This window comes from Carassius auratus, chromosome 17, assembly GCF_003368295.1.
Source record: "Carassius auratus strain Wakin chromosome 17, ASM336829v1, whole genome shotgun sequence".
NCBI classification, from domain to species: Eukaryota; Metazoa; Chordata; class Actinopteri; order Cypriniformes; family Cyprinidae; genus Carassius; species Carassius auratus.
Window position 1 is genome coordinate 5048592 of NC_039259.1, and position 72089 is coordinate 5120680.

Below are 72089 nucleotides of genomic sequence, written 5' to 3' on the forward strand. Positions count from 1 at the left end.
TCTGCTTGTGCACATGCAATTTCTGCAGGTAAAAAGACCTGCATACAGAATCTCTCTCTGTCTTCAAGAATCAATCAGCACTATTTCAACATACACTCAGCTTTAAGTGTTCTTTTACAGAGCCCATTTTCAAAGCCAATCCCATTATGCTCATAAAAGACATATAACTTAACTAAATTACATTTATTCAGCTGTACAGATTCAACTTATTTTACAATTCTTCAACTGGTCATTGGATGTTCATGTTGCATTTCATAGTAAATGAATGCAGACTTGTTACATAGGCAGCAGCTGCTGAAATTGTCATTCGTATTGGAGACAGAGAAAAAGAAAGAGGCAATAGCTCTTGCAGCATTTAGGCAGTAGATCCAAATTTCAAGGAATTAACCATTTGCTCCAAAGCAAAATAGAGGTAAATCAATTTTCCTTTTTTTCTTAAAACTTCAATCTGGTGTCAGGCTAATGACGACGTGTGCCATGGGAAAGCGGTCGTTCATCAAAGCTGTTTTAGCTGAAGTGAGGAACACCCTCCCTCTCTCTGCTCGTTAGTTCCAGCAAAATTACTTCTGAGGGTTACTGCTGTTTCATGTAGTGTGTGGAATAAAAAGCCAATGCAATCAAATTTCAGTCTCTAAAAAATAATTGAATGTCTTTGTCTGTGCTGCCTGCATTGTGTACTCGTGCCCCAATCAGTTCTGGCCAATGTGATTATAAGAGACTTCATAAGCTACTTGCTACTAATGATAAACAAAACATAGCATATAGGCTATGACAAGGTGACTTTATTAATAAAGGATGTAATGTAAAGAACAACACTCTGTTTAAAGGTGAACTGACTAATTTCTGGCACGGTAATATCAGAGGCTAAAATGCATAAATAATCATAGTGGCAGAAATAACTATGGTCTCCTAACTCACATCATTGGATGAGCCACTGGAACCCAAGACTCAAGACAGTTTTTAATATTTTAAAGCAAGGTGGATGATGCACATTGGTGATGGTTGATGATATTTAGTTTTTCAAAAATGTGTAAAGCACTTTAAGATTATATTATATTATATTATATTATATTATATTATATTATATTATATTATATTATATTATATTATATTATATTATATTATATTATATTATATTATGATAAGTGATAGAACAGCCTTCTGAATACAAAAATATGTAAATTATTTTTGTCAGATTTTTTGCATTAATTTTTACATAACACATTTCAAACACAATTAAAAGAGCTTTTCACACAACTATATTTATCTTCAAAATATCTTAACATTTTAACTCATATTTCAAGTTTCATCATGCATTTCATACAAAAAGGTGCTTAATATCGTACTTTTAGAAACACGTACATCAGCTTTGCAGTCATAATAGTTACTACTGCATAGGTTTGAACACTGTTTCATGAGTTATTGTAATAATTCATTAGAAAAAAAAAAAACGGTTCTACTTAAAATCATATTAAAATGTTTGATATACATAATCTTGAGAGTGTCATTTTTGGTGAAAGCAATTTTTTTGTTATATGCTTTGGAGTCAAGAAGTACCAAGAAATATCAACTCATGACAAAAAAAACAACAACAACATTTTCATTTATGAAATACATTCATTTATGAATACTGAATGATTACCATATTTTTACACTACAGTCTTTAAAAGGTACTTTAAAGAACCATGGTACTACCATGTCTGCCACAATGTTTTTCTTGTCCAGAATGTACCATGCATATTAAACACAAGGGTGAGACTTTTTTCCTCAGAGGTGTTTGCATTCAAATTACAACAGCACTTCAGTTTTCTCCTGTTTTTATTAAAATAAAAATCCTCCGACACCTGAGGCAGAATCATAGGATCGTCCTCACATACTCAACATTTTGGATAACTCTCACATGGGCTCCAGTGTTATTAGAAATACTTGTCCCCCCTTCTTCTTCTTTTTCTTCCTCGAAGCTGGAACAATAAGCCATTGCATTGTGGTAATGGGCCAGAAACATTGTGAACATCAGTCAAACATTTATGAGCGCTGGTGAGGACCAGGCCCCACTCTTGGCTTGGGGAGCAGCCTTCACACGCTGCCAAGAACAACCTCATGACACAATCCCAGGAAGAGAAGCCCTTCTTGAGAGTAACAACTTGTATTGCTCTTCCATCAAAAGCCCCAGACACAAAAAGAAGTCCACAAATTTTTTCAAAAGAATATTGGAAAAGGTCTCCAAGAGAAGAGGGGGATCTCTGGATTCCCTGTCCTAGCCGACTGTACTCACTGTATATAATGCTATCGTTGATCCTATCGTTGCTGAATACTGAATTTGACTCAAATCTATGTTGTATTTGTTCGATGAGGTCTAAGACGTCAAACTTATTCATTGCTCCCTCCCCCCCTCCCATTTTTTTAATTAACTTTTATTTTGTCTAGTGAAATTGATTTTGAATTCATTCTCAGTTTTGTATTCACCTTTTCTGTATGCTAAAATCTAAAAACAATTAAAACTCTAAACTGATCAAACACTGCTCCCTGTCATTTCATGTTGTCATTGGGATTCTACATGACATAAAATGATAATAACTTATTATAATATCCAATGTGATTTCAAAAGGACTTAAAGACAAAGCACTTAATTTTACGGTACATGCACTTGCAGTGTACCCAAAGTGTACTGACCCAAGTTTAGTTTATAATAATTACATGGGCTAAGGTTAGGTTTAGAGGTGAATTCAGGGTTAGTACCTAGTTATTACCCAGATATTGTAATTGCTATAATAAGCAGTGCACACTTCGAAGAGGACTGTAAAATAAAGCTTAAAATAAACAATAGTCTGCTGCAAATACTTTAAATGATGTCCATTCAGTTGAAGGGGTGAGTTACAGTAATTTGGCAGTCTCTAAACCATGCTAAGACCTTGGTTTACAGAATCTCACCTCTTTCTTTTATAGGTAGGTGCAAATGCTGGAGGGAAAATTATTACGTTTTTTTATTTATTTTAATTTTTTGTTGGTCTAAAAAGATACTTCCTTTAACAAAACGAATATCACATGAAGATAAATTATAATTCCGCTCAGCTTCTTCTTTCTGACTGCTGTGTGAGACCCTTCACACCACAGATCAAGTCTTCTTGTGCTTTGTTATGAGTGGCTTCATAATTTATAGCCCCCATGAAATATTTCCTCAGTCCACAGTAAGGCTGTCATCTTCCATCCTAGAGATCGAACGTCAATCTAACTTTGACTTCTTACAGATTTAATATTTACCTTCTTTAGAAACTAGCGAACAGTATAGGCACCATTAGACCAAAGCCACACAAAATGATACACGTAAGCTGGACTTTAGTCATGGAATTACGAGACACAGAGTGTAGTGTCTGTTTCACTATGCCAAAATGAATCCTAATATGCTTATCCTGAATGTGGCTGACAGGATTATCTGCTTAGCATTTCATTTTTCCCTCCAGGGATTTTTGGAGTTTCCCTACGCAATTCCAAACAGGCATATTGTATTGCTCAAGTAAAGTTGAAGAACATGGTGAATCATTGAATAAGAGTAACATACTAATGTATTACACAATATTGCACCAAAAAATTATATTCTGACACCATTTTCTCTACTGTCTCTGTCCATACATTCAGAAGTCAACTTGATCATGTGAGAAACTATGAGAAGTGACATAAGTTGACATTTGAGGTATATTTCATCCCTTTATGACTACAGTGTACCCATCTTCAGATGGCTACTTCCAGTAGGATAATGCACCATGTCACAAAGCTCAAATCATCTCAGACTGGTTTCTTGAACATGACAATGAGCTCACTTTACTCAAATGGCCTCCACAGTCACCAGATCTCAATCTAATAGAGCAGCTTTGGGATGAGGTGGAACTAGAGATTCACATTATGGATGTGCAGCCGGCAAATCTGCTGCAACTGATTAAAAATAAATAAATAAAAACATAAAATGGTATTGCCTCACGGCAGTGTGCTAAAAGTAAATAAACCAAAATTAATCTTTCAAATAGCATATAATAGATTATTTAAGGGCCAATTCTTACTATTAACTGGTTGCTTATTAGCATGTATATACTAGCATTCTGTCTGTTAATTAGCACTAAAGCACATATTAATGTCTTATTCAGAGAATTTTTAGTTAATGGTTAGATAATAGTAAGAATTGTTCTCCTAACTGAAGGGTGACCATAATAATAATAATAAACTGGTTATTTTGGTCCTTTTGCAAAAACTGCAGAAAACACTATATCATTAATTATTATTATTATTATTATTAATAATAATAATAATAATAATAATAATAATAATTATATATATATATATATATATATATATATATATATATATATATATATATATATATATATATATATATATATATATATATAATGTAGCCTTCATCTTAAAGTTGCAGTTAGGAGATCTTGGGAAAGGCTGACTTAAGTCTGATAGCACTGAAAACGAATGTCCCACCCTCGCTGTAGTACCTGTCCAAACCCACGCCCCCTGAACGCATATATGCTCAAAGACCTGAATGCCAGAGACATAATTACTACGATTGGCTACACAAGCAGTTCCTAATTACAGTACATGTCCTTAAGTGAAGTTAATGTCAACGGATTTTGCTGCTCAAGGAAGGAGCAATGTCCACTGTGTTGGGATCATATCATATCACTTCTAACAATCTGGTTATCTGTTTTACTTACTGTATGCAGATACATATGTTGACAGGCAGTTAGAAAAGCCATTTAAAATGCTCGGACCGAGCGTCAATGAACTCCTTATTTGCTGCTTATTAATAGTTTATAAGGTAGTTGTTAAGTTTAGGGTATTGGGTAGGATTATTGATGTCATGCATTATATTTACTTTATAAGCACTAATAAACAGCCAATTTGTTAATAATAGACATGCTAATAAGCAGCTAGTTATTAGTGTGAATTGGACCCTATACTAAAGTGTTACCAACATTTCTTGGTCCTATGCCTTCTACAGAATATATAAATACAGATAAATACATTCAGACCACTTAACTTAATGATTGATATCGGGATGTGAAGCAACGTTCAACCAGTATACCATTAATTTTTTTTTTTTTTTTTTTTTTTTTTTTGAAGACAATCACCTATTGTAAAGGGACATGTTAGTGATACTCACAAAGTCGCATTAGCCTTTCTCTTCAGAGAGAAGTATTTCATATTCACATTTATTGACCTTGTGGCTTTGTCAACACTTTTCTGAGTGCCTTATATGCAACCAATTATCCCATCCAATTAAAACCCTTTTTCATGGCATTGTACACTGCGTACATATCTCTTATTATAGCAACGCATCCTTGTGAGCAGACATCTTCAGGTTTGCATCAAAGCCTCTGTCACCAAGAGGTCTTTGGATGCGACGACAGTTCATTTCATGACAGCCCTCTCAGGGTGAGTCGGCTTTCTTCATTCGGCTGATCTAAGGCATGGTGGGATATCCCAGCACACAGCTGACAACAAGCAGGAGGACGTATTTCATCTTTTGATTTTGGGAAGGCATTGATTTGTGTTGTTTTTGAAAGTGTCTGATACAGGATTGTATAGATAGATAAATGGTGGTACAAAGTTTAGTCATTTACTCATTTAGCAGACACTTTAATCCAAAGTGACTTACAAATAAGGATATTGGAAGCAATCAAAAACAACCAAAGAGCAATGATATATAAGTGCTATAACAAGTTACGTTACGTCTCAGTTACGTCTCAGTTACGTTAAATGCATTACACTTAGCAAGGGCTTTTAAATAATATAATAAAAAGAAAACAGATAGAATGGAAAAGAATAGAGCAAGCTAGTGTTAGGTGTCTTTTTTATTTTTATAATTGTATAATAAATAAAAAGAGAATAGATAGAATACAAAAAGATTAGAAAGCTAGTTTCTAATATATATATATATATATATATTGTATGCCAACATCAATGCCTTTAATTTTATGCGAGCAGCTATTGGAAGCCAGTGTAAATTGATAAACAGAGGTGTGACATGTTTTCTTTTCAGCTCATTAAAAATGTATCTTGCTGCTGCGTTCTGGATTAATTGTAAAGGTTTGATAGAACTGGCTGGAAGACCTGCCAAGAGAGCATTGCAATAGTCCAGCCTGGACAGAACAAGAGCTTGAACAAAGAGTTGTGCAGCATGTTCCAAAAGAAAGGGCTTGATCTTCTTGATGTTGAGTAAAACAAATCTGCAGGACCGGACAGTTTTGGCAATGTGGTCTGAGAAAGTCATCTGATGATCAATCGTAACTCCAAGGTTTCTGGCTGTTTTTGAAGGAGTTATGGTTGATGGTGAAAATGTGATGAAATGATGGGTTTGCTGGAACCACAAGCAGCTCTTCAGTTTCCAAAGTACTGGTCTATAATTCAGACCTACTCATAACTAACCCGATAACCTGGCATATTACTTATACAAAACGTTTGTGCAATGGACCTTAATTATCCTTAAAATTATTATCATTATGGAGAAGTATGCTTTTAAGTTTTCAGACTTAAGACTTTTAACAAAACGAGTGAAAAAGTTATTTGTAACTGGAGAAAGAACCATTTAAGAAGGAACACATTTGCGACATATGTTGCATGCACAGTACACATTTACATTTTTCATGCATTTTGTAGTAAATGACCACATGACCTAGTGGCATGCTCTACTGTTTGAGCTACAAGATCGCCCCTGCATCCTCACGAACACATTACGCAATCAAATGGCAATGCAGTCAAAACCACTCAGAACACCTTAGCTAATGCATAGCAACATCCTTACAATAGGGTTGGGTGGTATGACGATACACATTGATGACATTATAAAGAGTCTATAATTTGAGATTCTGCTGTATCATTTATATTGTGTAGTATGGCAGGTTGCTCCTTTGTTTGAGCGACTCGCAGTAAAGGCTGTTGTGTTTTTATAATGTTTTAATCATTTTGTTTTTATCGTTTTGTGAACATCGCCACTTTTGGATTTAATCCCTAAGCTCCTTCAGAGGAAAATAATTAGTTGGAAAAGGGGGTCAAGAGGCAGAATCAGGAACAGGGTGAGAAGACAGAGAAATAGGCTCACTTTACCTGCCATTTTTTTATTAAATGTGTGGACTTTGCTGAATAAGGTGGATGAACTTTTTGTGTTGATCATAACTGACTCTGACTATCGGAACTGGAGTTTGTTACGTTTGACTAAATCATGGTTGTCTATGGACAATGTGCTGAATTTGGATGGTTTCACTTTCAAATGATTGGGGCACATAAAAAAAACAACAACAACAACAACAAAAAAAAAAAACAGGGAAATTAATTAAAGGCAGTCTTTGTATGGTTGTAAATGATAAATGGGCTGCTAATTTTATGGTACGTGAGACTGATTGCTCTAGCCACTACGAAATAATGACTGTGTCATTTTTGACCTTATTATTTACTGCATGAATTTTCTCAAGTAACAGTAATTGTTGCCTTCCTGGTCTTGATAACACTCTTACAGCTGAACATATTGCGGACATTTATAATAATGCTGTATCAAGAACAGTTGATCAACCTATCTTTCTGCTTGTAGACTTTAACAGTTGTGATGATGGATCCTTTGCTTACTTTTCCAACTCCTCTGGACGAGATGCCGGACTTGTGTTTTGGTAATGTTCCTGGTGCTTATGTCTCTAAATCCCTCCCTCCTCTTGGCTTTTTGGACCATAATGTAGTTCTGTTGTTGCCAAATACAGACAAAGACTGATAACACACAAGAATCAATGAAAAATGATCCAGGTTTTGGAACAATGACCCTGTAGAGACCCTAAGAGGATGTCTTGAGCTTACCAATTGGGAGAAGTATGTTTTTTTTTTCAGAGCAATGATGGTGATTTGGATATGATTAATGATTCCATCTGTTCATATGACTTTTTGTGCTAATAATGTGATACCAAGTAAGAAAGTCAGTCTTTACCCAAACAGAAAACCTTGGGTCCCTTGGAAGCATTGCATTAACATCAAAAAGATCCCTTTTATGAAGATTTATAATATATATACCCACACAAACAAAATCAAGTGTGATATCAATGGCTTGTCACTTTTAAAATATGCTGATGACATGGCCTTCTTGTCTTGTATGAGAGACGATCGATCCCTGGTTACATATCGGCAATTTGTTGATTCTGTGGTCCTGGTTCCAAGAAAGTTAGCTGGAGTTAGATATGAGACTAAAGAGCTGTGTTGTGGAAGGCACACTTAAGCTGGGGGATAGGTAGTGGAACAGGTTGAGGCCTTTACATATTTGGGCACTGAGACTTACAGGCATTTATCTTTTACACAGCTGGCAAATAGTGTCTATAAGAAAACTCAACAGCGATTATCCCATTTTAGAAAGCTAAAGGGCTTTAATGTAAGACAGGATATCCTAACAGCAGTATATCGGTGGAATCAGTTATAACCTTTAATAATGTTTCTTGGTTTAACTTTCTTTCAGCTGAAAAAAAATAAAATAAATAAATCATCAAGAGTAATCAGACAGGCATCTAAAATTAATGGGTACCCACAAACGAAACATTTAGATCTCTATAACTGTGCTGTAAAGAGGAAAGCAGCTTCTATTGTTAATGACCCCTCTCCTCCTTTGCATTACCTTTTTCAGATACTGATCAGGTTGTGTGTTTAGAACTCCTTTGGCTAGAAGGAAGACTTATAGTAATTATTTTATTCCTACTGCAATTTCTACTGCAATTTCAACAGTTTTGTCTGGGTCTTGTGGCTTAATATTGTGCATTATTGTTTTGTATTGTGTACATGTGAGCCTTTTACAGAAGACAAATCTATATTACTGGTTGATCGATGGTTACTGGTACTGATACTGGTTTTTATTATTATTATTATTATTATTATTTGAATTTATGTGTTACTGGACTTGAATGGTCAAAATGCCCATTCACTTTAACAAAGTCACTATGTCTTAAAGGAACACTCCACCGTTTTTTGAAATAGGGCTTATTCACATTATTTCCTACATTTAGATAGGTGGGCAAATGCATTTTTGTGTCAGTGCATGCATTGTTTCAGTTTGACTGGGTCGGCGTTAGCTTAGCTTAGCACAATGAATGGAATCCTTTGTTGCCAGCTAGCATGGCCTGAGCAAAAGTGATCAAAAAAATAAAAAAAAACCCACCTAATTACTTCTTGTGGCCTGTGTATTCACAGCGAGTACAAATAGCGATCCAGATTAACACTAGGCGATTTCCTAGGCAGATATTGACTTGGGACTATATTATGGGGAAGCACAGGCGAAGCACTGCTGCTTAGGCGAAGCACTGCTACTTCGGCGCAGAGATATCACGCAACACATGAAATCCCACGACTTCCGTCAACATACCGGCGTGAATAGTAGCAGCCTGGCTATTTTCCTTACAGTACACGAATGGCGATGAACATGGCTGATTTTGAGAGAGACGAAGAGGGTGACTTCTCAGACAGTCAAGAACCAGAACCATACCTATTTGAACCAGAGTTTACAGAAGACGAGCTGCGTGCTTTGGCAATAGAACGACAGGAGGAGGAGGTTGAGATCGCTCAACAGCCTGAGGACGTGAGGATGAGAGCCAACATGAACTGGTGGTGTGAATGTGGGGGAATATGCCAATCTATGCCGACGGAAATAGAGTGTCTGTGCTGTAGAGAGTGGGACATGTTTTTGCCATTGATGACCAGGCTCAACACGTCAGATCAAGATGAGCTTGCCCGAAGTCGTGTCACATCTACAGAGGATTTCACGGCGCTGATCCATTCTGCAGTACTCGATTTTTTTTTCCGGTGTGACAAAGTGAACTGGAAAAAACGCCCCACGCCGAATGGACCAAATGGACAGCTGTCCACAGAGTAAGTGATTATTTTAATCATGACACGTGTATAGATCGACCCATATTATACCTGTATTCACATAGAGTTGATGTTTTCATGTGTTGCGTGATATCTCTGCGCCGAAGTAGCAGTGCTTCGCCTAAGCAGATATATTCCCCATAATATAGTCCCAAGTCAATATCTGCCTAGGAAATTGCCTAGTGTTAATCTGGATCGCTATTTGTACTCGTTGTGAATACGCAGGCCACAAGAAGTAATTAGGTGGGGTTTTTTTTATTTTTTGATCACTTTTGCTCAGGCCATGCTAGCTGGCAACAAAGGATTCCGTTCATTGTGCTAAGCTAAGCTAACGCCGACCCGGTCAAACTAAAACAATGCATGCACTGACACAAAAATGCATTTGCCCACCTATCTAAATGTAGGAAATAATGTGAATAAGCCCTATTTCAAAAAACGGTGGAGTTTTCCTTTAAGTGAAAGACAACGGTGGTAACAGGTGTGTCAGTATTTTACATTCATGCATTAAGCCTTCTATGGACTAGAAGACTAGAAGATCATTGCAAATCACACATTGCGACATGGATCTAATTAATAGATACAACATGCATATACAGGTGTACCTCAAATTAGAATGTCGTGGAAAAGTTCATTTATTTCAGTAATTCAACTCAAATTGTGAAATCTGTGGATTAAATTCACACAGACTGAAATAGTTTAAGTCTCCGGTTCTTTTAATTGATCAGTTTGTGGCACTGCTGATGTGGTCTGGAAGCCCAGGTTTCTTTGACAGTGGCCTTCAGCTCATCTGTATTTTTTGGTCTCTTGTTTCTCATTTTCTTCTTGACAATAGCCCATAGATTCTCTCTGGGGTTCAGGTCTGCTGAGTTTGCTGGCCAGTGAAGTGCCAACACCATTATCATTTATCCAACTTTTGGTGATTTGGCAGTGTGGGAAGATGCCAAATCCTGCTGGAAAATGAAATCAGCATCTTCAAAAAGCTGGTCAGCAGAAGGAAGCATGAAGTGCATGAAAATGCCTTGGTAAATGGGTGCAGTGACTTTGTTTTTCAAAAAACACAATAGACCAACCCCAGCAGATGACATTGCACCCCAAATCATCACGGACTGTGGAAACAGTTCATCATGGACTTCAAGAAACTTGGGCTATGAGCTTCTCCACCCTTCCTCTAGAACCTTGGTTTGCAAATGAAATACAAAACGTGCTCTCATCTGAAAAGAGGACTTTGGACCACTGTGCAACAGTCCAGTTCTTCTCCTTAGCCCAGGTAAGACATTGTCTGTGGTTCAGGAGTTTCTTAAGAAAGAGGAATAGGACAACAGTAGCCAAATTCCTTGACATGTCTGTATGCCTTGACCCCAGCCTCAGTCCATTCCTTGTGCAGTTCACTCAAATTCTTGAATTGATTTTGCTTGACAATCCTCATAAGGCTGCTGTGCTCTCGTTAGTTGTGCATCATTTTCTTCCACACGTTTTCCTTCCACTCAACCTTCTGTTAACATGCTTGGATACAGCACTCTGTGAACAGCCAGCTTCTTTGGCAATGAATGTTCGTGTCTTACCCTCCTTGTGAAGGGTGTCAATGATTGTCTTCTGGACAACTGTCAGATCAGCAGTCTTCCCCATGATTGTGTAGCCTGGAGAACCAAACTGAGAGACCATTTTGAAGGCTTAGAAAACCTTTCCAGTTGTTTTGAGCTGATAAGCATGTCACCATATTCTAATTTATTGATCTTATGAAGTATTCTAATTTGTTGAGATAGTGAATTGGTGGGTTTTTGTTAAATGTGAGCCAAAATCACCACAATTAAAATAACCAAAGACTTAAACTACTTCAGTCTGTGTGCACTGAATTTATTTAATACACAAGTTTCACAATTTGAGTTGAATTACTGAAATAAATGAACTTTTACACTGCATTCTAATGACACCTATTGACTCTTATTCTACAAAGCACGTTACTATAGAAGAATAAAACAACCAGCATGCACTAGTGGTAAACAAAGAACATGAAGAAATACTTTGGCAGTTGCATTTTTATATGTGTGCTAAAAAAAAGTGGAAGTAGCAAAAGAGGAAGTGTTAAAGGAATAGTTCACTTCCAGAACAAAAATTTACAGATAATAACCCCCCCCTTTGAAATAAAACATTTTAGTATTTCTCTTCATATAATGGACTTCTATGGTGCCCCTGAGTTTAAAATTCCAAAATGCAGTTCATGACAGTTAGGGTATGTGGAAAAACTACCATCTCGTTTTTTACCCTCCAACTTCAAAATCATCCTATATTGCGGTTTTACCTTTATTTATTTATTTTATTTATTTTTTTTGTAAAGGGTGTTTGATCTTCTTTTCCGTGTTTACTTTGTAAAAGTAAGTAGTTTTATGTTTTAGCACCATGTCGCCTTGACAACGGCCATCTCTGAACCTCTCTTTCTGTAATACATAGGAGGACCACCAATTAGGAACCATGATTACAGAAATTGTCAGGATTGTTTCATGATGGCAATCTTTTTTCTGGGAAAGCCGGAAATCATGCAGTATGTCTCAGGTTTTAGGTCTTAAAATGACAGCAGCCAAATATACCTGTTGCTGAGAGAGAAAATCATAACAAAACACAATAGAAAATACATTGTTTAATTCACATAGTAGAGACTATGCAATAAATGCAATTATGCAAATTATGTAGTTTTTCTTGCTACATATTAAATAAAATATTTACTGTCCCTGGAAAAAATGGGTTATTTTATTTGGATATTTGTCTTACAGATCTACTGTTTGTAATTTGCTTTCATGTTCTTATTTTTATATTCTTGTTAAAAAACAATGAAAGAAAGAAGAGAAAAAGACTGTAATGCAATATTTATTGCTATCGTAAAATAAAGTTTCTCATATTGTAAAGATTTTAGTCATATCATCCAGTCTTGCCTCACAACCTACCACACATAAACACACTGACGGAACACACAAACCCAGCTGGCAATGGAATTTTTTTTTCTTTTTTTTCTTTTTCTGAAGGACAAAATGGCCACATCCAAGAAACTGGGGTTGTGAGGTGAAAAAGAGTCCAATCCTTCTTGATATGTGTGTGTCGTCACTCCAGACGGAATTATCCAGATCGTGCCAGCTCTTGAAATTAGCTGATAAGAACTTTGGCATGTAAATAATTTGCAATTAATGAAGCGGTTTCTCAACAACCCCCCTCCTCTCGTGTCATCCAGCATCTTCCTAATCAGAGCCTGGACACCTCAATGCCTCGCTGAGCTCCAACCACTTCCGGACCTGTGGGTTGCCGCTGACTGGTGATTAATGCTTGTTCTCTTTAATGAGCAGACAGTTTCATCAAACCCGTCCCCTGCTCCCCCTCATTCCTCCACCGTTCCTGTGATAACTGAACCAGTCTTGTGGGCCCCATGGCTAAAAATGGCTGTCATTGTTTGTTGCTGATAGATTTTTGTGTCTTGTTGGACCATTCAGGTGTCAGAATGTTCAATTCCATTCCCTCCTCAGATACTTAGCAGCATTGTGATTCATTTAGCACTCAATTCATAACCTGTTCTTTACCCGATCGGATTTCCCAGGATTAATCAAAGGTTCCTCAGGTAAAATCCTTGAGCAGCAGCTGCTGATCCGATGAGTTGCCTGTAGACTTTTACCATAAGGTGTTTGAAAGAGAGATTTTGTACACTGCAGTCTTATTTTGGAGTCAATTAAAGTTAGGTTCAGTCTAACAGGCTTTACCCAGAAGTATTTCTCTCTTCACAAGATACACTGAATTTTGGATCTGTTAGTATATTCTGTATTTTAAAAAATACAGAAATATAATTATGTTCTTTGAGTTCTTGGACACATATTTGCAGTACAAATGTGCTGAAAAGCAAAGGAATGAATATCATGTCACGCTTTTGCAGTTGCTATGATACAAAGACAAAAGAAAACCACCTACTGAATGCTTGTAAAGATGCTGCTCGGGAATATAGTATGTTGTTGGGGGACTGTTATTGTGCATTAGAGAGTAAGGAACAGATTAATGATTCTCCAAGCTGTTGTTTGTGGCACAAAATATCAGGGAGGATGTCAAAATGATACTGTACCTCAGTGCTTGCAAGAGTTGAAGTAGTTCACCCAGAACCTGACTTTCTTTCAGTAAAACACAAAATAAAAAAGTTTGTAGTGTGGGCGTTTTCATAATCCAGAATAAATAAATAAATAAATAAATAAATTCAGTCTATAGACCCCTTTTGCGCGGATGTCACAGGTACGTCACGGCGCTAGCTGGAGGCAAAACAAACGGAAAACTGGATGCGGCTAATACAAACCAACACAGGGTCGGCTACTCAACCCTTACGAAAAATAACCATGGTTTTATTGTAGTAAAACTGTGGTAACCCATAGTTTTTTGGCGTATTGACTCCCATTTGTCTAACCACAGATTTACTACATATACCGTGGTTAAACTATGGTTAATATAGCAAAACCATGGTTAATTTGTGGTTACCATGGTTTAACTATAATAACCATGGTTTTTTGGTTTCATTTGTAGTAAAACCATGGTTAATTTTCGTAAGGGAAGGAGCTTAAAATGTTGTCTTGTTGTGTTGTTGGTTGCCAGAATCGACGGAGAACATTTTATATACATTGTTGTGATTAATTGTGATCGGAATTTAAGAACATGGTAAGAAAGAATAAATACAGAAAGTTTATAATTAATTTGCAGTCTTCAGAATTTTTATTTCTAGAAAATATTTACATCTTAATAATAATTTTACTGTAATGTCACTCTTTATTTAATCTAAGGATTTATACGCCCTCAGTTTCTCTTTACTATACACGCTCGGTTTGTCTATCAGGTAAGTGTAGATGTCAGGCCACTCAATCGGAGGTAATCCTGTCAGATCGTCCATCCAATGAGTGATTGTGTACAGGTCGATCAATCTGGTTCCGTCCGTTAAAGTTAACTTTTTCAAATAATTATCGCGGTCCCGGACAGTGAGTGACCTTAAATATTCAGATAAAGCAGATAATCAGATTTTCTCCAGCCATTATTAAAAAAACAAGCTAAGAAAACTCGCTAGCTTCCGTTTGTTCAAGTGTTGAGGGGAATCTTTCTTCCTCCAGCTAAGCCCCGCCCACACAAATACATCACCTTGTTTACCAACTGTAAAAGGGTCTATAGGATTGTGAGACTTGAGAAAAAAAAAGAAGAAAAAAAAATCAGTGAAAATATTTAATTTCCAACATTTGTTATTGCATTTATTTCACATATGGTATATCAAAACCGTAGGTTTGGTGTATTCTTTTTTTTTTTTTTTTTTTTCAAGAGTCTTGACAGGAAGTGCTGAATCTTGATAATATAATCTATTCTGTAATATCATCTTGAAGCAACTTTGACTTTGCTTCAAGATGATATTAAATTTCTTAACATTAAGCCTAAAATGTGTTTTAATGTCATTTTGATGAGGATTGTATGATCTTTGAATAATAAATGCTACATTTTTAAAGTTTACGTAAAGTATAATTGCAATATTTCCACTTTAACACAATCAGATATACTTCAGTATATCTTCAGTTGGACCTCAGAACTATTACAGGACAATTAAATTGCATTAAGTGCAAAATTAGTTGTTTCAGTTTAGTTTTAGCAGATTTGGAGTATACCAGTTTATTATACTAAAATTACAATTGTAGGTTATTTTTATTAAGCAAATAAATATGTAAATGTATTTGTAGTTTACTTAACACAAAATAAATGCATTTCAAATACATTTTAGTACTTATGATATCGCTAGTGAATAAAATATGTCTAAGAATATTTGAGGTCAATGACCCCACATTAAAACCATTGATAAAATGTACACGTAAAAGGAGGGTTAATGTTCATTGAATTGTATAACTCCTGTCATAGAAATAATCTTCAAAAACAACAAATGAACATTGCTTCCAGGAAACTATGCAACCTCTGAGTTTAGAGCTATCCGCAGTGTATCCATCACCATGTATGTTGAGATTATCAGAAAAACATTCTAGTACTTTTACCAAGCATCTAAATCATTTCAAATGCAACCACTTTGGACTTGATGCGGATATATACTGTCCCACACTTTGCATCTAAACTAATGTGTTGGTGGTTACAGAGGTTGGTTACAGAGTATTATAAAAATGTATTCTGCAGGGCTCGGAATAAATGATTTGAGGGTGCGTTATGAAAAGCAAAATAAGAAAACAACACATTTCTATAAATAGCGTTTCTTTCAGTTTTTATACAACATCTTAAATTGAAGGCCAAGCTGACATAAATTGCAAAAGGACCAAAAGGGAGTCAGAAATCAGAGCGTATGTAAAAACAGCAGAATATCCTGAGTGAAAGGGTGACAAAACATCACCTTTATAAGTCAGTCTCAGAGGTTTCAATTTGTTTCCAAATGTACCATTAACACACACACACACACAGTTATCCTGCTGAGAGACAGCAGACGTTGTCCCACTTAATCATAGTCATGCAGTTCCATATCAGTGACACAAACTGAAACAAAAATCATGAATATACAGAAATAAAAATTATAACAAACACTAACAACCTCCTCCTCTAAGCCAAACCCCCAGTGTATTACAGCATAGCGGGTAAAGCATTTGAAAAGCACCCATCAGGATTTTAAAAGACCCCTGGTTTGAGGAAAGCACTCAGAAGAAATATCATAGAAAACCTCAAACGTAGTTCTCTTTTTGTGAGGAAAAAGCACATACTACTAAGTGTGAAGTATGGGTTTTGTGACATACTTATGTCATAATTGTGTCTTTATCGGACTACACTGTTGCTTAGTCACGTGCATCCCATCACCATGTTAAACCATCCTGTCAATCTTTTGGTCAGAGTTAACATTCTACACATTTAATTTATTTTCATTTCCTACCATTCAAGAGAGAAACGAATTCAACACATCCATCTGCCAGTCGCCAATCTTTCATGCCCAGATTTCTCCACATTTCTCGAAAAATATGCCATACACAGGAAAGGATGCATATGTGTATCCTTCGTGCTCTCAAATCACCCACAATCCTACGCGCGCAGCTTTGTTATCTTGTTCAAAAATTCAAAAATGTTGAACGTTAGCGGAGTCGGGAGCGTTAACGGTTTTTATTTACGTTACCAAACATTTGTTATAACTGTAGTAAATATAAGTAAAGTTTAACGTTTAAATGCCAGTACAAATTACTACCGTATTGATATTGTAAATTATACAAATACAAATGGTTAACTGAACCGGACCTGTCATTTAACAAATGTTAACTTGGTTGCATCATCGGCATTTCTTTTTGTCCAAAGTAATTTAACGATACCATTCAAACGGACCTTTTCACTGACGTAATGACACAATTACGTGCACTTGCTAGCCTGTTCCATTTACGTGTTCTCCCGAATGCGAAAGAGGAGTCTCGCCTAGCCTCTGAAGGAAGTGACTTGGAAGGATCAGTCCTGCCAAGGAAGTATCCTTGACATTGAGAAACGCCTACAGTCTCTGTGTGTTTTTGCTCCATTATACAGTTTCTGTCTCTTGTTAATTGTGTTAATTTGATTCCAGGTGTGTCTCCTTGGTTACTCGTCATCCTGTGTTTAAAAGTCCTAGTCTGTTTAGTCGTCCTTTGTCTGCTCAGTTTGTGTGTCATTCTGTGTTTCCTTTGTGGATATATCCTGTTTGTTAACCTATTTTTATATCTAAAACATTAATATCAAGCAGGAGGCTCTGGCCAATAATCTGCGTCAGCGAATTGTAAATGGTAAATCTCCTTTGTCTATTGTCTATCAGCACTGCCTTCCAGCAAATCAGTGAATGCCATGTAACAACCATGTAGCAAAGCTCCCCTTCCTTTCAGTTTCCAGACTTTTACTACGCCCCTGTAGTAATGTACTTTTTATGTAGCATGCCATTTACAACTTCTGCTTACGCACACTAAAAGATACTTCGCACATAACAAACAACTTAGGGGTCTCGGTAGAGATAACATTAATCTCTTTAAAGACAGGTGATATTCATAGAACCTGGAGTGATATTAAAGGGAAATCATTCGCCAATATTGCCTTCAGAAGAAAAGATGCAGCATATGACTAATAACACAGAGACTAACTGCACTGGCAAATGAAAATCATGCAATTCGGCCCTATTAGCCATCAATGATACTCCTTGCACTTTTGCGGAGAGTAAATTAATATTCAGCGTGACGCATATGGGGATTGGGGTGTTAGTCATTTTCTCATCTGTTAGAATTGCGCACACTGAATTTTTCCTGTACCCACTCGAGGGGCACTTGCAAACAATAATGTTATACTTGGCAAGCGTCATCCAGAGACTGCCAGAGGAGACGTTTCAACAGCTTTTCTACAATATTACAAAATCATTGATAGCTCATTACAGAAATACTTACCGGAAAGAAGTTGAACACTGCCGGTAACATTCAGGATGTGATTTGAGGCCTGTGAAAAAGCCCCAGCAGCCTTTGGCTTCAGCATCTCAGTTCTTTAATGTTTTTATCATCATCTGAAATGGCTTGTAAACTTTTTATATGATAACTGTCCTCCTGATGTTGGATTTTAATACCCAAGGGCCATTTGGCTGGAGTACTTGATTCAGTCTCACATTTCCTTATCAGTTGGATTTTTTTTTCTTCCATTAATGAATTTATGTTTTAAGTCATTTATATTTGGGGAACTAGAGGAAACTAGGGACATCTGTAAAATTTTTTACTATTTCTTCACACACCATTAAAAACCATGGTTGGACAATAATCAATTTTTTTTTTAATAAAATAAATAAATTAAGGTCCACATAGAGCATGGCCATGCTATTGATGTTATTGTTATTGACCACTATATATAATCCATAAAAAACTGCATACATGCTATCAAAAACAGTAGTATAATAACACTACAGAGATCGGTAGAAAAGGAAGGTTACAGAATGAAATATGCCAAATATGCAGACATTGGCCATGAGGTAGTCTATGTTATTTAATTCTGTTGTAGCATTTATTAATTTCATGCTGAGACATTTACAGGAGCACTGGACAATGTTCTTGTCATATAGTGATGTTTACTAATGAAAACTAGTAATACGTACAGTATGTTGCATGAATTATAAACAAACAATAGAATTATCCACCCCAACCTAATAGCACATTTTGATGCAATAATAGTCCATTCCCCAAAAATGGACAATCTTTCACAGACATTTACATGTCCATGTCTATCTCTTTAAAGTGTATATGAAGCTGTACATAATTGTGTAAATGTAAATAAAGTTGGATTTTTAGCATCATTCTTAAAACCACAATTTTCAAATCCTGGTTACAAACACAATTAAAATGGTTCTGGATATTTATATTCATAATGTTCATTTCCATCATTTGATCAATAACTGCAACAATGCCAATTAGGCATGAAATGAAAATTCACTCGCAAGCTTCTTTTTCTAAATGCATATACTGATCTTATTGGGCTTCTAGGTTTGTGTTCTTATCTTACAGGTGCTGACTTGTTTAACTAGTATAACCATGCCTGTTAACCAACCGTTCCCACATAAAAGTGCTCACAACCTGTGGTAACCAAGCTTAAATGGACAATATAAGTTGGCCACTAACTAAGCCAGAGTAGGCTATAATGGAAGGAACTATAATGTCAACTTCCAGGTATCCAGATAATATATATATATATATATGGATCTGACTTATATAAATATATATATATATATATATATATATATATATATATATATATATATATATATATATATATATATATATATATATATATATTTATATATATAACTAAAAGCACCACTGGCATTCTTACGTAACGCAGCGTGAAATCAATCCCAAATGCCTGACCTCACTTAGAAGAAAAAAAAAAAAAAAAAAAAAAATATTGGCAGCTGCAGTGTTTTTATCTGAGATTGTCTGTCAGAGTGAATTAATGAACTCTCCGTGAAACACACATTCAGTTTGTCCTGTTAAATTGATTCATTTAGAGACAGCGGCAGTGCATTACTGCCATGCAGCTCCTTGGCCCTGTCAGAGTGGGTTAGGTTGAGTGTGACTGTCCGTGAATGGATGTTTTGGATGCATCGGCTGCAGGCGAGTGGGATTCCTATACCTTCATGTTCGTGTAACGGCTGTCAACAGGCCACTGCATGTAATAGGAAAACACAAGATTTCTGAGTGTAGCCGTACTCTCTGTCATCTCTGATGTGCGGTATTGATCTGCTGACAGGTAGGTCAGCTCAGTCATAGCTGCTGCAGCGACTGCTGCCTCTTGATAAGTCAACTTAAAAACCTCATTCATCTCTTTCTGTCTCTCTCTCACACTCAACATTTGAGGCAGTAAAAAACAACCATAAACAAGAAGGAAAATAAAAAAAGAGGACCTAATTTCATCTTGAAGTACCTGACTTCAAGTCATTGGCATCCACTTAAATTCCTCAATAAATCAACAACTGAAAGGTGACAGTTTATGTTCAAAATAATATTCTTTGGTACACAAAGTAAATTAATACCACAGTCACATCAGTGACTGTTTTATTCTTTGTAACGGGGCCTCCATAAAAAAAAATGGATCTGATATATATATCTATATATACTATATAAGTAGTCCTTAACTGAGTTTGCCCCTGAGGGTATGTTGTAACTACAGTGGCCGAAATGCATCTTTCCTCAATAAAAAGGACAAATTGTGATGGCATGACGACTTTGTTCTCGGAAATGGCATGCCTTGTGGGTTGTTCATGTGCCGCTGTAGAAAATATTTATAAAAAACGGCAGACCATTGCCCAACCATTTGTTCACGGATGCCAGAGGAGAGCAGAGTCCGTTGCAAATTGTTCACAGCAACAGATGATTGAAAGAAAGTTGCCCGGATTAACAAAACACGTTGACAGCCGAGCGCAGACACACCGATAGAGGCTATGGCACTTGGATGCACTGCTGGGTGGACGCAAGCTGGTTATGCTGTTTTCTAGGGAATCGTGGCCTAATGGTTAGAGAGTCGGACTTGTAATCAAATGGTTGTGAGTTCGAGTCTGGGGCCGGCAGGAATTGTGGGTGGGGGGAGTGCATGTACAGTGCTCTCTCCACCTTTAATACCATGACTTAGGTGCCCTTGAGCAAGGCACTGAACTGCAGCATAAATGGCTGCCCACTGCTCCGGGTGTGTGTTCACAGTGTGTGTGTGTTCACTGCAGTGTGTGTGCACCTTGGATGGGTTAAAAGCAGAGCACGAATTCTGAGTATGGGTCACCATACTTGGCCCTATGTCACTTCACTTCACCTTCACTTTGGGACACTTTAGGCCCCATTATCCCAATAGCACAATCACTGACAGCTGTCGGATATCTAAAACATTGACCAAGTGCACCCATTCATGGTAACTGTGTTTCTTGCCAGTGATGGCCATTACCTGCATGATTATGCACCATGCCACACTGTCAGAATGACAATGAATTTCTGTTAATGCCTTGACCTCCAAATTCAGTTGATATGAACTCAATCACAAAGTGTGTTTGCACAACATCACCACCACCACATAATGTAGTAACTGGAGGACCTGCTGCTGAGGAGACCTATTGCTATCCAGCTTTGCCGTGTGGCTGCTGATTTGCAGGCTAAAGGAGGTCCTACAGGTTATATTAGACAGGTGGTCATAATGTAATGGCTTGTCTGTGTAATTTGGTTTCAGTGTTTGAGGTTAAAGTTATAAAGTGCCAAAACACTTTCAAAAAGTGTTGAACGTTCCTTCAGTAATGTTAATAGATCATTTGTCATTAAGTTATCGGGTCTTTAAAAATATTCTCAAAACTTTCTTTTAAATGTTACTACGTATTTCAAAATGTTCAGAAAACATTTTGGATCAACTTTTACACCATGTTCATAGAAACAAATAAAAAAAAAAATATATATAAATATTTAATATAAATATTAATGGTAACACTTTACAATAAGATGCCATTTGTTAACATTAATGTATTAACGAACATGAATGAACAATGAACAATACATTTATTACACAATTTATTAATCTTTGTTAATGTTAATAAAAATCGAGTTATTCAATGTTCATAGTACATTAATGTTTACAAACACAATTTGTGATTTTAACAATGCATTAGTAAATGCTGAAATTAACATGAACTAAGATTAATAAATGCTGTGGAAATATTGTTCATTATTATATATGTTATTTATATATGTTAACTAATGTAATTAACTAATGTTAACTAATGAACCTTATTGAAGAATGACCACAGATGAGGTATTAAGTGCATGGCACTGTGGCCAACTTAACATTTTACAGAGTTTAATGTAGCAATGTGGTCGCTCAGTTTTTCAAGATTCGTTTTAATCGTGTAACTGTTCATAGATTTGAACAAAGATAGAAATAAAGTGTTATTACGCACAGGCCGTATTGATTGCAAATACAAAAATAAGACGAGTAAAGAAAACGCTGTACTTTTTAAAATAATCACCCTTTACTTAAGTATATGAACACAGAAAACCGCTGTTAATAAGTTATATAATATTTCCCAGTCTATGACTAGTAAAATAATAACAACTTACTCTGATGAACACAGCTCTCCTCAGAGTAGCTGCCAGTGCTGCGTCTTCTTCTTGTGTGACAGGTGTCAGAGTTAAGGCACGATACTGCCACCTGGGCACTCAACCAGGTACTGTTACCAAGTATTTACATGTGGTGTCATCATAAGAGAACTGTTCATTTTAAATATTGCGGTTATCACTAATAGCGGTATATCCTCATACACTAAATTAACACGATATCGATAATTGTGTATGTGAATATCACGGTTATCGTCAATACCGGTATATCGCGACAGCCCTAATATATATATATATATATATATATATATATATATATATATATATCCTTAACATTTAATAAATAATTGAAAGCAAATCTGCAAAGCAAATCATTTTTTGATCATTTTTGAGCCACAATTTGCTGAAACTTAGAATTATATTGATGGATCATTTATGGATCCATGGATCCTTTTAGAAATGAACACATATGACCATGACCCAATTGTGTAGAAAACAAACTATTTGACCTCAGTTCATCTAATCTTTACAGAGTTTGAGACACTTTCGAATATTTCATAATTCAATGTTTTCATGCAAAGTTATGAAGGATATTTCTTACAAACTAATTGAAATGTGTCGCCAATGCAGCAACTCTGATAAAATAAATATTATGAAAATACAAACAAATTAATAAAGCTACCAAACAATCATGGACCTCCAATAACCTTTATGGGAACCAATTTAATCTGTTGTTGTAGTGCACTGACTTCGACAAAGAGAAAACCCATTGATCTCATGATAATGAAAGCGCAAAGCAATCTAATCATGCTTTCATTTGGCCTTTCGTTTGACCGCTGGCACCAATGAATAATGACATGTCTTCAAACAAAACAAGTGCAGATGAAGCTTGTATGAATATCACTCTCGCCTACTGAATGGGCTATTGAATGCACAGCTTAGCTGTTTGTCATTGAACACAGGTCATGAGAGAGTCACTTCCTATAAAATACATCAGCTGCTGATGGGAGAGCCAGAGAGTGAACTGTGAAATGTGTGAGAATCAATGTGCTTCCTCCACATATTTCTAAGCTGTTGCATTGGAACGTTAACACTGAAATTCAGTAATATTTGTTTAGGGTCATTCTTCATTAGCAGTTGGTGACACTAATTCTGAGTATCCTTCAACATTGCAATGGTTTAACTTTAAATACCAATGAATAATCTTTAAGTACCAACAAGTAGCAAACTGTTTTATGCTATAGTGTATAAGCAATGTGAGAACTACCTAAAACTATATATTTTTGTCTTAAAATACAATCTTGACATTAAAACCACCTGCCTAATATTGTGCAGGTCCCATTCAGTCTGATGCATTGAGGCATGGACTCCACAAGACTTGTGAAGGTGTCCTGTGGTATCTGGCACCAGTACTTTAGCAGCAGATCACAAGGTTTGGCCCCCACGGATCCGATTTGTTGGTCCAGCACATCCCATAGATGCTGAATCGGATTGAGATCTGGGGAATTTGTAAGGCCAAGTACCTTGAATTTGTGATATTCAAACCATTTCTGAGCTTTTTTTTTTTTTTTTGCAGTGTGGCACTGTGCATTAGCCTGCAGAAAGTGGCCACTGCCATCAGGAACACCACTGTAAGGGGTGCATGTGGTCTGCAACAATTTTTAGGTAGGTGGTGCATGTCAAAGTGACATTTCCTTCCAAAGAGAAATTGCCCAGAGCATAACACCACTTCTATCCCAGCATGGTCTGGAAATGATCCAAATAGTGTCTTGTGCTTTAATAGAAACAAAAGCATCTGACATTTTGAACAAGGGGGTTAACATGATATATGTCACAAGTTTCATTAGTGACCAAGAATCTTAAACACATTTTGATTCCCAAACTCTAGTGAAAGGGGGTTGTTTAGACCAAATTAAATATCAGTTCTACATAATGCTAATCACTATATACAGGTTTATTTTTGAAAGGGTTTTCACAGATATGGATGTTTTGCAGTTGGATATAAAATATAATAATGCATACATATAATGTTAATGAGTTTAAGAGCATGGATGGGAAACATGAGGTGCTATTATCATTATATAAATGAAAAACAATCCAATTTTCTTAGTATAAACAAAGGGCTTTCATGCCATATCCCACACTGCGTCACATCACCCACTCACTTCAAACACACTCTTTATCACATTAGCTCTATACCTTCTTTTTTTTCAGAACTTCTGTGATGATGTGTTCTTTTTATATTTCTAAGATTCATTGTGCTCTTCCTGATGCTTATAACCATGGCTTAGCTCAAAGCCAAGTGCCAGCGGTGTAATTTTCTCCAGTAATGGGGAAAACGAATGGAAGGTTTAAACAGATGCTGTTTGGAGGTCTGAGGAGAGATCAAGCAACTTGGCAACGCACAGATCAATTTCAGCTAATGCACCTCAGAGCACTGTAAAAAAGAAAACGGCATTTTGGCAGTGTAGCGTGCTCAGAGCAAAGCATCTTCACAGGAAACCCAATTTAATATAAGGTCTGATTTGCGCTTTTGAGCATATGTTACCTCGGCTTGTGAAAGACAGGGGAAACATTTCATTATAGAGTTCAATATCTATTATTTCTGTGGTGTTTCCAATGTCAGTTCAGTTCTCCTGGGACTAGATTAGCATTATTTCAGATGGTGCCGGCACCCACTTAATGTTGCCGGAAGATGCTTTCTTATCAGAGCAACATGGATACACGCAGGCAACTGCGCATATAATGTTTGTAACAATTACCTAAGAAAAAACACTTCAAATCTAAAAACCAAAACTAAACTCTGTGAGTTGCAACATCAATACACTTCCAAACATGGAGCCAGTACTGTTAATCTATACTATTATAATGTTTTATAATTATTTTATTAATTACTTTCTTTCTTTCTTTCTTTCTTTCTTTCTTTCTTTCTTTCTTTCTTTCTTTATTTCCTTCACATTCCACTTGTAATGCTACTAAAGTGCCCAAAATGAGTCATCATTTTAGAATCTAGGCAGTTACATCATATTTTGTACTTCATAATCAGGCTTGTACTTCATAATCATCATAACTTCAGATAATGAGTAAGTTAACTCATTCAGTTTGATTGCACTGAACATGGACAGTGTTAATGGCTCAATTATGAATCACGCGCTAGTACCATTTTTGATCATACCTTTATATGGCACACATATATTGTCCCTAATTCAGTCAATTTAAACAGTAGAATGACTGTGGTTTAACTATAAGCAGCTTTTTCAAAGTAGCATTGATAAACGAGATCCACCCACTTGAAATTTCTGGCAATGCCAATGCTTCGTATCAGTACTTACACCATGCAGGTCAAAAAAGTGCAGAGGTTGCCTGAAAACATCGGGACAAAATGTCCTGGCACTTTTTATTTTTATTTTTTGCTGCCAATTTTATTAACGGAAGTGCAAGTCAGGGAAATTTACAAGTCCAGGGGGAAGGACAAAGACATACATTCCCTTATCAAGCCTAAACGGATAACTGAATCCAAAACAAACATGCATAAGAATGGTAAAATAGCTAAATATCTGTGTTGCCTAATCTGGTTTGGTCCTGTTTCTAGCTTAAATGAATCAAACTGAAATATTCATACTACTTTCCTTCAAATTATGGCATATTTTATATATCTTAAAGATCTTTATGTTTTAAAAACTCTTGTTGTTTTGTAATTAATATAGCATGTGTATAATGTATTTGTTCTTTTCTTTCTTTCTTTCATTCACTTTAATTAAATCATAGATCGACGTCATGTGTCTCTGGAGATCATGGGTTAACAGTAAATATTTGATCGCGATCCCATGTAAATTCTACATTAAACAGAATATAACATGATACTAGATTCAATTACACAGCAAAAGTGTTATTATAATTAATTCAGAGCCTATTTTATTTAATCTTTCCATCTTCAAAGTGGTTTTCCCAGCTCTTTAATGGCGCTGCTCTTTTATCATGATGTCCTATACCGTGATTTGTGGATTTTCTTTTTTTTTTAAGTAATATTTCTGCCACATGAATAAATTACCACTATCTGGCCTACATAAAAAGCATCATGGAACATTTGGCCCTGTTGACCTTTTATAAAATCCTTGGCTTCTAAAAAAGATTTTATAATATTTTAAGTTAAAGAAATAATTCACATGGTAAAATAAATGCCACATTTCCAACCACACTGCCTCTGTCTTAACTGAGAGTTTTAACTTAACTGACTTGTTTCATTTCCATATCACAGATTTTTAGCCATTGTGTAGCATTTTTGTTTATTATTATTATTTTTTTATTTATTTTACATGTCATACAGTACAGTCCTGTTTAGCAAATAGGGCTGTAAAAGAAATATGAATGTAAGGGGAGGAGAAATGGCAATAACTTGCAAACGTACTTTGTCCCTAAGCCAACTGTCTCATTGACCTTATTAATTTCTCTCAGTAAGTGCTCTTAGTGAGGGTTTGTGTTTTAAACACTCAGAAATCATTTTAATGTGCCATTGTTGAAGCTGAATGCTCAAACTTTGGGATTTAAATAAATTATCCTCTTCAGCAAAGAAAATAATAATTACTGTATACTTGAACTCTTTGAGTCTCACAAAGAAACTGCACTTTAAATATTAAAATAAAACAAACAATTAGAAATGCATTTTCTTCTCTCTAGTAGTTATTATGCAATTCGAAAACCATTGTCCAGCGGACCAACATCCCAAAATTAAAAGAAATATTATAATTACACCGCTCAAATGGTTTGCTTAAGAGAGACATTACTTGGTTGGAGAATTGATTGAATATGATTGCGCTGCGAGATGCAAGTACGTCTTCTTTGAATTTTAATAGAAAGTGGCACAGAGTGTCTGATTTACTGTGTGAAGGAGAAACATAATAAATGGTCGAGAGTGCCCCGCTAGGAAATTCATTTTCATAAAATAAATTCGGGTGACCTCGTTGCATTATGATAGTTCTCTGTGGTGCGTTTTCTCACTGTCTTTTCATGTTTTACCCGTTTTGACAAAATAACAAGATGAGGAGCCTTGATCCTGTCCAGTTGCTTGCCTCGCTGGACACTTATTCACGCTTTCTCATTTCTCACATTTTATCTTTCTCCATCTCTCTCTCTCTCGCTCTCTCTCTCTCTCTCTCTCTCTTCATCTTCTGTCCTCTCATGCCCAAGCCTAATTTGACAGATGGAAATCAAGGCCGCATTTTTCATCTTCTTAGCAAGCAGCACAGACAGTGTATGTGTGTGTGTGTGTGTGTGTGTGCTACAAACCTTCTTAGGGCCTCCAACTAGAGTCATTCTCTCTATAAACCTCCAAATTGTTGGCAGACAAAGTCAAACCAATACTGAAGTAAAAAAGCTCTAGCAATTTTCCTCAAGTATAAGGAACAAGAAACTCCACTATAAAATTGACTCTATACTCTCAAAAATATTGCTTGAAATGCAGCGATGTGAAAGGCATTGTGAAATGTGAAACCCTTTAGTGCTGATTCACAGGAATTATTAAATGTCCCTATGTTCTCTAAGCCTCATGGCTAAGAACAACATGCACGCAGAGTTTAAAAGGAGCAGACTGATTCATAACTGCAGACTAATTATTGTAGAACTGCTGGTGTGTGTAAGTGCATGTATGTTAGCAGTAATTTAATTCTATGTGAAGCATTATTTTAAATAGATGCTGTTCAGACCAGGCATTAACCAGCATGCAATATTTACTGTTAAAGAGACCAATCAAGCAGGGCTGGTGCATATTTCCTTTCTGATATGTTATGAAAGAAGCAAAGCTGAAAATAAAACTCAATAAAATAATAAAAAGAATCTTTAATTAAAGATTTTTAATTAAAGATTGAACTGTGTTCTTTTATGCAGCAATTATTTTTTATGCTATTTATACAGTTTTAAACAGATTTACCACAAATTTGATTTTTTGTCCCCCTCCTTGACAGAAGATTAAATGCAGAGCAAATAGGGACTGTGCTTATTTTTTGTACAATATCTCCTACGTTTCAAAGGAGATCAAAAAAAAAAAAAAAAAAAAAAAAAAGAAATCGCACAAATTGCTCAGATTTGCCAAGATACCAAGGGCCAGATTTATTAAACAGGACAAATCACACGTGAGACCGCAATCTAATAAAAGGACCAATGGTAGTGGAAATTATTACGGTTATTTGACTATGGCAAATCTTTGTAAATCATGTTGCATGGTTTATTTCTAAATACTCTTTTCCCATACATTTTTATTTTTCATAAGGTCTGCCGCAAAATAACTCTGTCCATGCCTTTTCATCGCTAACTTTTCATTGCGTGTCTTCAGTAAATCCTGACAGCTGACAGTATTTCTTTTTTTTTTCTTTTGAGTTTTGAATTTTATTAGCTGTTAGTAAATCTGGTGATGAAAGCTCTATTTGCACATTAATTGTAATAGGGATCTAAAAGGCATGTGAGGTTATTACAGCATTTACAAGGGCTAGTCTGTGTGACTAGTGATTTTATTGTCCTATTCGGAAGTTTTTTTAAATTTTTTTTTTTTTTTTTAATCCACCCAGGAGAAAATTCTCAGGTGAATCACAAACTGAACTGTCTTTTGGAAAAACACAGGGTTGCATCATAACATATTTCTCATCCAAATTGACCTCTCAGTGTTTACAATGAAGAAATGGAAATTATTTAGATTTCCTGCTACTGAAGAGCTTCTTTTTGACACTTTGCATAGCAATAAGAGTTGGCACAGCGGGGACTGGTTTTAAGTAACTTTGCAACTTGCCATAGTAACATGTTGACTTACTCTACTACTCATAACCATATCCTTACCATCTACTAATACTTAGCTAAAACTTTTATGGTAGACAGTTGACGTGTAGTATAGTAGCAAAGTTTTTATAGAGACAACTGAATTTCTAAAGGCAACCATTAAAATGAAGTGTAATAAAGTGTCAAAATAAAGTTTTTTTTTTTTTTTTTTTTTTTAAATGCTGCTTAATACATAGTCTACCTGTTTTAGCCTTTATATCGGTTCATTTATCTGCTGACCCAACTGAACTCTTAGTTTTCTTCTTATTTGCTCCTTGTCATAATTTTATTAATTTTATTATTTTAAATTCGGTAGAATATCTGTTCGGGGACTATCAAAATAAAGTTTTAGCTGATATATAACAGACTACTAATACTGTAATGCAGGGATGTCCAATCTCAGTCTTGGAGGACCACTGTTCAAAAACTTGACCCAACACATCTCCCTGTCTGGTTTTAGTATGTAAGACCTTTTTTTTTTTTTTTTTTTTTTTTTTTTTTATTGGGGTTGGAAGAGGTTTAAATATACTCTATAGTTGTTACAAAGAAAAGTTACTTAAAGTCAACAGGACCTCTAAAGGTGGCCATCAATGCAAACCTTTACCAGAGAAAAATAATTAGTCTTGGCAAAATTTACCAGTACCTTATCTAATAAGTTTACTGATCTTTTACATCAACCCTAAAACACAACACAATGCATTACATAATTCAAAATATGGTTAAAAACCCTGTGAAATATAATTTAAGCCTACAGAAGATTAATTGGGCAATATGTAAGATCATGTGTGATTCTCATTTCTGAGTCCATTTGACGACAACACCCCATGTTAACTACTTGCTTTCAGAATGCATTGTATTTTTTTCATTGAGAAGGGTATTAGGAGCTGACACATGCAGAATGAAGATGAACCCAATGGAGGAAATTCATCTTAGACATGTATGTGAAATGATGAATGCAGAGTCTGACAGAGGGTATGAAAAAAAAAAAGTACGATAAAGGCCAACACAGGTAAGTAAACATCATATAGAAAAACATAATAATTTGTATTCCCAAAGGAAGACTACACACCTGACTGAGGAAATGAGTATGGTCTATATGCAGTCCTTGGTTGAATGTCTACTGCTTGAAGATAGAGTTGATTAAAAATCTGGACAGAGAGCAGTGTGCAGATGGAAGGGGAGAGTCTGGGGTAGACAAGACAGAGCCTACATTTTAAAACCAATCAACTGCCACAACATTGGGCATTGGAGATAGGGAAGTCAGTGATGAAATCCACTCATGTGACGATAGACAATGAAGAAAGGGCAGATGCAAGTGTTTGCTAGCAGAGCATGGCACAGTAGGGAAAAGACAAAACAATCCCTTTCAGGGGCCAACGGCAGCATTTACAGAGGAACAAGATGGTTTTAACAATGCCAGGGTGGCCAGAGCCCAGTGGAGCAATAGAGAGATTGAAGATGGGTTTTAGTTGTGGCACTGGCACATAGATGTGCTCCGGTGTGCACTCCTGTTAAATGGGTTCAGCAATGGTGGTTTGTGATCTCACTGTGCACGGTCCATTGGATTGGAATAATGATGATGCGAGTGGAAGACTGGTTTCAGGTTTAGAACTGGAGGTCTCTGGAGCAGTGTTGGGGTTTAATGCATCATAAGTAATGCAAGTGATATAGTCAGATTGCTTTTCTTTAAGTACCTAGTAAAGTAACACATCACTCTTTTTAATTTTTTGAAGGAAATCTAAATATATAGATAGTCTTCTAAATATATTTTCTTCTAGTAACTCCAGTTTCCCATGTATTGACTCAGGGTATCTTCACATTTTTTAACAGCAAATTTAATGACTTTTAAGACCTTTTTAAGTCCTCTAAAAGGAAAATTTAAGACTTTATCTAAACAAAAAAAAAAAAAACAGGAAAATGTTCAGTCCGACAACACAGATTGATGTGGCGAAGCATTAGTGTGGCACAACTCATCACAACCACGCTCAAGACAGGTCAAAAGGGGCAAGAAAACTTTTATACCAAGTGCTGATTGACCTTACAACCCTGACATTGTTGACTATGTATAAACTATCAGCCTTTAAGGTACTTCAGGTATTTTCTAAATTCTGGCCCCTCATAGCAGTTTGAAAAAGACATGGAAGACAGCCCCAGGACATTACAAAAGCCCATTTCATCATACTTGATCTAAATTATGGTTAAATGTTGCTGCCTAATAGCCTTGAGCTGGGTTTGGGGGTTCTCCCCCAAGAAAATGTTGTTCAGGGTCTGATTAGTGTTTTCTATGTCATTTCAGACACAGATAAATGCAAGCACATTCAATAATCTATGCATAGACCTAATGACTGACAGACAATTGTAGGAAAGATCAGGATCAGAAATTTATTGCATGTTCCAGTTGTAGGAGATCCATGACTTTCCAATTTACTGTGGGTCCATCCATTGACACAGAAAGCATGTTCCTTAAATTAAGTTCCTTGGTGCCCTCCTGAAATTATAAAAAAATAAAATCAAAACAAAGTCCACCTCAAGAATGGTAAGAATGATAAAATTTTCATTCATGTTCACTCAGATTAAATTTATGCATTTAGCAGACGCTTTTATCCAAAGCGACTTACAGTGCATTCAGGCTATCAATTTCTACATATCAAGTGTTCCCGGGGAATCGAACCCCCAAACTTGCGATTGCTTGCTTGCTAGCGCAGTGCTCTACCAGTTGAGCTACAGGAACACTAGATTAGATGGTTTGTCTAAAGTAGTGATTCTCAAACTGTGGTCTGGGGACCACTGGAGGTATGCCAGATTACCAAAGAGGTCTGTGAGCAAAAGTCATCAACCAAAAATGACTGACATGGACCGTGACACCGTTGAACATTTCCAATTCACTTCTCATGACTTGTTTTCTAATCATGCACATTATTAGCAGGTGAAGTTAGCCATGGTTTCAGAAGACTAAAATGGCCTGCATTTTTACATGCATTAGGGATGATCATTAAGCCAAATATGTCAAGTTTTTTTTTTATTGGCTAAGTGGTCCTTGATTTGGAAGAAAAAATGTTTGAGAAACAAGTTAAGCCATAATAGTGAATGCTCACAAATTGGGCCTATGTGATAGGGTTCAGTGTCAACGTTGTTAACCTAAAATTGAGAAGCACAAAACAGATATTTGGAGTCTAATTATGAACTGGGCTACATTATTTAATTCAATTCAATTTTACTTTTCACATAAAAAATATGCAAGAAGCATAATGCATATTGAATGCTTTATATAATAAAGTTATTTACAGCACTGCCTTCCATCCATAATGCAGTAGTCCTATGCCTAGATGTCACCCACCCACAACATTTTTTTAACTGATTGGCTGGGACAATATATCGATGCATTTTGAATCGAGAAATTATTCTGGATCGATTGCAATTTTTCTGAATGCATCGCGATTCTCTCTCGAATCGATTCTTAGTTTAGTTTTTAACAGCAGATGCCACTGCGTGATTTATATGCCTTACACACACCACTTGAACCTACTATAAAATAATACTTAATAAAGTTCGAAAAGGTTGAAGCGAAGTACAAGGGTGTTTGCAGTGGGGCATTTACATTAATCTCGCGTCATAAAAGCAATATATCAATTACATTCTCAGACTCAGCAGAACGCACGAGCGCTCTTCGTCGTGAGCATTTGAGTGTTCGGTTAAAAACTAGCCTAGAGCGCCATCTGCAAAAACTAAGCTCAGAATCAATTCGCAACGCATTCGGAAAAATTTAAATCAATCCAAGAATTGTGACACATCGATATATTGTCCCAAATATTCATTAGGAAATAACAAAAACACATGAAGCATTTTAACATTCAAATAATTTTAAATGTTACTTTTAGAGTCTTACCTTAAAGTGCTCCAGCAAGTCTTCTGCCGTTGAGGGGCTCAAAAACTGAGAACCAAGATAGCGAGACCTGACAGTCGTGGTCTTGTCCACAGCTTTATCGTCTTTGCCCATGCTTGCGATTTCGCAAACTGCCGTGGTGGCGAACCATCAACGCAACGCGTTCATCAATCACTTACTCGTATGTCACCTATGGAATGATGCAGGTTGCACCCACGAAGTGCTGCCCCCAAATGTTGCGCTGGTCAACATTGCGGTTGAAAAAATAAATAAAAATGACGAGTCGGACATGAAATTTAAGATCCCACATGAAATTTAAGACATTCATATGGAAAATTCCAGGATTCAAGACATTTTCAGACCTTAAAAATCGAAAATTGTATTTAAGACATTTCAAGACTTTTTAAGGACCCGCGGGGACCCTGTGACTTATAGTTTTCATGAGAGAAATCGAGAGTAAGTGCCGAGACATTGTGTGCGCTGTGTGAGCTTGATGTTATACAGTATACAGTAACAGTTCTAGAGTAATTGTGAATGTGCGTTTACTCATCTCACCCGCAAAAACTATTTAGTATACCTCAAAAAACTGTCAAATTCAACTTAGAATATTATACAAACCTGCAATATTTAAATATGATAAATAAGACGAACGTAATTTATGTATTTCCATTTTATTAGCCAATGCATTTGCTACTGACCTTCGATGATCCAATTCAGCCGTACCAAGCAAAAAACTACACATTATTTTCATTTTTGTTATCGCTAAATGGTGTTGAACTTTATTCTCCTGTGTCATATTCTTCATGCAGTTTGTTTGAGCTGTGTCCTCTACTGTACAGACATGAATTTACATTTCCTTCAGCCCGAGGTGTATTCATTTCACTTTTGGTGTGAAAGGGGTTAGATTGAAGAACTTTTTACGAATGAACACACACACACACACACACACAAACACACACGCACACACACACACCCACACACACACATACATATATATATATATATATAATATATATATTATATAATAAATATTCAAGCTCTGCCCAGATTTAAAAAGTCAAAAACATAACAAATTAATTTCCATAAAAAGTAATTAGTTACTTTTTTAGGGAGTAACACAATGTAGTAATGCATTATTTTTAAAAGAAACATTCTCCAGCACTGCTCTGGAGAATGAAGCCGGAAGAAAACATCACTGATTATTTGGCATAGCGAAAGGTCTAGAAGCGGCTTTTGAGAACACTGAAAAAAACTCAGAGGTGGAAGCAGTGGCTGGTGAAGTGTTTGTAATGGTGAAATGAGATGAAACTCTGGGATCCTGCTGGTTAACAGCAGAAGAACTGCAGAGGTGTTGATGAAAGGAGTTTGGTGAAACTGTCACTATCAATTGTTGTCAATTTCCCTAAACATCAGGTGTGATTTGTGGTTTAACATGTCCATCAAATGGACCATTCGTAGCTAATCAGATATTCTTGTACACAAATTAATTACCAGATTCAATGCTATTTGTTAAATAACTTAAGTTTGGGAGAAACACGTTCAGGTAGTCCAATCAGTGCAAGAGGAGGCTGGTATATATAGTTATATCTCACCTCAATCCTGAGACAGCTTTACAGCATCCCTCACCACCCCATTGCATCACTCCTGGCTGGTTCCTACCCCAGTTAAAAGGGAGTACTCTGGGTTTGGGACAAAAGTCAGAGCTGAAAGCCCTCCCCCAGACAGCAGGCCAAATAAGCATACTTTGTTATATCTGATTACATTTACATGTGAACTTGTGAACTGGCTAGTGAAGCAAACAATCTTAGTCCAGTGAGAGCAATTAGGGCAGGGACAGATGCAAGTTTTTCAGGTTTATTAGACCAGAATATTCCCGCTACATTGAAGAGAATAACACAGAATTGCCGGTAGACCAAACCAGTACCGGGCATACCAGCCCACTTTGAGCACTGCACAGAGCTGTATCACTTTCTTGTGGACATGCAGCTAGAAATAGCTTGTCTTTCTAATGATGATGCCTGGAAGAGAAATCAGGTGTGAATGTGTTTACTGTCCTCCCTTTCCTCATAAACCATTCCACATCACACTATTTATGGCTGTTGGCCACTTTTAGTTATAAACATTCAGTTAATTTTTATTTTTATCATTTTTTTTATCACAGGTGAAAAGATTCCTTACTAAAAAAACACATAGAATATTGTGAAATTGCCATTCATTTTCCAAGGTAATATAAAACCAGCAATGTGTGTTTCACCATTTCTTGAAAATATGTTTTATTTAATCTCCTTAATAGAAGAACATTTCTCTAATGGCTGCTGGATAAATTGCTCCTCTAATTGAAAAGATTAAAAGAGCCAGGGTTCTGTCACTTCGGTGTAATTTATTTATGGTTTTGTGACGGAGCCCTGACACTCCCGTCTTGTCTTGTTTTCTCGTGAGCACGCAGCTTCGAGTTTGCTTGAGCTGTGTGCTCTCTTGTCTGCTTGCCTTGTTTTACATTAGAGCATGGTGTTCAGATCCCGGCACTCATGTCTTGCTCAGATTCAGTTTTGGTTCGGTTCCATGTTCTGTTCTGTTGTGTGAGCGTGCGGTCTCAAGTTTGCTCGGGCCATATGCTCTTCTGTCCTTGTGTCTTGTGTTGTTGTACGCAGCTCATGCTTTTGGCTGTATGCTTTCATGTTATGTCTTGTACTGTGAAGCATGCAGCTTGTGGTTTTTTTACTACATGGTTCCATGTTGTCTTTTCTTGTGCAAACGAGCGGCTAATGAGTAGTCTCATTAGCTGCGTGTTTGTGTCTTGTCTTGTTCAAGCACATGGCTTGTGATAATTTTGATGGCGATGTGCTTGTGTTTGTTTTGTGTGGGCACATGGCTTTTGTCTTTGTTTCCTGTGTGCTCTGTGCTTTCATATCAATTGTTTTGACCCCACCCATATTGTTCCCTGATTATTGGTTAATTTGCCCCACCTGTTTTTCCCTCATTACCCTAGGCATTTGCTCAATATTTATTCTCCTTGTGTTTGCAGTCTTGTTGCCAGTTTGTTGTTGTACATCACTTCTATCTTGTCTGCCTTGTCCTGTCCACCCTTGGCAATCCTGGTCGCCAGCCTGTTTTCCACTAAGGGGTAGTTTTTTGCTTTTGTTTTATTAAAGCCCTTTCTCCTGCATCAGTCCTCGTCTCATACCTCTATCCCCAACCCTGACAAAAAGTTATTTAGCAGGTTAAGAGGTTAATTGATAATGGCAAATCATAAAACGCTTACAATAATGCATTGTTTCAATTAATATATATATACAAAAAGGTTAATCTGTTATGCCAAAGTGCACACTGCACGATCTTAGCCAGATTTTTCATTCGCCGACAGGTTTTATGAAATTGCCAACAAATGCCTGAAATCAGAGGCAAATAAGTGCTCGTTCACGCGAGTGACAATCAGGCAGTATGAATTATCAAAGATTAGATCTGAGGGAATTGCTGATATGTTTCCGATATATGAATCCCTGTCACCGATCCATCGTGCAATGTGAACACAGCAGCAACTGAATGTTACCCAAGATAGTCAAGCAGTGAGAAAACAACAGCGCTCTGACGAATTTGAAAATTGTGCAGTATGAAATCGGCATTAGGAACTTTGAAGGAAATTTTCATATTGTGTTGTGCTGAGACTTACAACATACCATATGTACATGCTAAACGAATTAGAATTTTAAGGTCAATCCAGCAGTATTCATTCACTTGTTTGTGGATATGCAGTATGCAGAGAGCAATTATAGACTCTCAGTTATGCATACAGTCTGTCATAGTCAGTGGTGTTTGACATACAATTAACAAATGTATATCCCCTTTCCTGTAAAATGATTCAACTCACAGCTTAGCTACCATGGTATAATGCATTGCTGGAGAAATCACCTGGCTAAATGTGACCATTTTCCAAAATCTTAATAGTGGTCACACCTCTTTAAAATCAACCATGCTGGTCCAACAATATAAGACTGTTGTAATCCCTGTTATTTTGCTTAACTGGATGTTTGATTAATCAAGTTTTCCTTAATAAACAGTACTGTGTGATTCCTTTAATCATTTATGCATGTTCAAACATTTTTTACTTGAATGTGCAAAGTTGTTGGTGTCAGCCACAGTTGATTAGTTATTTTAGCTGTACAAATCAATATGTTATGCTATTTATCACCATATTTTAATGTATTGACACTATGATCAACACACTGGCATGTAGAGCAAAATGTTGTACCGTTTAATGAACTTTGTTTTTGTCCAAGTTATTTACCATATAAGGAAAGTTGTCCAGTTGCTGTTGGTAAAAGTGGTATGGGGTTAGAGCTGCTCCTGCAAATGAATGGATACATCAGAAAGGGGGCACATTTGGTTGCATTTCATCTAGTGAACTCAATGGAAAAGAGAATAGTGAAGTTGAGTACGTGTCTGAGAGAAGCATGACACTCCATGAGGGTTGTGCTGTGGCCTCTATACCAATATTTTGCCTCTATACCAAGGTCAGATCAATGTGAATCTTGCATCTACTATAATGTGTAATGTAATTAACTTTATTATTTTTATTTATTTTGTGTGTGTGTTAGTCATACTCTCTAAATGCCAACAGAGTGTAATTCATCATTCAATAACCAGAGTAGAGAATATATATATATATATATATATATATATATATATATATATATATATATATATATATATATATATATATATATATATATATTTTTTTTTTTCAAATTCAACCCTGATACCAAATCTTATTTCTTGGGTAGTTGAAAAGTTATAGAAGTAGTTTAGAAGTTTACTCTAAACTAAAGATGTACTAAAGTTTGCAATCTATATAAAATAAAAAATTTACTACAAATTTTGGAATTTAAAATTGCCATCAAAAATAAATGGATGGAAACACCTGCTAGGAAGCACTTGGAGGTCGCCTTACCCCGAGTAAAGTGAGCCTCGGCTCCCAATAGCGAGGGGAGACCAGACGACTCATAGGGGGCGTTGATAGTCTCGACTATACAACGACTAATATTCTGCTTAGGTGCAGGAAAACCCCTTTTGGGGGGACTGTAGCATACTAGCAATTGGTCCAATTTTCTCCACAGGGCAGCTCTGTGGACGTAGGCGCCCAGCGCTCGAACTCGACACATAAAATTTAGCTTATCTTGGTCGGGCTCCCGAAAGGTCTGCAGCACTACAGGTTGTGGTGTGACACAGGGAACCTTAGGAATATATCCTGCTCGAGGGTATATGAATGCTTTGGCATGCTGGGTGCAAAGTTAAGATAAGTAGGGGCCACTGAGAGGGCCTGTAGATCTCCAACTCTCCTCAGAGAGGTAATAGCCAAGAGAAAGGTAGTTTTGAGGGTCAGATGTCTGTCTGATATATCTTGTATATCTTGGACCGAATGGAGCTTTACAAAGAGCCTCTAACACCACAACCAAGTCCCACGGGGGAATATGGGACCGTGCTGGAGGTCTCTGCCTCAGCGCACCGCAGAGGAAATGTGTAACTAGGGGGTGTCTTCCCAAAGACTGACCATTGAGAGGGACATGGTAGGCTGCAATGGCCACCACTTAAACCTTCAGCATAGAGTGGGTCAACCCTGCAGAGAACCAGATCTGCGAACCATACTCGGCAAGCCAGAATGGGGTACTAGCAACAGACGGACCCCGTCCCAGCGTACTCTTTATAGAACTCCCGGGAGCAATGCAAAAGGGGGAAAGGCGTACAGACAAAGCCTCAGCCAGGTCTGTACCATAGCTTCCAGTCCCAGAGGAGCTGGATGAACTAGAGAGAACTAAAGGGGACATTGCGATGTCCCTTGAGTTGCAAAGAGGTCCACTTGAGCTTTGCCAAAAATGCTCCATATCTGCTTCACCACCTCGGGGTGAAGTTTCTATTTCCCGGGCCTCGGCCCCTGCCTTGACAGTATGTCTGCTCCCATATTTAGCTTCCAAGGAATGTATACTGCTCTGAGTGAGAGGAGTTTGCCCTGGGACCACACTTGTTCTTGTTCCATAACCAGAGCCTACTCGGGGCCGACAAGCGGCAAAGTAACCCCGTTGAATCTCAGCGATGGGGAGCCGAACTGAATACGGTAGCCTTTTTCTACTGTGCGGAGGACCCATTGAGATACATTTGGCAGTAGTTTCCACACTGTTAAATAATTTACTAAGGGAATCCGCTAAGCACGCGGGCGGATAATACTGAGAACAATGCTCACTGGAGGCTGCTGTGCCCTGGAACTCTGGCAGGGTTGGCAGGCCGGCCCCCAGAGGGCACTGAGGCGAGACGGGCACCGTGCAATGCGGTGTACGCCACTCTACCCCAGCAGGGGCTGCCCTCTGAAGTCCTGAACCCCTGACATCAGGACTTCTTGGCCGATGACTTAGCTTTAATTACTGCCCTAAGATCTTGTTTGGGCTTAGAAGTCCCCGACCAACACTCTGTTGCCTCCCTGTATGAGGAGCTGGCATGTAGCTGGGGCATCTCCCACTCAGATGCCCCAAGAGAGCGATGAGGGAGGAACTTATGGAACGCCGCCGCTTGTTTGCGTGCCTCCTGAAACCTGTCGACAACTGAGCTGACAGCGTCACCAAACAGGCCAGAAGGCTGAATCAGGGCATCCATAAGGCAGACCCTGTCACGCTCATTAATTTCGTACAGGGTCAGCCATAAGTGTCTCTCCATGGTCACCATAGCTGCCATAGACCACCCAATCGCTCGGGCGGTCTCCTTGGTGGCGCGGAGGGAGATATGTGGTCTGTCTAAGTTCTGAGATGTTATCGGACTTGATCTCCTCTCCCTCATCTAATTCTTTTAGCAAGTTGTCTTGGTACGCCTGTGACACTGCCATGGTGTGCAGACCAGCCTGCCCTACTGCCACATACCCTTTGCCCACCAATGCTAAGGTTGTTCTAAGAGCCTTGGAGAGCAACGGCGGGGCCTTCAGAGACGATGTGGCTCCGGGGGTCAGATAGCTCGCAAGCGTCTGTTCCACCCGAGGCATCACACTATAGCCATGCTCTCCCATCCCCACTACGTTGCCGTAATAATCAGACGTGGGGATGTAGAGGTGGGCTGAGAATGGGCGTTTCCACGATCTGGCTCTGATCACTTCATGCAGATCAGGGGAAAAGGGGAGGCCCCGGCTAGGAGGTGGTTTACCCACCCGCAGAAAGCGTTCATTAAGTTTGTTTTTCTGCAGTTCGGATGTTTTTTTGGCAGGCCATTCTATGTTAAACTTGGCCACCGCGCAAGTAACCACCTCTAAAAGCTCCTCATACTGTGGCGAATCCCTGTCGACAGACTCCACATCAACCTCCTCAGAGGAAGAGAGGCAGAGTGTTGATCCCTCCCCCTGGGAGGAAGAAACCACAGCGCATGCTTCCAAACCCAGGGATTGGGTGCCAGATCTGTCCGAAGTGGAAGGAGATAGGGACTCGCCCGTCTCCATTCCCTCTGCCAGATCCATTTACGAACCCCACAAGTGCAGCTGCCACTCTGCCTCGGCAGAAGAAGGACCAGCACTGCGGGGAATGCTGGTGAAGGCTCCCTCCTCAAAGAGAGCCCTCTGGGATCGAAGCAGCAGCATTGGCAATCTCTCGCAATGTGGAGTTGACCGATTAGGGCCACAACATTACCTCCATTCAAAATGTAAAACAAGCACTCTGCGAATAGCATCCCATGTCTCCATGTCCGCTGTCATTTTCGATTTCCATAACCTGAACTGCGATCTTACATTCGGCGCTTAGCGTTTATGTCACGGCTCTCAGCCTGCCCTTTGTTCCTTGATTGGCCGACTGTTTTGAGGCCGGAGGAAAACTGAGAGATAGGTCGCTATCTCGGACTGTGTACAGAAGTCAAATGAACTTGAAATTGAAATTGAGTGGAAGTATGAAGTCTGATGTAGTCAGGCTAGTCAGGCAAGTCTTAAGTCGCTAGGGTATATTTTTAGCAGTAGCCCAAAAATGTATTTCCTAATGTTAATATAACAAAACTTAATCTTTAGTTAGTAATATGCATTGCTAAGAAATTCATGTGGACAACTTAAAAGGCAATTTTCTCGGTATTTAGATTTCTTTGCACCCTCAGATTCCAGATATTCAAATAGTTGTATCTCGGCCAAATATTATCCGGTCCTAATAAACCATACATGAATGGAAAGCTTATTTATTAGCTTTCAGATGATGTATATGAAAACACCTAAGGCACGTTTTGTGGTTCAGGGTCAAAATTATATTCATTTTTGTCACAATTTTGATTACATGTATATCACAAAATAACCACCTCATATGAAACTCAGGCAATGTGTACAATGTGTATTTTGACAAGATTGTTAAAAGATTTGATTATAAAAGATTTTAGGTCTTGTGACATGGCCACACCCACTAAGGGAGGAACCTGCTAAAATAATTCAAAAGATAATTACCATTGTAATGAAATGCCAGATTTCCAAATGGATTTTATAGGAGGCATTTTCAGAGTTTAAGCTTTCAAATTATATCAAATTTACAATGATTGATTTATGTGGTGGTGGTGGTGGGGGTTGACAGTTAAGGGGTTAATGTAGATATATACATGATGTATTTTACGTGTACTCAAAATATGTATGTAAATATGTATGTAATAAGTAAATCATGTATAATTACAAGCATCAAACCCTAAACCAAACCCCTGTCCCTAATCCTAACCACATAGTAAATATTATGTAGTAAGAACAAAATCCTAATTCCAAATTAAATGCTGGCTAAAAAATTTGTAATTTTTTTATTATGCTAGTCTAGTTGTTCTTCAGCAACAGTTGTTCCCCATTGTACAATACATATCTAAAATCTCGAGAACACGAGCAAACAACAAACACCACACAAACTAGTTGGGAGATCAATGTTGGAACCCATTAAGGGTGAGAGAGTGGGCTGGAGTGTAGGGGGGCTCCCAGCAATAAAACCATATGACTTACATTAAGTGAGAAAGATGAAGTACCATGACACGAGGAAATAGGATTATGATGTGGCCTGAGGGGAATGAATATCTGGCAGAAGTATTGCACGATCAAGGGTGACTCAGCTCCAGCAGGTAAAAAATAAAGTAAAATAAAAAATAATAATAATTATGTTTAATCTTTCTTTCTTTTGTTCCTTCCTCCTGTTTGCCCATAATAATAATAATAATAATAATAATAATAATAATAATAATAATAATAATAATAATAATAATAATAATAATAAATCCTGCATTGCAGGTAAGAGAAGAAAAATGGGTAGAAACAGATCAGAGGAGGCAAAAACAAACAAAAGGCTGTCAAAATAGAACTCATGATTAATCAAATTAATTGCATAAGTATGTGCTAATATATGTTCCAAAAGATAAGCCTTTGTCTAGCAGACCACAGCAATTCATATTATAGTTGAATTTCCCAAAATGTCCAGGACACGTTTACAAAATAAATCTTCAATATTTTTCGTTTTATAATCATAATTTATAATCATTTGTCTATAAACAAATACAGAAAATACCTTTATAGTTGGCATCTTTATAAATAATAAGGAAAATATTTGTCTGGTGAACATAAAGTACATAATTATCTCAAACATGTAGATGTAAATGTAAATAAAGTTGGATTTTTAGCATAATTCTTAAAACCACAATTTTCAAATCCTGGTTACAAACACAATTAAAATGGTTCTGGATATTTATATTCATAATGTTCATTTCCATCATTTGATCAATAACTGCAACAATGCCAATTAGGCATGAAATGAAAATTCACTCGCAAGCTTCTTTTTCTAAATGCATATACTGATCTTATTGGGCTTCTAGGTTTGTGTTCTTATCTTACAGGTGCTGACTTGTTTAACTAGTATAACCATGCCTGTTAACCAACCGTTCCCACATAAAAGTGCTCACAACCTGTGGTAACCAAGCTTAAATGGACAATATAAGTTGGCCACTAACTAAGCCAGAGTAGGCTATAATGGAAGCAACTATAATTTCAACTTCCAGGTATCCAGATAATATATATATATATATATATATATATATATATATATATATATATATATATATATATATATATATATATATATATATATATATATATATATATATATATTAGGGGTGTAACGATACGCGTATTCGTATTGAACCGTTCGGTACGACGCTTTCGGTTCGGTACGCGGTACGCATTATGTATACCGAACGGTTCGTTGGAGTAATTAATTATATTTGAAAAAAAAAAAAAAGAGAGAGAAAGAAATATAATGATATGCGTTCAACAAGGTAGCCCAATAACCCAAACAACGTAACAGGCAACGCCCCTGACACTCCCGAAGAAGAAAAAAACACCATCTTATATGTTTATGTTAGGCTACTCAGCAGGCGCTCGCTCACTCAGTACGCGCTGAAGGCTCGTTGCAAAATAGCCAATGCGTTTAACAGACTAGAAATGAGAAGATCCTCCAATAACCAACAGGTCTGGTGTTTGGGTGCACTTTGGATTCCCTATATATGGCTATAATGGTGATGGCAAGAGAGTGGTGGATAAAAAAACAACGGTATGTCGCATCTGCAACATGACAGGGTACACCAGCGGGATTACTAAAAAAAACAAAAAAAAAAACAGCGGGAATATCTGGGATATATGCGTCAGTACTATCTGGGAAAAGACGAAAAAAAGGAGAAACATGCACGCAGCAAACTATCCCTGCAGCATTTAGACACTATAGCTTACAGGGAATCCAACCCAAACACCAGACCTGTTGGTTATTTTAGGATCTTATATTTCTGGTCTGTTAAATGCATTAGACATTTTGCAACGAGCCTTCAGCACGTGCTGAGTGAGCGAGCGCCTTAGGGGCCGTTCACATATGTGCCTAAAAACGCATGGAAAACGCTAAGCGCGTCTTTCTCCTCCTTTCCAAAGCGCTCGGGCAGAAGCGCTCATGAGGCGTCTGTCTTTGCTAAGCAACAATGACGTGCTCTCTCCATGAGACGCGGAAATTTCAGCGAAGGATAAATGGATTTGCAGCTCTAAAAATCGCTTGCAGTAGCTCTTCTACTGAATTTATTTCAAAATTGCAATCCATATACAACTATGATCAGCTGTTCCTTCATCTTGGCTGAGCTCTCAACGTTGTTACGGGAAAGGATGAAGCTGATTGGTTGGTTCTTGTCACATGACCCGCGGTGCGCTTGCGGCATTCTGAAAAGTTGAGATGTTTTTACATTTTGCTGTATCTAAAACGTATCGAACCGAACCGAACCGAACCGTGACATCAGTGTATCGTATCGAACCGAACCGTGAATTTTGTGAACCGTTACACCCCTAATATATATATATATATATATATATATATATATATATATATATATATATATATATATATATTGGGGCTATTATGTAATAAATGTTTTAAACAATGGCTTGCATAAGAGCCTTTTTGATGCGTAGACGGTAGCCTAAGATTATCTCACGTTTTGAAATTAACAAAATTTTCTAATGGTTTTTTATGGATGTTACAATGTTATATTATAATGTTATTGTTGTTTTACTTTGTCCATTCATCTTCATTTACAAATCAACATTTTACAATTCATTCAGTTTGCAATCCGTCTTTGCGTCTTTACATGAGGAACAGGACTGTAAAATAAAGTGCTACCCAAATCAAATCTGAAAGTGATTACTGCTTTCATATAAATCAGATTTTGAATGAATAGAAAATTGCTTAAAAATACTTGACCTAGAACATGAATTGATGTTGAATTAAACAAACAAACAAACAAGCAGCGAGGACTCTACTTCTTCTTTTCAGAGCTTATATGCTGCTGTTACATCATACTGTTTATTTAAAAGTCCAGACATTAACTGTAATATTTTTCAATCACTTTCTCTTTTTCTTTCTTTCTTTCTTTCTTTCTTTCTTTCTTTCTTTCTTTCTTTCTTTCTTTCTTTCTTTCTTTCTTTCTTTCTTTCTTTCTTTCTTTCTTTCTTTCTTCTTTTTTGTAATGTGATCACACTAAATTAGCATGTTAAATCAACCCTAATTATTTTGTCTCCTTATGCTACCATATTTTGTGGCAATTAATCATAAAATCAAGTAAATTCCGGTGACAAGAAAGAACTTAGTCCAGCTGTTTCAGTCCTTTCCCTCTTCTTCTAATGCACAGCCACAGTGACAGAGGAAGAAAGAAAGCAGAGAAACACTGAACACACTTTATAAAACCAAGCATTTATAATAAAGAATAATAACAAAAATGAACATTAGAAAAGCTTTTGGAATAGGGAGGGTTACAATTAGCTAACCTAAATGCCAAAACAGTTTCTTTCACAGAACCAGCTTAACCTATTACTACCATCTGAGTCACTGTAGAACCCCCTTTAGCATTAATCTTCCCTTAATGTCCATAAGAGTCACCGACTTGTATCTGGGTTAGTGCGTGGGCTCTGTTTGATTGGTCATCCCATGTGTGTTTGGAATTCAGATGTTTCTATTGATGTAATACATGCATCATCTCTAATGCATCTAATGTGAGCATGGATTGAAATGCATCAGAGACAGTGGGGTGCTCTGTATTGTGAAAGCATTTAGACAAGCATAATAGTTCTTCATTATTTCATTCAATGATAGGCTGAACTTGAATTACCTATGTATTTCATCATGTCTCTTCTTCTGCAAATATGAGTGACCTTTATTTAACCCTGTCTTTTCACAGTAACTGCTGATACACACACAGAACAGTAGGAGAAACAGGATTTATGTATTTTTTTTTTTTAGCAATATTCTCAACCAATCAGGGGAGTTTCATATGTTATGTTGTATTTCAGTCTGTTGTAAATGTTCATGTGAGCAACCGATTGAAATTCAAGTCTGTTTATCGAAAACCATTTTTCCATTGCTGTCATTCTTATATATTTACATTTGAAATAAGTGCATTTTCAGATTTACTGCTGATACAACCATAAAAAAAAAAAAAAAAAAAAAAAAATACTTGTGCATACTTACAATGCATACTTACCTGGTAAAATGCTGGGTAATAGAAGGTTATACCATACAGTAGCTTAACGTTAGTTTAGGGGTAGGTTCAAAGTTTAGTACCTGTAGTTATTACATAGCTGTAATCACTAAAAAAAGTGGCACAGTAAGTGCAGGATTTTGTATACATAGAATATTCTGTCCATACACAATGATAAAAACGGGGTTGATAAAACATAATCAATCTAAAAAATACAGCAAGTGAGGCTGCTTTCCTGAAAGCATTTATAGCCAACTATGGTTGCAATTTCCATTATTACCAATAAAGTTGAATGATATTGTGTTATATCAGAAGTGGTTTTTCAGTGCAATGATTTTCAGTGTTGTTAAAGCTTTGGAATCTTACAGTAACAAACAAGAAAACAGACTAAATTTAGTGTAGACAAAAGCTTATTGTTTTCTTGGAGTAAGACTTCAGGATTTTGAGCATGATTTTGGATGTACAGAATACTCAGGACATTCTATCCCTATACAAAGCTTAAATTGGGTGTGATACAATATAATCATTCACAATATTGGGCCAATCAGTTGCATCAAGCATCTTTAGCCAATATGGTTGCAAGTTATGTCAACTAAAACCCTGACAAAACCTTGACTTGTTGAAATAAGGCACATCAAGTTTAGACACAATTAGATAAAGTTGAATGTTTTTGTTTTATGTGACCACTGGTAATTTGTTCCAGTGATTTGCAATTTTTTTTAAAGCTACACAATGACATGGAAACAAAACATAACATAACATAACATAAAAAATATATATATATATATATATATATATATATATATATATATATATATATATATATATATATATATATATACACGTAGGGTTGACAATTCATGGCTGGTCGGAACAAAAACTCTGGACCAGCAACATATTCTAATTGAGGAACATGCTCTACTTGGCTAAATCACACAGTGTGGAGAAACAGAGCATAATATGGAGAAACAAGAACTGAGAGATTATTTTTAGCATGGTCTCATCTGGAGACACTTGCTGAAACAAGGTCATGAAATAAAGGCCATTTCATTTCAGACGTCTCAGCTGTGTTGATAGTGATGTTTACTGTGCGTCTCTTGTTAGAAGAGCTTTACTCTTGTTGCTATTTGGAGATCAGAGGACTGCAACATAAAACAGATATTGAATAGCAAACACTCATACGCACGACACAGACGCTGGTGTTCTGTATTACTGTCCGTTTGTAAACTATAAGCCTCATACCGTTGCTTATCAGGAAGCAGAGAATGAGGACGCCATGAAGCTACAAATGGATTTAAAGCCCGAGTGGAAAAGAAAAAAGAAAGCAGTGCTTATTTATACAAATGAGTGGCTCTGCATTTTTCCAAATGAGATATGCATACGATTTTTGGTGGTTCAGTGTAATTTAAACTGCAAAACAATTTTGTGCATGAGGAGAAGTGGCATTACAAGCATAACGCAGGAATTAAGTGTGTGTGTGTGTGTGTGTGCTCTCTGTTTGTGTTCAAGACTTGAATTGAACTATCTGAACCCAAGTTGTCACGTTTTAGCTTGCTAGTATGACCCTGTTAACCCTAGTCTGTCAGAAGTCATAACAATACCACCTGGTACTAATAAAAAATGTAATAAATTATAAAAAAATAAAAAGTCTCAGCTCAGGTTTATTACAGTGCATATTAGTGTTGTCTGATGTTCCAGAAAGTCTGATTGATCAAGAGCATGCCAATACATAAGATTTTGTTTTCTTTTTTGATCCATTTCGATAATTTTTTGATGAGTAGGTGTGTTTTTACAACCAAAACATCTAAATATGAGTCTGTTCTTGAGAATCAGATAGAACCATTCGGGAGAGAATTCAAGAGTCAACAGAAGAGAATTCAAGTCAATAGACTTGTTTGAAATGACAGTAACACAGGAGGATTACCAAACCATTGATTTATGCGTGAACGTAGTAGGAAAAGTAATGCAAATATTCAAAAGAATGGTCCCAGAATCAATCAGGCCTTTACTTGAAGCTTCCATATCTTGATGACTGATTGTTGCGAAGAAAAGAAAAAGCCAAACGAGTGTCTCTGGCAAAAGCTACTGTTTCACGACACATAAGGCACTTACTGCAGCAAAGGCCCAATAAATGCATTTAGCCTTTTCTGAGACCCATATTAAAAAATGAAGACTTTTGGGAATCCATGCTCTGGTCTCATGAGACCAAATCAGTCATTTTGGATCTAGCAGCATTTTAAATGCTATGCCGTTGCTAGGGGAGGAGTGCAGTGAGAAATTCCTGTTCCCCACAGAAAAGATCAGGGGGAGTACAGTTCATTTGAAGGGATTTATGAGTGCTGAAAGGTTGCTTTATCATTGGTGTCATGAATTCAAACATGTAATATGGAATTTAGAAAAAGAAGATGCTACCACCTTCTCATTTCCAGCATTGTTTAGCACTTTTTCAACATGACAGTGACTTTCTACATTCTCTCACAGTGAACATCCTGCAGAGGACAAGTATTTCAGCTGACCTTAACACTATTGAGTGCCTGTGGGGGATTTGTAGAGACAAGTCTAGCAATACTCCCTATCAAACATCAGAGCACTCCAGAAGGTCATCTTCCAGTAGTTAAAAATGATACATGTGACAATTTGTCATGACATTGTACAGTCAATTCCAAGAAGTGTCAGAACAGTATACTTTGAAAAAAGACATACAGTACATACTAGAATGACACATTTTTTGTCTTTTTTCTTCAAAATGTTACATTTAATTCAATGGTGCTACACATTGCTTCTTTATAATTAAAGTGTAGTAGCAATTTCAGAGTGAAAAAAATGTCTCTACACAATGTTTTAATGTATATACTTCCAGCAGGATAATGCACCATGTCACAAAGCTCAAATCCTCTCAGACTGGTTTCTTGAACATGACAATGAGTTCACTTTACTCAAATGGCCTCCACAGTCACCAGATCTCAATCCATTAGAGTAGCTTTGGGATGTGGGGGAATGGAAGATTTGCATCATGGATGTGCAGCTGACAAATCTGCAGCAACTGCATGATGCTATCATGTCAATATGGACTCTTATGGATACCTAAAATCGATGAGGAATGTTTCCAACACCTTGTTGAATCTATGCCACAAATAATTAAGGCAGTTCTGAAGGCAAAAGAGGATCCAACCCAGTACTAACAAGATGTACCTAATAAATAAAGTGGCCAGTGAGTGTATATTATTTATATGTTAGAATTTTAATAGGAATGCTTACTGACTGTATATCAAAGTGGTGTAGCCCCATAATTGAAAGTCTAAAATTATAAAAAAAAAAAAAAAAAAAAAAAAAAAACTATTCTGGAAGCACTAGTTATGTGCAAGTACGTATGAACCTTTGTTGACAGCTGTTTCAAAGCTCCCGAGTTACTCTTTAATATTTGATCATCATTCTTTATGCCATGAACACACACACGTTGTCACACTCAGACACACACGCACATATCAGAAATCCAATGCTTGCCTTGTTTCCGTAACACAGTCATGCTTGATTTTCTTTCAGTATATTGGCTGTGGGTCTCATCGGCCACACAGGTGTGGGAAATCCCAGACGTTAACATTTGTCTTGGTAATCCATATAGGAAATTGAATTGGCCAGTGATGCTTGAGAACACATCATTCTGAAATCCAGCCATGGTGTGATTCTGCTGGGCTCATACGAAGGGTCGCCATACAGTGATCAGAGGTCAACAGGAAACTAATTGAGGTCTCTTCACTCTGCCCCATTCTCCATGCCTGTGCAGACGTCTAATGGGCTATACCAGGGCATTATGGGACCAGAACAGATCTGCTTTGATTTGCTGAGGTGAATGATGAAGGCACCAGTGGTTCAGATGTTATTAAGTCTGGTGTGGTGTTTATGTTGTGACCCCTTGCCGCTGTTCCATTAAACCTGGGTAGATTTTTGCAATAAAGGGGACAATTCACACAAAAATAAAAAATCTGTAATTTACTTTCCATCATATTGTTCCAAACCTGTATAGCTTTTTTTGTTTCCTCTGGAACACAGACAACATATTTTGATGACTGTCAGCTGTTTTTGTCCTTAAAGTGAAAGTCAATGGGGTTTAAAACAACACTGGACCCCATCTTCTTCTGTGCTCCACAGAAGAAAAAAAGCCATATGGTTTTGTAATGGCATAAGAGGGAGTAAATGATGACAGAATTTTCATTTTGGGTTGAAATATGACTTTAAAAGTTTGTGTTTATCCTTTGTTCTATCCTTAATCATTTATTTATGCTTTGTTTATCTTACAGATCCAGACCTTCTTCACACATTTATTTTTCTTTCTCTGGCATAAATGGCCTGAAAATTGTGTTTGAAGATGCTTTTATCCGTAGTTGCATTAATAATATGCATAATTGCAGTCAGAACTTGCTCTACTGCATGAGCTACAGGAATGCTTTTGAAATGAAACAGTTTGATGCAGTACTCTATGAAATCCTACTGTAAGTTTTATACCGCCAACTCCATTTCTGGTTGAAAAAGACCTGGGTTAATCAGAATCAGAATCCAATATTGACATATCAATATATCAATATAATTTGAATATTAGTTGAATATAGGGATGCACGATATTGGATTTTGGCCGATATTCGATATGCCGATATTTTCTAAATAATTTTGGCCGATGCCGATACCGATATCGATATATATACAAATATATACTGATGAATTTAAACTTTAATTTTACTGAAGAGAAATCCATGTATCTCTTCTGTACTGATTCTACCATAAATTTATTATTTTACAAATGTAGACAGACATTCACATCTGAAAAACAGGTCAATTATTTCACTTGGAGAATATCGGTTTGGCTCATCGGCAGAAATATTCATATCGGCCGATACCGATAATGGTCATTTTAAGCTTTTATCGGCCGATACCGATGTTGTGCCGATATTATCGTGCATCCCTAGTTGAATAGGTTGAACATTGCTGTTCTGTTATCTCTCACAATGTTAAGCTCACCAAACCCAAAGGTCATGATTAAATCTACATCATGAATATATTGGAACAAACATCATCCACCCTGAAGTTACAGAGCCAAGTGAAATCTTGCTTTCTAAACCAGTCATGTCATAACCTAATCGTTATTCAAACAGTAAAACTCACTTTTGCCAAAATGAGGGAAATTTAAAATCCATTTAAATTTAAGTCAGTCGTTTTGAGAGTTGTCTGCAATTCTCTTGTGTTTGACTCAATTTGTAATAACTTGCCTAACTTCACATGCTTTTGGGGTGGACGCATATCACATCAAATCTTGTCATTATTAAACTCAATATGATAATATGCAGTTCTCAGCTCTTTCATCTGAGTGATGAAGTGTGGTTGTAGGGCTCTGTGACTTGCACATCTGGAGGGAATTCGTCGCACCAAACTCAATTCATAGCTTCGACAATGTTCCTCAGACGTGTCACCTCAAGCTCTTTGGGAAAAGATAAAAATGATAATTGATTTCAATGAAGGTGGCTCATATTCCATCTTTGGTGCTGAAGAGTCGTCTTGTAAAACCACAGGAGTGAGACACTCATCTGCTTCTTTAACAAGCTGTGCAAGTCCTTTCATAAGATTCACTCATAAAGGGAGTGTATCAAATACCAGTGAGTTGCATATGAAGACAGCATTTTAAGCAACATACTTCACTGCTAAATATCTTAATTTATATAATATGAATATATTTCTATGCATATTTGATTCTTTATGTCACCCCTGCCCTAAACTTTATGTCAAAGTATATACAAGTTTTTACTTGTATCTTAAACTTAATCTCACAGATAAGCAGCCACTCAACTGAGACTGCTTTGCTGTTGGTCACTGAAGGTCTTTGGATGGCAAAAATGTAAACTCAGTAACCCTCAGATCCTTCAATACACCCTCACATCATTGGACATCAAATGAACTTCACTTTACTGTTTGGAATCTTACCTCAGAGTTAGGTCTTTCAAGGTTGGGAAATTCAAAGCACATCAACTGTTCACGGGGTACCTCAGGGATAAGTTCTTGGACCCCTCCTTTTCTACATATACACTACATGGGACCTGGTGCCTCACATGTCCTAAAAAGTGAAGCTGCGGGCTCTTTGATCGCCCCCTAGTTAATAACAGGAAATACAATTTTCTGAAAAATGGTTTGGCCATTTAAGGTAGTTCTTATCATGCCTGATATATGTTAAATTGTTTGTTTTTGTTATACAGTAAGTTTGATTTTAGCTAGTAATTTGATGCTATAAACACAGGACATGTCGTTATGATTGACAGTTGTGATTGACAGCTTGTCTGAGTGGACTGTTGAAGCTTTGAGAGGAGTTTGAAGATATAACATTTTTGATTTCTGTTATTTCACACCAAAAATGCGTTGTTCAGCAGTAAACTGTACTAATCAACCCAAGACTAAAAGGTTAATAGTTACTACACAAATTATTTTTATGGGTTTATATTAATGTTATTATTTAGCCTACTCTAATTAATTATAGAGTATTGTCTACAGTGTCATGATTGATTGGGTCTGTGCTGCGGAATTTTGATTCTGCGGCTCCACCCAACATCACTACTGTGCAGACTCTGGTTCCAAACAAATCTCTACTGCGCAGACTCTACTGTGCAAATTATGTCATTTACTCAAGATGGCAGCAGCCATACTGAGATGCTTTAGCTTCACTTTTCTATAGTGGAAGGAAGTGGACACACGTCGTCCGTCTTTTTTAACAGTCTATACATGGGATCCACTATACAGACAAATGGTTTCTCCTACAATGACTATGCTGATGATATACAGCTTTACGTATTTCAACCAAGTAATTCTACAGTAGCTGCATGGATCTAGCCACTAATTCCAGACCATTTTCATTCACTGTTCCTTGCTGGTAAAATTATTTTCCTAATCCTTCAGACAAACAAATCCTTGATAATGTTCACAATGTTTGACAATGTTATTTATTTATTAATTTTTTTTACCGAACAAGAGTAACCCAATACCCACACTTGTGGTTTTGGTGACCCAAGAGTGCATGGCTGTGTGCAAGACTGTCCCAGGTCTGAAATATTTGCACATTAGGCATAACCCATTATTCATCATGTTCAGGAATGCTGACCATATTCTAGATCCCTTAAGGGCATGGACACAACATATGGATGCCAAAGAAATAGGGCTGAGGAAAGCCAACAATGGCGTTGGCTGCATCAGGGCAAGAAAAGTTGCACTAGAACACACCGGACAGACTACAGCCAACTGCCAACTTGCATGTACTCTCTGTGCTTGCGTAAGACAACTCTCTTATACCAGCAGGTGGCAGTAGTCTGTGTTTGGCATTCAAACAGGGAAACTGGAAGATCTAAAAATGTGGATGCACTGCACAAAGCAAGCAGCGCTTGGTTTGTTTTCATTGGTATTTTCCTGTATTGTGTGCTCATTTGCTATGCTGAATAGCTAATCTGTGTTCTCTTTCTTGCCAACAAGCTTGTCTGCCGATGCAGAATCGGCAATATAAAGCCAACAGTGCGAAAAACAAAACAAAACCAAAACAAACAACAACAACAACAAAAATACTAAATTGTCTCTTCACTCATGCACACACCAAAATATGTCATATAAAATGTACATTTTGAAAGGCAAAAGGTCCAATTTAAATAGCAGCAATAAAGCAATACATAAAGCAGCAGTCACTTAAAAACAAAAGGGCAATTTCATGTGAGCGTCTTGAAAATAAGAAACATCTGCCTGGGGAAATTTTTCATTCTCATGCAGAACTCTCGATCGCAACGGTTCCTATTGGAGTAACTTTCAGCCATAAAATGTTCTGAAGCATCACTCATGTTTAGGAGTCTGAATAAGGCCTATATAGAAATTGGGCAGCAAGAAAGTTAGCTTTTTTTTGGAACAAAAATTAGGCAGTTTCTGGAAGGTTCTAGAAACCAAGGTGGAGAAATGAATCAACCACCCGCAAGCTAACAGTTTCCTTGCCAGGTCAGAATTAATTTTGACACTCCGCGTCCCTGACAGTAAGGATTATTGCCCTGTTTCCACAAAGTCAGTCAAAGACAGCTCATACACCCTCTGTGGTTTCTATAAAAGACCTGTCTTTTTTTCAACTGTTTTTTGATTCCAACCGTTGTTTGCATAGTATTCATCAAACAAAGAGAAAAATGGCATGCATTGGGAAAAGGGACGCACTGAGCCGTCCCAGAGCCTATGCAAAATGTATGACATGAGCAGTGCAGCACCGGACTGCTTTTCAATCGCCACGGCAAATGTGGACCAATAAAGAAACAACTTTTTACTTTGTAGTAATCAAACATCCTCAGGTGCTACAGTTGAGAAGTGGCCAGAACGGGGGAGAACCTAGATCACACTGTAAGTGGAACACTGACAACTAGCCTGATTTATGACTTCTCCAGATATGATAGAGCGCTAGGGGGGAGCCTTTTGTAAGTGCATATTTTGCTGCAATTTATCACATCACCTCCACCTTACAATACTCTTGGGTTTTGGGGGACTGCAAGAGGAGCCCTTGATAAATCAAATCTTCTTACTACATGGAGCACACAGGCTCCCTAAAACAGATACACCCAAAGGCACTTTGCATTCTGAGGCGCTCCAGCCTGCATAGTTCATTCAATTGGAGTGTTACTAATGTAATGTTACTTATGTAAACCTAAGCACCAGCATACTAGTGAACTGCTGCTATACCATTTGAACATTTCACATTTACACAAACAACAGTGACTGTAAGTAATTTAAAGGTGCTGTATGTAGGATTTACACCGGGTGGTTGAACTAGGTATTGCAGTCCAAATTCAAAATATTGGAGGTTTTTTATTTTTTAACCAGCCCTTCCTCCTCAGACTTGACATACATGCAGGTTGCCAGATTGACGACACAAACAGGAACCAGTGCACTTGACTTCATGAAATGAAATACGCTGTGTTTTCCACTAAATGGAAACCCGGGTCTCGAAATACAATTGATTAAACTGACAGTGGGTGGGTTTCACAAACCAAAACAACGACAGACATTCCGGCCCGGAAAGCACATTTTTAAAGGCGAATAACTGACTGTAGCATTGTTGTTCATATAAACAAATGTTAACTTAACATGTTTCTTAAATATCTGCAAACATATAATGGTATTTTTATGCTTCAGTAAAGTCAAAATCTTAAATAAAGCACCTTTAAAGGAATAGTTTAACCTACTTATGCACCATCATATCATCCATATGACCTTCTTTGCATATGATACTCTCTTCTGTGCAACACAGAATTAGATGCTTTAATGGTTGTTCTCTTTGCTCTTTTCATTAAAACAGATGTATATAATAACCAAGGACTGTCGAGCTTCATAAAACTCAAGAAAAAGTATCATAAAAATAGTCCATTTAATTTATGTGCTTTATTTCTTCTTTCGAAAAATCACAATGCGACACAAGGGCACATTACATTCTCAGTGTTACTGCAAACCCTGCTATCGTAGCCTGATTTTACTGTTATTTTACTGTGAACTACAGTATTGGCAAAGAAACATTAAACAGAATCGTGCAAGATAATTTTAACAACAATAGATTCCACTGATGGACAAAAATATATGTTTTCATTTTTGGATGAACCATTCCTTTAAAGTCATAAGGCACGAAACTAGAATTATTACATACATAGAGTCTTAACATATTCAGTGACGTCTTTTTAATATTCTATGCAGACTTGTAGATGTTCATTTATAGCATTTTGGAGATTTTGTGCTCATGGTTTTTCATAATTGACGACTATTTTGATTAAAGATTTTCTCTTTGAGTTCCTCGGACAGCTGCAGAGCATTCAGACGATTTGGCCGTTTCATCGGCGAGGCGGTTTTCAGCCATTTGCACATTTTATTCCACCTCTTTTGCCCATTAATAAGAACTTTGTGAAGAATTCACTGTGCACTGTCCTTTTCATTACTGTATGAAAGAAAACTGCGCTGTCTATTTCAAAGGCTTGTACATTCATTCTGGGTATAGTGTAGAGGCTCCAATTTACTGTGAATGATGTGTCGAATATTAATGAAGCCGATTCATCCCCCTATACACCCCGGTATCTGTTATCACTGGCCCCCACATATGAATAAAACAACCCAACTTTATTTTCTGTGGATGTAGGTCCGGCGAGGCTAGTACAAAAAAAGAAAGTGTTTCCTTGCACAGATGCTTAGTTGAGATTCAACAGCTCCTCTGCTTCAGTAAGATAGATACTAAAACAAGGAAGAGGCCCCAGGCTGGGTCATAAAGCATTCTGTATGCTTATGGAAAGCTCATGTAACTCAACTCGGTAATATGTATTAAATGACTGAAAAACTGTCCACACACACACACACACACACACACACACACACACACACACACACACACACAAACACACATACACAGGTGTTAAATCAAGGAGCATGTGTCAGCTCTTAGGAGAAACATCCCATGCATCAACATATTATGAGTTATGGAAGCCAATGAACCAATGAGATGAACATTGAAATATGGCAGGACATGGTGAAATGTGATATGATTTGGTATTCTGCATTGGGCAATGTAAGATTATTACTGCTGTACTCATTTGCTCTCACCGCAAAAAAAACAAACAAACATGAACAAGCAAGTATGGTAAGATATTTTATCCCTAAACTATTTGTATGCTGTTACGTAAGGGATGGCCTTGCATGCAACTTAAAGACTGCCTTGCATGCAACGTTCTTAAAGATAGTTTTAATAATTAATTATGTAAGCAAGCACAATAAAACAGATATATATATATATATATATATATATATATATATATATATATATATATATATATATATATATATATATATATATATATAGGTTTTTTCTCGACTTATACAGTCTCATACACTCTAAATCTTCTGTGAAAAAAACAACAACATATCTCCATATGACTCACACACTCTTCTTAAGTCATTTAAATAGTCAAGCTCGTTTGGCAAAAAGATTCATTCACAAAACAAACATTGCTGCCTCTTCTTCTTTGAACTGTCCTGAGAGAATTCATTATATTTACTAAAAATGTACATTTTAAGATGACTTGTGGGGTTCTATTCAGATCCAGAATATATGAAAAAGCCATGCTTTAGCGCTCAATGCCTTATTATAATTTTGAAAGATTAGATCCTGAATGTTAAACACATGCCGAACGAATTGAAACCAAGACTGTACAATTACCCCGAATATGACATGGCACATCTTCATCACATTTCTGATGCACTGGCTTACATAACGTCGCAGAAAATCCCAACTCTAGATGTCAAATCTGATTGCAACGATGCATTACTTACAGTAACCTTGTCTTAATTAAACAACCTTACCATTAAACGGACGTCTCTTTCATAACCATAACAATTAGAATACAGCACGCAATTAGTCACTCTATTTCCGGGAATGCTAACACACCCGTATGACAGGCTGGTTCAATCCCTGTGCTATGAGAGCTGTAATGAGCTTGTCACGATGGCAGGGATCAGAACAATAAGTGCGCCATACTCCCATCTAGCGGAGGAAAAGAAAATAGGTATACACTCAGTAATAATTTCATAACTTTCTTTAATAACGTTGACAGATGCTATTACATTATAATTAACCACTGGTTGATGTACATTCGGTAATTATGAATGACATTTAATTTATGGGTTTTAAATCAGCTATTTAATCTCAAATTTAATTGTCTGAATTATATTTTGCACTTTCTCTCTCTTTTGTTTTCTTGTTTTTATTTTTAGACATTTTATCTAAGATTTTAATTTGATATATATATATATATATATATATATATATATATATATATATATATATATATATATATATATATATATTCTAGTTGGTATATGACCCTCTTTTGCTTTAATAAAATCACACATTCAGTGGCATGAACTCCACAGATTTTTGCAAATATTGATGATCCATGCTATCTATCTATCTATCTATCTATCTATCTATCTATCTATCTATCTATCTATCTATCTATCTATCTATCTATCTATCTATCTATCTATCTATCTACCTATCTATCTATCTATCTATATATCTGTCTGTCTGTCTGTCTATCTATATTAAAACTCTCCATTTAAAATGTATTAATATTTCTAAACAATAAATTCGTCATTCATTTCCTATAAATCGCGGATGAAATCCCAGTTTCTTATTTAGTCCCGTAAAATTGATTTATTAAAATGTTTTATCGCTTTGTTCAACCTACATTTTCTGTGGTAGCCTATTTAAACGTTGACGTATTTTAGGATTGTGGTAGAACTGTTAAAATATCTGAAACCGATAGTGTATTTGATCTTATAGTGTAATTAGAACGCTATAATTACATTGATGAATCTCTCTCTCTCTCTCTTTTTTTTTGAAAGGCTACATAAAAAAAAAAAAAAGTGTGTGCGTTTTGACGCATCTAAGCGCTCGATCCAATCGCTCTGTGACGTGGAATGACATAATTACAGAGGCTATGAATGATTCTCTGAGTAGCTAAATTACTGGGAGGCGATGCTCGTCATACACAGATATTCATTAAAAACTAATTACGGCGCAATGCCGCCATACGGAGGTGTCATCTCGGTCATTTCACTGAGTTTCCAGCGCCGTAGCGAGCGTCGATTCCAATCACTGTAGTTTTAAGACTCATATACGCGTCTAACGACCTGCTGCTGGTGACGTCAGAAAGAGATGCAGAAGTGAGTTTCACAACCCGAAGAAGAAGAAGAAGAAGAAAAAAAAAAGGAATCTGATGCGCCGTGTTGGCACGCGCACAGTGGGCTCGCGCACACGCGGCATTTGCAGCCTCAAAAAAGCGGCTCGCTCTGAAAAGGCTCCCTCGTTTTTGACTGGCTGCGCAGGTAAGACCCGCTCGTTTTAGACCGACCACGAACAAAAAAGCTGAAAGTATTCTTAGGTACCGTATATTAAACATACACTTTTGCTTATGATCGGCAGAGACGCGTTGAGCTATGGATTGTGTTTGCTTTAAGCGCGCGCAGTTTTTTTCGTGTAAAAGATGTTGGCTTGTCGAAACGTGCACATGTTAAATGTGTGAGGATCTGTTATTTTGGGGATATTTAAGAGGATACTGCGTCTCTGCTCGAGGTATCGCATGCAGATACAAGGAGCCTTTGAGCAGCCCTGGAGAACTTGTTAGGCATACCAAGAAGCTCCACAAGAGGCGAATCTTTTTTTTCTTTTTCTTTTTTTTCGCGGGTTAATGAGCCAACCAAGGAAATATTTTGTGGATGATTCGTCTTTAATATGCGGGAATTAAACAACAACCTTTAGCTGTGATAAAAGCAGACACATCTTAATGCACAAGGAAAAGAAATGTAGACTCGACAAGCTCTCCATTCGTTTTCTGATTCAGCACCCCATTTGGAGAGAGTGAGGGTGCCGGAGTGAAAGCAGAATCAACAGAAAACAGGATCTTTTCAGCCTAAACCATGATTGCACGGATACTCTACTTTTTTCTTTGGTCTGCTGCATTTCTACCCGAGCTGCAGTGCGCTTCTCAGAGAACCGCGGACGCGCTTGCTACTTTCCCCACGTCCGCGTTCATCAACGGCGCCGACAGAAAGGACTCCAACCAGACCTCCACCTCTCGGATCAAAAGGAAGACGCTCTCGGTGGATTTCGCCGTCCCGTCGCTGTTACGTTACTACTTGGCTCTGTTTATAAAGCGCCCGCTTAACGGAGACTGTCTGTCGTTTAACGGATGTTACACTGTGCGCGCCAACTTGCTCATGCGCTGCGTCCCGTTGCAAAAAACAATCGCCGGTTTGCTTGATGTAAAGTTGGCAGCGATGAACGTCAACGGATCCAGCACTGGACAGCTCCCATATCGACAGAAGCGGCCCGTGCCTAAAGTTTTGAATTTGGGTTTGACCACCGCCAGTAGAAAGTCTAATCAAGTTGTGGTGGAGGTGGGCGAGGAGATGGTTAAAACGGGATGCGGAGGGCTGCACGTGTACGAGGACGCGCCGGTTGTGTTCCTGGAAATGGACCTAACGCGGATTTTGGAGTGGTGGCTGGGGGCGGAGGGAGGCCGGCTCAGGGTCCGTATCATGCCCGAGCGGAAAGCGCAGGTCCCGGGGAAAGAGGACAAGTACTCTGCTGCCATCAGAGCTTCGGACGCTCGCCTCTTCTTACACATAGCCTCGACTGGTAAGATTTCAACTTTCTAGTTTCTAGTTTGGTTTAACGCAGAGCCGTTGCTCTAGATTAAAGGTTGCGATTTATAAATGTTACATGCAATGATCAGTGCTATGTAACTTCATCTGCATGCATTTACTTATTTGCCAAGCTGCGTAATAAGCCTTATAATACACCCAGACGGCCATTTATGATAAATAAACCCCTTCAAGGTGAAGTGAAACTGATGGTAATCATCCTGCTGGGATGTTATTTTTTGCATGATCCCTTACTATATATACAACATGGAACCTATGGTTAGAAAAGTTTGTGTAGAGCAAAAAGTTTTCCACTGTGTTTTGGTTATGAGAGTGGCCACCTCCCCCTTTGTACTGTTGCAACGTTATCAGTCTTGGTAATTCATTGGCCGCTCAAAAGGGTGGCACTGCAACACCAGTAAAGGCTGAACAGTACCACAGCATGCATAACAAGGGACACTTTTAGCAAAATCGCATAAGCTGACAGATGCAAAAACCCATCTGATGGCTTTCCCCACTCCTCCAGTAAAATTCAAAACTGTTGAGGTGGAAAAAAATTTTCTCATCCTGATTTAATGTTGAGATCCTCATTGTTAACCTCATTGCAGAAAGCTTTCATTAATTACTTTGCATTAGCAACTTTTTCTTATTGTCAGTTTGCAATGATGTTTGAACTATGATTTTCAACAAATCAGTTTACCCTCTCACCCCAAATTGATCTGGGATAGGAGTCTGTCCCAGACATGTTCTCAAAGACTGCTCAAAATATAAAGGTTAATACACTTCAAGAGATACGTTTTTGCAAACACTGAATAAGCACTGTGTTTTATGTAGTATACTGTAGGTTCTAAAATACAGGCTTTTGTTACAAATCATGGGTTATTTTGTCTGACAGCTGCTGATCACCTCAGTTTTTGTTTCGGTGGTTGTGTTACTCTTAGGATGCTCTCAGGAGTCTTACAGCTTTTGCAGCTTTGATGATATCTGCTTGCACTGTACTGTACAGTATACTGTAAATAGTACATTCTATCATCACTTCTGTGTGGTTAGCTCAGCATAATTACCTAAAAAGTGTGTATGTCACGTTCCGTACACCTGTGAAACATGGGCTTTGATCGTGAGACATTCTTTTTTGCATTTCTTGTTCATCTTCTTTGAAAGCTTTCTCAGTTCTTTAAGAGACGTTTTGTGATACTCTTGAAAAAAAGAGTATTTTTTGTGTGTTTTTTATGTAGTTGCTTCTAGCTGGTTTGAAGTTTCTGTTGTAGCCCACATATTGTGATTTGAAAGGGTTCTGAAACCCTCCATCAGTTAAAGATTCTATTCAAAAATGTGATAAATATTCTATAGCCGCCACCCACCATAAACCCTCTCTGTCAAAGATGTCCTTTTTAAGGAGCAGATCAATGAAACTGTGGTATTTTTTCTAGTGTTCTATTGTTTTACGCATGAGCGCATTGACCTTTTGTGAATTTTAAGTGGTGCATGGATAAATTATAGACAGCCCCATTTTTTTTTATACCAATCATACTTTGATTACAGCAAAGAGAGCTTCAGAGACTTGAGTGCCTCTTGAGCTATTTATGAAATTACAAGAACTGTAATCTTGCTAATAAACCTGCATTTTCTGTGATGTCACAATATTTTTTCAGGTTTATAAACTAGAATTGAATAAACCATCAAAAAGATACTATTTAACACCCACATGAATTCAAAACCACATTGTGCCATAATATAATGTGATATTTTTAGTATTCATCATATTTATGCATACATGAATGTCTTTCTAAACCTTTTGTTTTTCTTTTATGTGTGCATATTTATGAGTCCTTTGCGATTTTTATGTATTTATGCATTTCATGCATTTTTATTTAATTATATGTATCAATAATTATTGTAACAAATAATGTTTTATCATGAATTGAGCATAGTTAACACATTCCCGTTTGTTTGGTGTGATTTTTACACACATTGGCAGTGTTTCGCTTATGTTTCGCAATTGTTGAACTCGGATGATAATTAAATTCATCAATACAAAGAGTGCAAATTACTTTCATTAGTTCCATCTAGATTTCATTTAAAAATAAATTTGCCATTAAAAAGGTCATTTACTTGTAAATGAGAGTCTGAGTACTGAACTTTGTCACCTGCGGCGATGCCCTCTTAGAAATTCCAGCAATTTCAGTTCCAAACTCATGTGACAGGATTCGTAAAAAAAAAAAAAAAATATGTGCGTCTCTAAAGTTAAAAGGCTTTACATTGTAGAGGATGTCAATGCTTTGATATTGTGCATTGCGGTGTCTTTCAGTCTCCGAACATACTGAAATGTGTGTGTACGACATCTGAATATGAATGAGATCATGCATCACGTTTCCCGTTTGAGAGTAAAAGGTCTTGAACAGAAGGAAGGATGATCCGCAAAACATCAAATACTCTGTTAGAAGAGTATCAAAGGCTTGTTGTCTTTTGCAGAGTGGGTAGTCTAATCCTTCAAGACTCCCTGAGGCCGCTGGGACTTTCTCATCTGAGGGTCAGAAAAGTCATTAAGATTTCTCTCTCTCCCCAGGCCTGGTGCTCCATGACATTGGCTGTCCTCTGCTGCTCTCAGCACTCTTCATTACAATCAAAAGTTCCTCTTCACAAGTGCACAGTTTCATGTTCTTCGGCTTTCTTCTGTGGTATTTGATAAGCATACAACAAATAGTAATATTTAAACTCGGGTTCATAAAAAAAAAAAAAAAAAAAAAAAGTGCTTGTGCTGAAATTTGTGCAAAATTACATTATGTTGCTTCTTGGACAAGTTAATAGCACTCAAAAGTGTGTTTGATATTATCCAAAACAGATGAACATGAATGTGACAATATTTTATTTCATTGGCTGTTGTATGTATCATGGCAGTTTATGCTAAAAAACTGCATTTGAAAATGATAACATTCCACCTACAATAAACTCCCTTAACCAGGTGAGCTACTGAGCAAGTTTACAATATCAGAATAGCCATACATGTAAAGCTGGTTATGTTATGCAAACTTCATAGTATTGCACCACTATATGTTTAGAGGTGATGAAGAGTAGTTGTTTTACTGTAACTAGAATTAAATTATAGTTTAATAATACCCCCCCCCCCCCCCGCACTTTCCAATGAGCCTACATTTTTTAAAATAAAGGTGTTTAATGGTGCCATAGAAGAACGTTTTTGTCTAAATGGTTTCATAAAGCACCTTAAACATCCAAAGAACCTTTCTGTTTCAGAAAAGGTTCTTCATGGCAAAGGTTCTTCAGATTACAAAAAGGTAAGAAAGAGATGGTTCTTTAAAGAATATTTGACTGAATGGTTCTTTGTGGAACCAAATGGTTCTTCTATGGCATTGCTCTGAAGAACCTTTTGTAGCACCTTTATCTGTAAGAGTAATATGTATAATAGTGGTAATAAACGTAGTAGACTTAATAGAGAATTTTCTTTTGGTGAGTTATATTTGTATATATATATATATATATATATATATATATATATATATATATATATATATATATATATATGTATGCATTAAGAAAGAAATGAGGTAGAGTAAATGCTAACTTCACTTATTCTTTACTCTCAGTGAAATATTCTTACTGTGTGTTTTGGATCTTTTTTGACCCCCTGTTGGTAAACCTCTTTTAAACAGTGTACTTTCCTCCTTTGAGTTAAGAAGATCAATAATTCACCTGCTTGGAACAGTTTATCTCCGAAACTGGAAAGCACACAGTCAGGAAAGTATTCTCTAATCTGTCTCAACAGTGTTTATGTCTGAAAATATTTTGGAGGGTAGAACAGTTTCTCTATTTCCAGTTTAATGTGTAGAGACAATTATAAGTAAGCCATTCTCATAGACTGATTTCTCTAGAGGGTTTTTATTTCATGTTATTTATTTATTTTTTGTAGTTGTTGTTGGCACTTTTAACATTTGACTGTGTAGCCAGACACAGTAATATAGTCCATGATCCATTGCTGTGCATTTGGTGTGGCACAACTTGTCAGACTGAACAATGCACAACTTTTTTTGGAGACTTTTATTTTTATTATTTTTTTAGCTCTGAAAAAAACAACAACATTATGACTTTTTGTCATGCTTATGAGAAGACATTGGGGATGGTTTTTAGAAATGTCACGGGACTAGAGTGGATAGCAGCTCAACACCACATTTTGGCTTTAGCCTTATTTTGGCCAGTATTTCAGAGGCTGCCTTGACTTCTGTGCATTGTGCATCATGAATGGCTTACGACATGCGTTCCAGGATTTGTTTGAGGAGCATAAGCCTATTATCTCTGCATATGAAAGGCTTACAAAGGAAATGGTGCCTCGATGAAAACAATCAGGAGAATGCAATTTTTGTCAGTGTGTTTTTATTTCCCTCAATGTCAACATCAATTGAGCTAACAGTGCTAATTATGCAGATTACAGCGAAAGAGCAATTTAGGGAGTCTGTAGCTGTAAGGTTATTTATTTCAGTCTTTGTTTTTGAGATTGTCAGAGTGTTTTTTGAGGACTTCTTTGTTACACTTTAGCCAACATTTTGTCACTCAGACCTGCTCCAAAATTAGATTTATATTCATCAAAATGACATACTTGAAAGTCACAGATTTCAATGTCTCAGGCATTTTTGGTGCGTCTTCATGCACACAGATGTAATGCAGATCTTGCTTTGAAGCATGGTTAGTGTTCTCACAGGAGCCTTACTCACGTAACATGTTGTTTTCGGATTTGGTTGAAGTTCTTTTTACAAGCTTGCTTGAAACCTGATGTTGCATGCAGGAAGCCTTTGGTTTATGGTTTAAAGTAAGTCGCTGAAATCCAGTGCAATCAAAGGTTTACGTTTGGAGGTGTACGTGTGTCAAGAGTGCCGTCTTACCAGGTTGAACACCTTGATGTAAGATCTCGAGGCGTGTGGAGCATCCAGGCATCCTCTAATGAGAGGATAGTGCATAGAAGTAAGTGAGAATCAATTGGCTGTTGACTTTTCAAGCCTGTATCAATCACACCCTCATGGGAAAATCAATGAAGAGTCAAATGACACATGTGTTCATTATTAATGCATTTTTATAATCAATGAACTGGTGGCACATCTGTTTACAAAAAAGGACATTGTTCACATTTACTCTCTCCTCCAGTCAATGTATCAATGTGTTTCAATATGTCAAATCCATACGGTTTACTCTTTATCCATTTTGGGTATGACACGAGATTTAAGAGTACATATTACAGTTTTTCTCCACTGGTTTGGCTCATTTCTTGAAACAGAAATTGCATTCTCAAAACAACATGGACAAACCTCCAAACCACTTGCCAATTGTTCACAAAACAGAATTGACTTTCTCATTCATTTCATCAAATTGCAAAGTACTAAGTACACGTCTCAATGTCTCAGTACATCTTTGCAGATGATTAAGTACAGGTAGCCTACATTTAGCACAATTTCCAAGTGAACAGATCTTGTTGTTTTAATCAGATTTTTGATTCTCAGTCTAATGGACGCAGTTTCTTCCCTTGTTGCATCGCAAGGGAGAATATATGTTGTGATGTGGACGAGAATCTGTGGCCAGACAGACAGCAGCGTGTGGATGGCCAGGAGGGTGAGTACGGTGGCCAGTGAATAACTGTTAGCTGTGAAACTCCAGCTTTATTTACAGCACTGTAGGCTGCATATCATTTTCATAGCTTTTTGTTTGTGTGTTTATATTACAGTATATTATGCTGTGTACGTTTTCTTTTTACTCTGATGTATGGAATGTGTGTGAATGATAATGGTTACAATTTCCATGGCAGTATGAGTGTATTCACAATTGTATTCTGTTAGCTAGACAAAAAAAAACAGTAAAATAACCATTGTCGTTGAAGGACTGGGCTAAGACTGAAAGGTGGACATGAGGGATATTCACATTTTGACTTGCAGTGCTCACATTATGCAAAGGGACTAAGCATTCTGGGGTCACTGACTGTTTAAATGAAAAGGAAATTTAGTTTTGACACATGAGTGAACTGTTTTGGGAAAGGTATGAGCTTTTGCAGGTGAACCATGGTGTTGTGCCGAACCATCCACGTTATTTTGGCAAAAGCACCAAGAGTGTTGAGAACGTCCGGTCTGTTTCAAGAAACGAGCCAAAGCAATTGAGAAGGATCTTTGCCATTTCTGTGGCACTGACTCTTTATATGGGAAAGTTTTAGGGAATTTAGTTTTGAAGCATTAGTGAACAGTTTTGGAAGAGATATGAACTTTTGCAAGTTAGTTGTGCTGAACTGTAAGACTGTTTTGCCAAATGATATTAGAGTTTTGAGAATGTAATCTCTGAAATGAGCAAAACCAATGGAGAAAAACTTTAATGCAACTCTCAAAATATATGTAAGTCCAAATTCACGATTACTGTATTTTATGTAAAATTCCTTTTGATGACACAGTTTTTAACATGAACATAGTAAGAACATATTTGCATATTTATCAGTCATACATAAATGAAACGGGTATGATTTCTTTAACAAAAATCCACTGATTGTTAGGATAGGACAATATTTGGCAGATATACAACTATTTGAAAATCTGGAACCTGAGGGTGCAAAAAAAAAATATTGTTGAATATTGTTTTCATACCTTTTAACTTTTTAACTCATACATTTTAACTAATTCATTTATTTGTTTGCAGAGTTAACACGTTTATGCTGATTATAAGCAATTAAATAAATGCATTTTGAAAATGTGATCAAATAGATACATATAGTTAATAGTAAACAACACCATGATTTTTGAGGGAATAAATCTGATCCGTTTCTATGTATGACTGATCAATAAACATGACATAGTTACAAGTTTATTATTTTCTGTTTAAATGGTGTAATCTAAACTGACAGACATTTGATATGCAATTCAAATACTTAAATTTAAATTTAGGGCGTTTTTGAGGGTGAAGATTGATAGAGACAGGCTTTCTCAAAGCTTGAAACTACTTTGAATAAAAGAAATGCGACTTTTGACTTAAAATGAAACATGAGATGGTGTTAGGGAACAGATTTGATGTCAAGTGGATTGTTAAAGACTCTGTAAATATATTCAGATATCTGCCGAGAAATTCCTGAGCTTATCTTAAAATCACTGTCAAGTGCTGACACTGGCATGAAATCGATTTTGAAATTGAAGGTTCAAAGTATGTGGGACAGTGTTGCAGCATCAAGGACACTGTGGTTGTACTACAAACCTTTTCTTATTTAATTTTCATTCAAAAATAAGTTGGTACAAAACAAAAGTGTCTAGAGCTAAATTATGGATGAGGATCTCAGGCACTTCCCAAGGCTAACAAAGAAAGTTATAAACCAGCGCCTGCAGCGTTATAGTGCAAGGTGTATTAATGGAACCCTAGTTGCCATTTGGCACAAACAGTGCAAGATGATCGCTAATGCCCACGGCTACCATTTTCGCTCATTTGATTTCACACACCAGCCTTGTGAACACTCAACAGAAGTGTGAATAGGTTCTCTCAACTTGAAGAAATGCTCACAACAGCCACAACAGACAGTTTGTGACATTTTGCATGCCTGCGATTACTCAGTAAACTGTATTATTTATTTCTTCTGATGGTTACTTTCTATTTACTGACCAAATTCCCATTGTGTTCCCAAGAGGAACATTGAGTCTGTGTAAAAATGCAGTTATAGTTGCTTTCAATTAAAACAGATCCATCTTTGAAGGACTTTAATGTTTGGCTTAGCTAGCCATGCAGATGGATAAAAAAAAAAAAAAAAATCAATGCATCTTAATGAGCTGCCCTTCTAACCTGCCACCATCTATCTCCAGTGCTAATGTGCACTGGTTCACTCTCAAGGGCCATCTGCAAATGGCCTCCGCTGATGGTAAAAAGTTTATAGCTTCAGCATGGATGGGCAATGGATCTTCTGGGGTTTCAACTTCATGATACTGGACTGAGTATGAAGGCCATACACACAAAAAAGTTGGCATTTTAGCATTTCCAGGTTCTCTTGCCACAAAGTCAATGGATTTTTTTGGTAAATGCCTGAAATATGGTCAGTGGTTAACACAAGCTCAAGATATTTTCATGTTTTATGCTACAACATAGAATACATCAGCATCAGCATCACCCCATTGTGATTATTAAAAAGCTTGTTTCATTTTATTTCTTAAAGGTGCCATCTGTCATGTCTGGCAAAAAAAAAAAAAAAATCAAGTCATACTCCACATTCCATACCAGATGGGGGCAGTATGCCTCAATAAAGTGAATTGGTCTACTCTAGAGTAACAAACGAGAAATGGCATGGTCTCTATGCTCCGCCCCTACCTTCACAACAAACCATAGCCGAAGCCTAAGAAGGACGTTTTGCCTCCAGAGGAACGTTGGGTGATGTCAAGTGATTTTGAAACATGACATCTTCAAGCTACTCCCTTTTACCTTTACCAGTCAATATGTTCCTATTCATTTTGTTCATATTACATTTTGAGTTGTATATACACATTATTTGAATTAAATTAATTTGACAGACAGCATTCTGTCAACATCATTGGTCAACATCAGACAGCTGATGTTGACCAAGCTAGCGCCAACCAACGTAACCAGAGCTGCCAACTCTCAAGCATTCACCGTGAGACACACTCAATTGACTCTTTTCACACGCTTTCACGCCACACATCAATTTTCTCATGCACAGATAAACCACGAAGCAAAGAGGACACAGAGACCAACAGACTAGACAGAACAGGTTATTTATGATATAAAAAAATGTGTAACTTATAGCTAGATAATTATCCTAATTATACACTTGAAAGCAGTGCCGATGTTTAATCTGGTTCGGCTCCTTTTCTTATCGGATTTGATTTGTAATTCCGAGCGCGGTTGTTTCCCTTTAGCGGGTGGTGTTCTCTTGCCAAGGGCTTCAGTCATCCTTCCGCTCTCTCTCTTCCCTGAACTGAAATGAATTAGTGGGCTGTACTTTCCACATGATTGACATCACGTTCAGGTCCCCCCACAAGCCGTGTGACTTATTCCTGTATTGCAGGTTGGTTGGTGGTTATGTTGCCCGCATACCGCCTCCCATGGCCGAAACTGGTATTACGACACCTGTCGGGCCGGGGCTAGTAATGCTAATGCTAATGAAGGTTGATATCTCTGCAGCACTAAAACTTGACATTTTTTAATGACATCATCGCCCTTATTTCTTCTCATTCTTTTGATGCGTGTAGGTCATTTTTTGGATATTTTTACCTAAATTTTTGCATATGGCACCTTTAAAGTCAACAGGTGGCTAAATGTGACATTAAACATCATCATGGTGAACATGAACTCATCTACTCACTAATTTGCTTTTTCACAATCTTAATGTTTACAGTCAAATGCTTGCAACTATTCTAACTCAAACCTTTTTTTTTATCGACTGAAAGAGTTTTTCGAAGCTTAGTCATGTGACTGTGATGTCGTTTGTTAATTGCCTGTTATTAGTTTTATACTTATGGTGATTGTATTTTGGTGTAGGCTTCAAAATTAAAAAAAAAAAAAATAAATATTTAATTTGTGAAGATTTTCATTGGCACATTTTAGTTTAGGTCCATTTATCACTATTAGGAATTTTTTTATGTTTTATTTTTATTTATTTTTTTGCCTAATTTGATACTTATAAATAGTTGATACGTTAAGGGATCTAAAACACGGTCATGCAGAATAAGACGTTCTCCGGGAATCAGAGAATGAAAGCTTTGGCATTGTTCTCGTGCTCAATGGCTAATGCATACTCACATTCCCTAATCCTCGAGTTATAAATGTTGCATATATTCCCCCAAACCCATGAGTTTTTGATTAATTGCTTTGTGCATGACTTGCATTTGCATCTTTGTTCAGCTTAAATCCAAATAAGAAAAGGCGTGCTGAGTTGAATCGTCTTGTGCTCGCTCTGTGATTTTTTTTTTTTCTCTTTCTATTAAGCAACTACCTGAGAGAGCATGTGTACATGTGTGCAGAATAACATACCATTTGATGCAGCAAAGGGGATTTTAGAGCCTCTAGTGCAATGTTGCTGCATTGTAAGTAGGTATCAGCACACTTCTCATTGGAATGCAGAGTGCAATCAAGTATCATTCAACATAAAATGACCTCACTGACTAATATAGTGCTCTTACATAAGGACAAGGTGATTATATGCATATATGTGTTATATTTTCTATATGTATCCCATTAGGCATACCCAGTTTTTAGACAAGTTTTGTTAATTATTCATGCTCTTTTAAAGGCTTCAGTTTCATAAACTAGAATTATAATTAGTAAACTCTAGTGGAGGGTGGATGACATTCTCATAGTAACAGTAACCACTGGTGAGAGTTTTTAACAATGCCAAATTTAAGAATATCTTCCTCATTAATGGAAAACTTGACGTGGCAAGAGAATGGAAAGAATTTAAAATTGTGTTTCTACAGCTGAAACTTTTTGATATATATAGACATACAAAGATTATTTATCATTAATCATCATTCAACAAATAAATTACAATTTAGGAATAAGATAACTATTAGTGCAGGAACATCTTCACATTTTAAAAACATAAAAACAAATATTTTAAAACAGATTTCTAATTTCTAATTGGATTAACCAGAATCCATAGCAGTGTGATGTTCACACACTTATGATTTTATGATTCACGTGAGTTGATTGATAAAGTATTACTTTCTATTTTAATGCAAAACATTGTGATGTTGCTTGGCAACAACTAAACTGCTTCACATTGTGTTTAACAAAACATCTTAATAACAAGTTCTTTCTTGTCTTGACTTGTGTGAGACATGTTCCATTATGTATTTAAATGACTATTCATCGCTCTAACATGCAAATAATGTGAAATGATGCTACCTGCTGATAGCTGCGGAAATACATCTTCCTCTGTAAAGCAAAATCTCTTCTAGCTGACACATTTTAATATGTGTTATCATTTATTATTGCTATTGTTATTAATATGGACATATAATGGAATGTTTACGGTAATGATACTCAACCTTAGTTCCATTTTGGAAGACAATTTTTTAAATGCCTTCTGGTATCATAATGCTATTTTATTGCATTTATTTATTAATTTATTTTAATGTGATGTTTTTTTAATATGATTATTCCACCAGCAAGCAGGCATTCCCATACTATTAAATGAAGAAAAGTTCCAACTATTTCTTGAAAGTTCTGCAATCTTCTCTGTATGTCCACTTCAATTTCAGAGGAATTTAGCCTTGAGGCTAATTCTGATCGGTTGGTCATAGTGATGTAACTTGCAATCATACTGAAAGTCGTTATTACAACTGACAATCCTCACATGAAAACTTGTTAAAGCAAAATTTTGTGAACAAATTGAGACTTTGAGCCATTAAAGAGCTGTGTGAGGTTTACAAGCCATGGATGAAGTGTCAGGGAGCTTAGAATGCCTGAGGCAAGTGTTGCACTGAGACCTACTTTAGAATAAATAGCATTAAAAGAGATGATTCTGAAATTCCATCTTAGAAATTAGTATGTACATTTCGTAAAATTATTAAAAGTTCACAAATTCTAAATTTAGAGTCTGATTTCATCATGTAAGTTTTGAGAACATGACCAAATATTTCTGTAGAATAAACACAACATACATTTATTGAATATGTCCCACCCAA

General features: G+C 36.9%; 1 protein-coding gene and 1 long non-coding RNA gene across 3 annotated transcripts in view; one reads left to right on the forward strand and one right to left on the reverse strand.

The window, feature by feature from the left end:
- Positions 1-31650: 31650 nt before the first annotated feature.
- On the reverse strand, positions 31651-33416 carry LOC113117027 (uncharacterized). The gene is made up of 2 exons (XR_003294118.1): positions 33181-33416; positions 31651-31782 (listed from the first exon to the last, which is right to left on the reverse strand). It is a non-coding gene; the product is annotated as an uncharacterized LOC113117027 (long non-coding RNA).
- A 25297-nt stretch (positions 33417-58713) lies between these two features.
- The window catches only part of LOC113117028 (ALK tyrosine kinase receptor), a 374362-nt gene continuing 360986 nt past the window's right edge, over positions 58714-72089 (forward strand). For both annotated transcript variants that reach the window (XM_026285385.1, XM_026285386.1), the window contains exon 1: positions 58714-60427. In XM_026285385.1, the coding sequence (XP_026141170.1) occupies positions 59707-60427 (721 nt within the window). In that variant the 5' untranslated portion in view covers positions 58714-59706. The remainder of the gene's footprint in view (positions 60428-72089) is intronic.